Source organism: Triturus cristatus, chromosome 6 (assembly GCF_964204655.1).
Source record: "Triturus cristatus chromosome 6, aTriCri1.1, whole genome shotgun sequence".
Classification (NCBI taxonomy): Eukaryota; Metazoa; Chordata; class Amphibia; order Caudata; family Salamandridae; genus Triturus; species Triturus cristatus.
This window is the reverse complement of record NC_140589.1, coordinates 1,317,249,719-1,317,321,807: the sequence shown is the minus strand read 5'-3', so window position 1 is coordinate 1,317,321,807 and position 72,089 is coordinate 1,317,249,719.

Sequence of the window (72,089 nt, the reverse complement as noted above, 5' to 3'; positions counted from 1 at the left end):
TGTACAAGAGAGATTATTAGCCATGAAGAACTGCCTGCATGTTGCCGAACTACATATACACTCATATGCATAATCTTTGACAACTATGCCAGAGATGACGCATGCAAAGTGGCAAGAGACCTGCATTGACAGAAATGAGGCACTTTGGAGGGTGAGGAACACCTTTATTACTCCAGCTCACACTAAGGGAAATGCATCAATATGAACAGACTCACAGGTCATTTGACTGAACATGTGGGACCTACGCTGGACACCCCCTTCACAACACGGATGTTGTAAATCCAAATGAACTGGCATACAAGTTAAGGGGATGAGCCAAACACCTCCTGCTGCACACGGAGAGGCTGCAATTCCCCATTGAGCATGTTATGGGGACGTCCCACACTATGTCCACCCGTAGCATGTCATATGTTTCAGAGGGAAGTTTTACACACATTGATGCCTTCAACAGAATCCAAAATCCATTACAGATGACTGTCACGAAGGGTGACTACCAATTCATGGGAGTCATGCTACATGTTATGTGCCCCATGGTGGGTCGACATGTATGCATGGTAACACAGCATGCACAGAAGCAGTCCCCACACATTCCAAACACGTACCACCCCCAAAATGCCTTGTTGCAATCCTTACCCAAAATGACATTTCCCCATGTCCGTGCATGGAACGCTGATTCAGCAGACGTTGCAATACTCATGAGGAATAGCAGGATGACAACGATGACACGAGCAGACAACATGCGCAAGAACCTGGGAATGACAGACACAAAAGAAGTCAGCTAAAAGATTTTTCTCCGCATACATGGTCATATACTAAACATGAACTATGTTGTCCTCATGCTAATTTAAAAGAAAGTGCCTCTGCTAAAATGTGTGGAATGACATCATCACTCGAGTGACACATCAGAACACACATCTAAGTCACTTAGCATACAGTCAGGTGGACACACATATTGCAACACATGCCACCCAAGGCTACAAGCGTGCACACTCAGATCCAGTGACTCACCATTATGAGAAGAAGTTGCGTATGAGCTGACTCCGGATATCCTCCTCCTCCACCTCCTCCTCACTTGCCTCGTGACCAAGCCCTTCATCCTCCACGGGTGGATGTTCCTGCTCATCCTGCTCCAGGATGAGTGGCACTGCCTTCTCCACTGCCATGTTGTGCAGCATGCCGCACACGAGAAGGATTTTGCAGACCTTCGCGGGTGCACATGGGAGGGACCCGCCTGTCTTTTGAAGGCACCGGAATCGGCTCTTCAGGAGGCCAAACGTCCTCTCAATCACTCGCCTGGTCTGCCCGTGTGCATTGTTGTACCGGTGATCTGCAGCTGATCTTGGGTTGCGGAGAGGCGTCATCAGCCATGGCATGCTGGGATAGCCAGAGTCCCCTACATGGAAACATCATGTAAATAAGTGGGTCAGGACATGCCGTAGGAGCCAAAGATACCGCAACACACAGGACAAACAGAGTATACCCACCAACAAGACATGCTCGTTCGTTGTGCAGCCGCAGCATCATTTGTGGCACCCTGCTACGCCTCATGATGTAGGCATCGTGTGCTGACCCTGGAAAATGTGCACAGACATGGGGAATCAGCATGTTAGCAAGACACACCACAAGGGCATTTATAGAGTGGTAATGTTTACGGTTGCGATAGGCTACCTCCTGTGCCTGTGGTGGTACCAAAGCCACATGTGTCCCATCAATGGACCCAATGACATGGGGCATCCCTCTCAGGGCAAAGAAATCACCCTTGACACCTGTCAACTTTTCAGGAGTAGGAAAATGAATGAATTCATCAAGGTGCCCCAACATGGCTGCCAAAACATCACGCAGGACACGGCTGAACATTGTCTTTGACATGCCACCAGCATCAGCTATGGTGAATTGAAACGTTCCTGTGGCAAAAAAATGTAGGGCTGCCATCACCTTCATCTTGGGCGTCAGCGCAGTAGGATACCTGTGTCGCGGTTGGAGGTGTGGTGCCAGCTTGTCGGTAAAGTCCTCAATCAACTGTTGAGTGAATCTGTAACGTCGGATGCAGGCACGTTCCCTTATGGCACTCAAGTCTGGCATTGGTCGGGGGACAGGCGGTGCCCTGCAGAAAATTGTATTGAATAACGAACATTGAGAGCATAACAGCATCAAAGTCAATGAACAGAGCACATGCTAAACTGCTACTACACATCAGCTAAATACAGAGTGTGGTCTGTGCAATACATCCAGGACACGTATGCCAGCTTGGTGATACTCCTACGAAAAGCCAGATACACCCGTTGATTGGCAAGTCACCATGACATGCCCTGAAACGATCTGGGGGCCAGTCTGAGTGAACAGCCAGAGACATCACAGGAGTGACATACATCCACATAGCTGCATTTAAAGGATGTCATCTCATACAGACAGCTGATGGCAAGCTAGACGCACAGGTCACATGGAATGTCAAATGTACAGATCAAACACATTGCGATGAAGGGGTACACGTGAAAACAGAAAACACAGACATTGAGATGACGCAGATATGTCCTCATGTGAAAATATCATGTCCGATGCCTACAGACCCTGCTTATGTGGGAATCCACATGTGGTATGGTGTGTGTAGATGTGTGCCATGCCCATCTCCACACAGACACATGTTGGATGCAGCAACAGCAGATGTAGTTGACGGAATACTAACAGCAAGCTCATGGGAACACATGACACACACATGACATAATCACATCAAGGCACGTTGATCGTGAAATGTCCGTTGTTAGTGTCCCTGTCCCTAGCATCAGGGGACAGTTGCAGGTGGTGGTGACTGTGCCATACCAGTGATGCTGTGCTTGACACGTTTGTACTACAGGCACACATGTGCAAAGTGTGAAGGGAAAGTGTGCCACATAGTGCCCCATCACACATGACATGTGTACACAGGTCATCACACATCAATTGTGCAACTACATGAGGAGACATGTGCAATATCACAGCCTGACACACCTAGACCCTGCACATGAAAGTCTGCAATGACAATGACTTGATGTACAGCCTTGTGCGAGTCGGAGACCTCTATTCCTTTCGTGTATGCCTCCTATCACCAGTGTAAGCGTGTGAAACGTACCGTACACATGCTCTGAGAGCGTGTGTACGGCCCGTATCACTATAGTAGTGGTGCCATAGGAGTACGCGTGGTACGGTCCGTATCACTATAGTAGTAGTGCCGTAGGAGTACACGTGGTACGGACCGTACACACGTCGTGTGTACGGTCCGTATCACTATAGTAGTGGTGCCGTAGGAGTACGCGTGGTACGGACTGTACACACGTCATGTGTACGGTCCGTATCACTATAGTAGTGGTGCCGTAGGAGTACGCGTGGTACGGACCGTACACACGCTCTCAGAGCGTGTGTACGGTCCGTATCACTATAGTAGTGGTGCTGTAGGAGTACGCATGGTACGGACCATAACACACCCTCAGAGCGTGTGTACGGTCCGTATCACACTCTCAGAGTGTGTGTACGGTCCGTATCACTATAGTTGTGGTGCCATAGGAGTACGCGTGGTACAGACCGTACACACGCTCTCAGAGCGTGTTTACGGTCAGTATCACTATAGTAGTGGTGCCATAGGAGTACGCGTGGTACCGACCGTACACACGTCGTGTGAACGGTCCGTATCACTATAGTAGTGGTGCAGTAGGAGTACGCATGGTACGGGCCGTGCACATGCTCTTAGGGCGTGTGTACGGTCCGTATCACTATAGTAGTGGTGCAGTAGGAGTACGCGTGGTACGGACCGTACACACATCATGTGTACGGTCCGTATCACTATAGTAGTGGTGCCTAGGAGTCCACGTGTTGCGGACCGTACACACATGCGTACTCCTACGGCACCACTACTATAGTGATATGCACCGTACCCACGCTATGGATGTGTGAGTACGGTGCGTATCACTATTGTAGTGGTGCCGTACGTGTATGGGTACATGTGAAACACACCGTACATGTTTTTTAGATTAAAAAATTACATAGGATATAAGTATTAGGCCCAAAATGCATGCTGGTTGTCATGGATACAAAGATTTCAGTTGCAATGTGGCCATCATGTGGGCTTGAAAAGTCAGTTGGCCCAAAAATTACAATGTTGCAAAGTGGTGTTTGCCTTGCTATGATGCTCAAAATTTGAACCATGCAAATTCGTGTCATTGGTGTATGTTTAAAGTGATTGGAGGAAACGTAGGATGCAAATGAGTCTGACCAATCACTCTGTACTCCTGTAAATGAAAGCCCCCAGCAAGACAGATATAAGTCAGCCAGAACCCATGAGAGGGCACTTGCCTGCACTACTTTCCTGTCGACCACACTGCTGCTGTCTGTGCATCCTCTGGCACCATGTCGCGGACTGTGGAGAGGGCCCAGCCATTCACACTTAAGGAGAATGAGGCATTGCTGAATGTGCTCCTCCCACAGTACCCCAGCCTGTATGGGAGACCAGGGGTGCAGGTGAGTTCTGACTCCACTACCTTTGACTGTGCACCTTTTTTGTGACTGTCACTTCTGGCATTGTGTCCAGGTGTGACAGACATGCAATGTGGTTTAAAGTGGGTCCCAGGGGGGGTAAAGGCTTATGTCTCTCATGCAGAGCATGATGTAGGTCCTGTGTGCACTCCTCACTTGCATTGTGTTTTCTGTGACATTCACTGTATAGTGCATGACACATTCAGCCTGGCAAATCCTTGGTGGCATTTTCTGGCTATTGTCCTGAGGTGATTCAGTGTTCCCCCCGGTGTGACAGGTGACTGTACCCACAGATGTGTATGAGTTGAGTGGAGCTGTGGCGAGAGTGTCCAAGTGATGTGTACGCCCTCCTGGACATTGATGTGTGTGAAGGTTCCTTGTCATGTGGGTGAGTGTCTATGTGAAGTGTTGCACCACAGCTGCATGAAGGAGGCAACAGCTCTACCCATCTGATGTGACAAGTAAGCCGTGCTGTGTGTCTGACTTGCTGAGCTAGCCCAACACCTGTGACACCCCACAGGCAAGTGGCACATGTGCAGAGTGAGGTTTGTATCCGCTGTTGCCAATGGCAGGTGATTGATCTGTGCCTGTGTGTGTCTGTGTACTCTGCTGAGGTTGCGTCAGTGGCCTGGGGCATGTAACTGCTTTGAGGTGCTGTCCATCAGCCTAGTGTTGCATGTGATGCACAGTGTGTGCCATGATCAGGGAGTGTGTCGCACCCCTCCTGCCACCTGTGTATTTTTAATGCCATGTAGTGCATTGGGGCTTCCACGGAGGCCAATGTCTATATGAGAAAGATGCTATTCCTTGGCAGCATCCTATGCCCTGTTCAACATATCAAAGATGTTAAAATGTGTGTCTCTGTGACATGGAGCAGGTGTAGTGATGTTGTCTCACTTTGTCATCCTCACAGGTAACTGCCTACGAGAAGGGGGGGATCTGGAAGGAGATCGTCGGGGCCGTGAGAACAGCAGGGGGTCGCAGTCGGCGCCTAGCCCAAGTTCGAAAACGATGGCAGGACATCCGGTGCTGGATCCGACGGCTCGCCCGGGTCCAGCTGGGGCTCCCACCTCCACGCCCCCACGGCGGGCGCCGACGCCTGACCACCCACATGATGCGTGTCCTGGCGGTGGTCTTCCCTGACCTGGATCGGCAGTTACAGGAGAGACAGCAGCAAGGAGGGGGTAGGTACATGTCTGCTTGTTGTGTTGTGTGTCCCCAGGTTTTGGAAGTGCTCTGTAGCCTGGATACACTGCCAGGGTTTATATGTGCAGTGCATATTCTGTTCCCCAAAGTCAACCGGTGCTCTTATTCGTCCCTTCCCCTCCTTGACATGTGTCCCCTGGTCTGTGTGTAATCATAATTGCAAATGGTCATCAAGGCTTCCAGTTAATCTAAGTGCACATTGCTTTCTGCATCATGTGTGAGGGTGGTCTGTGACATGTGTTGGTACCTTGCTTGTGCCCTGTCCTGTTCACTCTGTTGGGGGTCCATATTTGTTGGCACTGATGATGAGTCTCAACATGGGAGTGTGAGGTTTCAAATGAACACACTTGCAGCATACATGTCAATGTTTTGGCCTCAGACATGATGTGCATGAGTGGGAGATATGCATAGTGCCAGGACGGTTGCTCATGTTACAGTCAGATCATTCCAGGATCAAGGAGCAGTGTACCCACTACAGTCCCCTGAGACACCCTTGCCTCATAATCATGTGTGTCATCCAACACTGTGTCCATTCTCAGTGTGTTCAGCATATGTTTGCCTCTGTGGCATTGTTCTTTGGCCTCATTTGTATTTATCCAAAGTGTGCTACATGTGTCCACTGGACAGGGAGACCCCATTTGGCTTGTGCATACTCACACTGGGCAGTGCCTGTATGTCTATTCACAACTATCTGTCGATGGTTGTTTGTCACAAATATGTGTTGGCAGCCTCACAAGGGGATGTGGAGTATATTAGAGAATTATTGCAGCACATTTTTGTAAACCATGATTAAGAGGTGTCACTTCTTGATCTGTCTCAATCACATTGTCTCAGGTATGGGGGATTTGTGCGGGCGAGGCCTACATGGCCAAACCTTATGTCTCCTTGCCAGGTCTGACCTGTGTGTGATAATTGGCTGGACAGAGACTCAACGTACAGTGACCCAGTGATGTTGTGCAGGGTTTAATGTTTGTGCTTTGCAGCATGTGTCAATTGTTTAAATACATGTTTCCTGCTCATACATTTTTTGCACCAGTGTGTGGTCCAGATGCTACGTAGTTTGGTGTTTGTGTGCTGACATCTGTGTGGACATTCTGGCTTTCCATGAGGGTGTCTTCTCAGTGCAGGTATGCCTTTTTACGACACAATTGCAGGCCCATTAGCTTATGCATTGTCCTGGGTTTGGACATGTGTGCCACTCCACATGACAGGCAGTGGGTCAGATGTGTTGCCAACTGTGTCATCAGGTAACGGATGGCCATGTGACAACTGACATAATTCAAGTTGTTAGTCAAAAGGTATTGTACCTTGGCACTCACAACACTTGTCAACAGGTCTTCATGTTTTAAATGCTTTAGTTTGATGTTTTGTTGTTAAGAACAATAATGTGCCTGCATGACAGATGTCTCCCAAGGAAGTGCACAACAAACCACCTTTACACTTTCAGGGAACACGCTGGCACATTTTAAAAGAAGGCACTGTTCTAATGAGACTGTTTTTCAGATTATACATATACATGTTACCCCAGTGTTGTGGAATTTGGGTAAGTCCTTGGTTGTTGGTGATACCAACTTACGAGTGTCAGGTCATCAAGACCTCCGTGGGCCCATGTATATGTACTTTCTGCAACACCATTTCTTTCTAACAGTGGCTTCTTAAAAGAAGGCTGCCAGCTTCTTCAATGACTGGGTAAATGTAGTTTTGTGTGCACCTCCTTGGGAGCCATCTTTTATGGAGGCACATGTGTGTTGTGTTCACAAAATGGCACATTTCCACATTCTGACCATTTCGATTGTGTAAAGTATTGTGATTCCCAAGGGACCAACATTTTTTCGTTTTGTGTTCCAAAGTACTTACAGGTCTCGGAGTGTGGGGACACCTTTGGTATTGAGGTGTGTTACTTTGCCTTGGGTGCACCACTACTGTTTCTTTCAGGGTAAACAAGAGGTGGCATGACTTCATTGTATTGCTGTGCTCACCTGTTCCCAGACACTAGCTCCTCAGTGTATTTCTCATTCAAGTTTTGGGCTGGTGTGTCCTATTTTCCTTGTGTCCAAGTGGCATGGTGGGTCTACCAACTGGGGAGTACAGGGCTTACATATGTGCGGAGTAATCTAGCTGTTACTCATGATGCATTGCCTGATATGCACTGTGACCTATTGGTTTTGTACTCATGTGTCAGATGTATACAGGTGACTGATGTTTTTCTGTATCTTCACCTTGCCCACAGCATCATTATTGGAAACCGAGGGAGACACCTGCATGGACCTGGATGAGGGACCCAGAACCAGTGCCACCAGTGCTGGCGAGTCTGCGGGAGCCAGTGGCACGGAGGGCGAGGGGAGTCAGTCGGAGGACCTGTCTGGTGGCGATTCCAACTACGACGCAGACGGGTCCGAGGCTGACCTCAACGAGGGGGCGGAGGCTGCTACAACACCTGGCAGCAGCCCAACATCTGTCCCCGCCTCCTCCATTCCCATCACCGCCCTCCCAGTTGCTCTGGTCCCTTCTGTCCGTGCAGAGCCCCACCATGTCTCCTTCGGGACAGGCACCGCACCCCCTACCCCTGTCACCCCTGCTTCCCTCAGTGCAGAGTCTGTGGACATACTGCGGCAGTTGCAGGTTGGGCAGGCAACGGTGCTGACTGTCCTCCATGGCCACACCACACTGCTGACACAGATGGTGTCGTTCATGGAGGGCATGTCAGCAACGATGTCTGAACAACGCAGGTTTCTGTGGTCCATGGACTCTTCCCTGACGGCAGCAGTGACTCTGCTGCAGCGCTTCGTCCCCCCCTACCCCAGCCCCATCCACACTTCCCTCTCCCATACCTGTCCCATGCACACCCAGACATTCCCAAGCACGCACCCCACCAGACACAGGCAGCACACCACCAAGTAAGGGCAAGCGCACACCTCCTGGCACGCACACTCAGGGGGATGTAGGCACACACACTGGGTCTGGGGCAATAAGACATTCACGCAGCCACAGTCTGAGTCCGCATGCCTCACAACCCAGTCCCTCCAAAAGCACTCCACTTGTCTCCCCTGCCAAACTGACACCCAAAGAGGTCGACATGGGTGAGCTGCCCATCACCCCCACTGTGACACCACCCGCAAGCGGGCGAGGAAGTCCCCGGGCAGGGTAGTCGAGTCCCCCCCCTGTACACCCCCTCCCCCAAGAGCGCTGCACCCCATCCCTCGGCCACCCCACCCTCCGTTGGCCCTGGGGTTTCTTCCGGTGCAGGGCTTACCCTGGACGCCCTGGCAGCAGTGTGCAGTGCCGAGCTCACCTCCACCTTTAGCGCTGCCCCACCCCCTGTGGTGGAGACATCCACCCCTGCACCCACCACACCTACCCTTCCCCCTCCTGTCCCTGCTGTGCCTGGTCCTTCCCCACATTATGCCCCCCCCCCGGTCGACGAACCTGAGGGTTCCACTGTGCAGGCAAGCTAGGGGAGACACGTGCCCATGTGTCCCCCCAAGGACTTCTATTATGGACTGGCCATTGGCCTTTGTATATAGTGTGATTTAATATTTTCTTTTTTATGCTGAATAAAGCATTTTATTTTTCTTTGAACACTATTGCAATTCAGGTATTGATGTTGGTGCTGAGGCTCCAGGAGTTGGTGTTGTGGTAATGTGTTGTGGTTCTGAGAAATGTTCTAGTCTGATGGTCATGTGGTGGACCATGGTATCTGCGTGCCATCCCAAGGTCTCTGCAAATAATAATTGGTAGTGTGTGTTATTTTGGTTGGGAGACATTGTCCCAAGGAGTGTTCCTTCCTCTGTGGCACCTGACATCTTCCCTGCAAAGAGTTGCACAATTGTTGTGCTGACCTGTGTCTACATTTCCTTTGTTGGTGACGGATCCCTTCAACTATGGCCATGCCTGCTCAGCAATGTCTCCGGCTGCATCGTCTGTGCCATCCTTGCTAGTCACTGTACTTGTGTATTGAGTATGTTGAAATGCCTTCATGGAGAAATTCTCCCTTTTCAGCACTATGCATGTGTGTACTCCCGGCCTAGCACACATATGGTACTTGTAAGGCAGGGTATTTGGGCACCTGACTCAAATTGTGGGCATTGTATCTGTGGGAACTCCACCCTATTTCTTCCATGAGAGACAACGTCTTGGTGGCTGGCCCAGTACCTGTACATTCCTATCAGTCCTGGGATGTGCGTGATAGTGTGTGTTCCCTTTGGCTCTCTTAGTTTAGTAGGCAGTGACATGACTATACAGTCTTGTGGCATGATCTCAGTGTGTGTATTGTGCTGCATCCGCCAGGGGTGGGTATGCATGTGTTATTTGTCCTCACACCCACATGTGGTGTGTCATGCAGTGGGGGAAAGACATCCATCCTCCCTGGAGTGGGACACTGCTGTCAGTGATGTGTTGTTATGGCACTATCATCATTGTCCAAAGTTAGGGATGCGTACCTACACCCATGGAGTTGTAGTCATCTGATAATGATGTAAACCCCCCCCATGTCTCTGTCCACTGATGGGAGTCCTCTGCACCCACCCCTCAAATTGAAGGCCACTGCTGGTAGTCATTTACACCCACCCCTCACATGTCTGTCCACTGCTGGTAGTGATATGCACCCACCCCTCATATTGCAGGCCACTGCTGGTGGTCATATACATCCACCCCTCACATGTCTATTCACTGCTGGGAGTGATATGCACCCACCCCCATGTTTCTGTCCACTGCTGGGAGTCCTCTACACCCACCCCCATGTCTCTGTCCACTGCTGGGAGTGATATTCACCCACCCCTCACATGTCTGTCCACTGCTGGGAGTGATATGCACCCACCCCCATGTCTCTGTCCACTGCTGGGAGTCCTCTGCACCCACCCCTATGTCTCTGTCCACTGCTGGGAGTCCTCTGCACCCCCCCCTCACATGTCTGTCCACCGCTGGGAGTGATATTCACCCACCCCTCATATTGCAGGCCACTGCTGGTGGTCATATACACCCACCCCTCACAAGTCTGTCCACTGCTGGGAGTGATATGCACCCACCCCCATGTCTCTGTCCACTGCTGGGAGTCCTGTGCACCCACCCACATGTCTCTGTCCACTGTTGGGAGTCCTCTGCACCCACCCCCATGTCTCTGTCCACTGCTGGGAGTGATATGCACCCACCCCTCACATGTCTGTCCACTGCTGGGAGTGATATGCACCCACCCCTCATATTGCAGGCCACTGCTGGTGGTCATATACACCCACCCCTCACACGTCTCTCCACTGCTGGGAGTGATATGCACCCACCCCCATGTCTCTGTCCACTGCTGGGAGTCCTCTGCACCCACCCATATATGTCTGTCCACTGCTGGGAGTCCTCTGCATCCACCCCTCACATGTCTGTCCACTGCTGGGAGTGATATGCACCCACCCCTATGTCTCTGTCCACTGCTGGGAGTCCTCTGCACCCACCCCCATGTCTCTGTCCACCGCTGGGAGTGATATGCATCCACCCCTCATATTGCAGGCCACTGCTGGTGGTCATATACACCCACCTCTCACATGTCTGTCCACTGCTGGGAGTGATATGCACCCACCCCCATGTCTCTGTCCACTGCTGGGAGTCCTCTGCACCCACCCCCATGTCTCTCTCCACTGCTGGAAGTCCTCTGCACCCACCCCATGTCTCTGTCCACTGCTGGGAGTGATATGCACCCACCCCTCACATGTCTGTCCACTGCTGGGAGTGATATGCACCCACCCCTCATATTGCAGGCCACTGCTGGTGGTCATATACACCCACCCCTCACACGTCTCTCCACTGCTGGGAGTGATATGCACCCACCCCCATGTCTCTGTCCACTGCTGGGAGTCCTCTGCACCCACCCATATATGTCTGTCCACTGCTGGGAGTCCTCTGCATCCACCCCTCACATGTCTGTCCACTGCTGGGAGTGATATGCACCCACCCCCATGTCTCTGTCCACTGCTGGGAGTCCTCTGCACCCACCCCCATGTCTCTGTCCACTGCTGGGAGTGATATGCACCCACCCCTCGCATGTCTGTCCACTGCTGGGAGTGATATGCACCCACCCCTCATATTGCAGGCCACTGCTGGTGGTCATATACACCCACCCCTCACATGTCTGTCCACTGCTGGGAGTGATATGCACCCACCCCCATGTCTCTGTCCACTGCTGGGAGTCCTCTGCACCCACCCATATATGTCTGTCCACTGCTGGGAGTCCTCTGCAGCCACCCCTCACATGTCTGTCCACTGCTGGGAGTGATATGCACCCACACCCATGTCTCTGTCCACTGCTGGGAGTCCTCTGCACCCACCCCCATGTCTCTGGCCACTGCTGGGAGTCCTCTGCACCCACCCCTCACATGTCTGTCCACTGCTGGGAGTGATATGCACCCACCCCTCATATTGCAGGCCACTGCTGGTGGTCATATACACCCACCCCTCACATGTCTGTCTACTGCTGGGAGTGATATGCACCCACCCCCATGTCTCTGTCCACTGCTGGGAGTCCTCTGCACCCACACACATATGTCTGTCCACTGCTGGGAGTCCTCTGCACCCACCCCTCACATGTCTGTCCACTGCTGGGAATCCTATGCAGCCACCCACCTACTTGGTGCAGTACACTGCTGTCCTGGGCCTACAAACACACCAATATGAAGGTAATATGCTGCACCAGGCCGTAGGCCAACATTCGTGGCGTGTGTACGCCTTGTATCCCAAATGTACAGGTGCCGTAGGGGTACGTGTGATACGGACCGTACCCCCGCATTCATAGGGTGTGTACTGTCCGTACCACGCGTACCCCTTTTCCCCCCAATCCAATAGTGATATGGCCCGTACCCACGCTATGTCTGTGTGGGTGTGGTCCATATCACTATAGTAGATGTGCCGTAGGAGTACGTGTGGTACGGCCCGTACACATGCTCTGACAGCGTGGGTACGGTCCGTACCATGCGTACCCCTACGGCACCACTACAATAGTGATACGGCCCGTACACACGCTCTGAGAGTGTGTGTACGGTCCGTACCACGCGTACCCCTACGGCACAACTACAATAGTGATACGGGCCGTACACACGCTCTGAGGGCGTGTGTACGGTCCGCACCACGCGTACCCCTACGGCACCACTGCAATAGGGATATGGACCGTACACACGCTCTGAGGGCGTGTGTATGGTCATTACCACGCGTACCCCTACGGCACCACTACAATAGGGATACGGACCGTACACACGCTCTGAGAGCGTGTGCACGGTCCGTACCACGCGTACCCCCACGGCACCACTGATATAGTGCTACGGACCGTACCCACGCTATGGATGTGTGAGTACGGTGCGTATCACTATTGTAGTGTTGCCATAGGGGTACGCGTACACATCCACTTCCATTGTTGCGGGACGCAGGGATTGGTGGACACGCCCACGGAGTGAGCAGACCCTGGAGGTAATGTATGTCCTCAATATTGTAGGTTTTAATTTGGGTAGGGGGTATGTTTCCTGCCCCTCACCCCCCTTGGCCCCTGGGTGTTGTTCTCACCTTCTGCAGCGTGTGCGTTGGGTTCGGTGCACCAGGTCGTAGGCTAAGAGGGCCGGGATGACATGTAGAATGGGGTCCATGGCTGTCCGTCGCGTACCGGGGCTCCGTTTTCACGTCGGACTCAGTTTTCCGGCATTTTTTGGCTGCCGTAAAAAAATAGCTATGCGGAGTGACGTAGGGACGAATCGTACTTGCTGGTCCGTAAAACGCTGCCTGACTCCGTACGGACATCGCGTACGCGCTGTGCAGGATCAGACTCGTAGGTATTTTTTAGCCGTACGGTGTTTTGTACGAATCGTACGGAAATGCTATTTCTGTACGAATCGTTCTTGCTGGATTGTACGGTGGATTTCCTGGGTACGAGTCGTACGGAGAATAGGCTCCGTACGACGAATCGTACCCGGGTTTTACAGGATTGGAATCGGCACCTAAATGTATTAAAATTAAATTACTTCCCACCCTACTCCCCTATCAACCCACAACCCGCTCCTAAAAAAATAACACCATTAACATAATTATAAATCAATTATTAATAATCAACAACAAATTAATAAATAATTAATAATAAATACATTTCTACGATTAACTATATAAAATATAAAATAAATACATATTCATTATTAAAAAAAGATTAATAAATTAATTATAATTAAATGACATCCCACCCTGTTTCTCTATAAACCGACAACTTGCTCTTAACAAAATGACACAATTAACATATTTACCAATTAATTAATCAATAAAAATTTAACAGCCAATCATTAATTAATTAATTATAAATTAATTCCCACAATTAACACTATGGTGCCGATTCCGATCCGGGTCAGAAAGCACTCTGACCGAGTCGGATCCGGAGTGTTTTCCGACTGAGTCCTGCAGTCTGACCGAGCGAGTACGATGCGGCCGCATGCTGCCAGACTCAGTTCGGTCGGATTGCCATAGAAGTCAATGGGAGCCGGTCGTACGATGCGTACATGGGCTCCCATTGACTGAATGGGTACGTCTCGCGCAAGGGCACCCCCTACAGTGGGTACGCGTCGGTGCCATCCGCACCGTACATGCCTTTTTTGGGGGGACCCTTGGGTCTCCCCATGTGTCCGAGTCGTAGGGCTGTGGGTGACAGGGGGTCCGACGCGAACCCGGAAAAGCAACCACCCGGACACTCTGGCTCGCACAGGCTGTCTGACGCGTGCATCTTACTGGCTCGGTCATACATCGCATCCATTGCACGCCACGGTTAGCTTCCGACCGAGACGTAAGGAGCGGTTCGGACCTGGAAACGACTTGGTCGGTGAATTTCACGTAGCTCGCATCATACTTGCTCGCTCGTACAGCTGTACGAGTCGGGTGGAAAACACGCGTACGGCTCGTAGTTTTTGCGGCCGGATCGCGTTCGGTACCCTTCCGAATATAATCAAAAAATAAATAAATACTAATAAATAAAAACTAATATTCAATTCAATATAATTAAATTACTTCCCACCGTATTCCCCTATAAACCTGCAAACCACTACAGAACTAAAAGGCAAAATATACTTAAAACAAAATTAATAACTTCGAAAAATGTAACACATATACTAAAAAACAAATGCAATACAAAGAAATAGAGCACACACATTTAAAATACATGCTAAAATACATAACACTAACTAAAAAAACAATATTTTTTACAACTATATTCTTGCAAACAATATTAATGACTTTGATATGTTAGAAAACAATATTTCTTACCTTAAACTCGATATTCTTGACCACGAAATTCTTGCAGTTGATATTTATGTATCTCGATATTTTGCACTTGATATTAGTGCAAGTCGACATTTCCAACTCAATATTCTGACTCTTTACCGCTCCATAGCACTGTTGCTGCATGTGGGTCGATGGCTGTGAAGAACCAAGGGTACACTCTTGTGAAGGTAAGAGGGATGGTTTATTGACAACATGGGGCCTATTAGGATGGCGGGTGGACTTACGTCTGCCGGCCACCCTTGCGGTGCTGGGACCGGCTGCCAGTGGTGCGGTGGTCCCGCACCGGCAATTAGGATGCCACCGCCACGGTGGCATCCCCCATCCACATCATTGTGTTGGGCGGTGCACAAAGCATCGCCTGCCACAATGCTGTGGCTGCACACATTGTGCATGCAAATGCGTACCCCCCATGTGCCCCCCCACATCCCGGGGGCCGCAACGGGCCCCCAACTGCAAGATCTGCATGTTGCTGCCACGGAAAGGCTGATCCCATCATGCATAGTAATATGGATGGCGGTGTCTAACAGACACCGCCACTATATTCAAAACTTTTCCACCCGGTCGACTCATCGACCGGGCAAAAAAGCGGCGGACGGTCTTCCCGTCCACCACTGTACCCCCCGCCAACATAATCAGGCGGGGGGTAAATTGCATGCGGGCAGTGGATAATGGCGGGCAGATCGCCACTGCCATACAGTCGGTGGTGATCAGCCCGCCATTATGATAGACCCCTATGAATCATAGTGGTAGCTGCTTCTTGAGAGAGTTTGATCAACTGTCACCTACAGATCTCTTAGTCACCGATGTTCCAGAATCTTTACACAGCTTGCTGCAGAGCTAGGTACTAAACCAGCTTTATTTTTTAACATTCATCCTATAAAGGGGTCGATTTCGATCCTGTGTTTTTTTTTCCATACGACTCGTATCCGTAATTTTTCTCGTACGAATCGTACAAGTCCCGTCCCACCCGTGAAGTACGATTCGTACGGGAAAAATACATACGGATCGAGAAAAGTTGTACGAGACGGACCCGGACACTTTTCCGTACGAATCCTAAAAATACAGTCCGACCGTACAAGTACGATTCGGACCGTATTTCCGATTTAGGATTTGTACGGAAAACGTCCCGTACACGGGGAATGACTTTACCCGCTACGAAGCAAACTTTGTACGACTCGTATCCCGGGAAAAGTTGTTCCTGGGGTGCGAGTCGTACAGGGGTACGAGTCGTACAGGCCTCCCCCATGCATATGTACGCACCTTACAACAACATTGTGTTTGTACGGTGCGTACCCCAACATCGCGTATGTACGCACCTTACAACATCGCGTATGTAATGCCAACATCGCGTATGTACGCACCTTACAACAACATCGCGTATGTACGCACCTTACAACAACATCACGCATGTACGGTGCTACGCCAACATCGCGTATGTACGCACCTTACAACATCGTGTATGTACGGTGCGTACCCCAACATCGCATATGTACGCACCTCACAACAACATCGGGTATGTACGCACCTTACAACAACATCGCGTATGTACCGTGCGTACCCCAACATCGCGTATGTTTGCACCTCACAACAACATCGTGTATGTACGCACCGTACATAGGCAATGTAAAACAGCACAAGGAGGGTCTATTCGACTCGCACAACACCACAAAACACGTCTACAGTGCACAAAACATGGAAATGACTGACCTGGCCACATCCAAACAGGCAAACAGCGGGCCAAACTCACAACCACCCCTTATAACACACCCACCAAAAATTCAAACTGAAGCCCACCCACAAATGGACCAATAAAAAGGGCCCACACACACAATCCATGAGCCTTTGCAACAGACTCACTGCAGCTAGAGAGCACACACCAACAACTGCACCCATCCACCTTAACATATACACCTTCACACAACCTCCTACACACATACCCCCTCTTCACATTCAGACCCACAACTTCACATTCATACCCACACACCCACAACCATACACACCCTCACCCCACACCATGCCCACAGACAAGAATCCAAAGTTCACAAGGGAGGAGCTGGAGATCCTTGTCAATGAAGTCATCAGAGTCGAGCCACAGCTGTTTGGAACATTGGTCAGACAGACCAGCATAGCCGAAAATTCACGCCTGTGGCAGAGGATCGTCGATAGGGTGAATGCTGTTGCACCCATCAGAAGTACCAGGACTGAATGCCAAGCCAGGTGGTACGATCTGCAGAGGTCAGTCAAGCGAAAAATGAATGACGACTACGCCCAGAGCAACATCACTGGAGGTGTTGGGCCCCGCAGACCAGTACATTTCCATCCCAGGGAGGAGAAGGTGCTGGCCCTGCTTCCGCCGGTGGGAGTACATGGACTTCAAGGAGTTCCAGAGCCTGGTGAGTACACAAACAACTTATGTAACATGGGGGTAATGGCATCCACACCCCAACTACACAAAATGCACGCAACTACCTCCAAACACTCACTGGCCAGAACCATAGTCAAAAACAACGCTAATGCCACTAACATGTGTGTGCCCCATTGAGAAAGCAAGGCTATGCCATGTCCTTTGCTACACGAAGCACTAACTCAAGAATGGATGTCCGGTATGCTGGGAGGGTGGGTGTCACAAAACGCATTGTTGAACTTCAAATCAGACACAATTGCCCTCATCCCACATGGCCCAGGTACATACCCATGCACCATGCTCAATGCACAGGGACTGTGAAAGTACTGACAAGATAGCTGACACTGGGCCCTGGTGTAGGCAGCACAAGGCCCTCCTGTGACCAGTGAAAACACAAACACCAAGATAGCAAGGTCAGATATCTAGGACAGGAACTCACACTCACTGTCATGGCAACATGCTCCATTGGGGGACAGCTACATCACCTGGGAGCCCCAGTGCCAAATCACACTACACCCACCAGCAGGCCCTGTCACACACACCCCTTACACAAGCAGACACCCCCAGGACAGGCAATGGATTTACCCACTGTCACAATGGACATGTAACACAACAAGACCAATACATAGCCGAAGAAGCATCCAAGCCAAAACTCAACAAGTCAAAGACTCAGGAACACATATCAATCTGTCCCCCGCAACATACCCATCCACAAGTGAACATTGAGGAGAATGCTAGGCACATACAACTACCTGGAGGAACAGTGCCAACTAGAATGTGTATGAAACATGGATGTTGCATGAAACAGCATTAACATTGTCTGTCTCTCACACACAGGGCAACGTGATGAATCTCCCCCCAACAATGGGGGTGAAGAATCACAGTCCCAGGCTCGGGAGGAACCTGATCCCACCGGCAGCGACGCCTCTCAACACTCCGTGGATGACCCCGACCGACCTGGACCCTCTGCTGTCCAAGCCCCTGCAGCACCTGGTTCAGGAACATCTGTGCCAACCACCACCCCCATTCCTGCCACATCCCAGGAGACACCAAGGAGCCCTGCCCGCAGTGAACAACTGAGCCAGTCTGACCAGGAGGGACAAGTTTCGCCAGGCAACCACGAGGAGGCAACCAACACCACCACTGCCATCCCTCAGGGGTCCCGTAGACCCGATGTGCCCACAACGGCAGCCCAGGCTCGTGTGGGCAGGGGTGGTGGGAGTGGAGGCAGGCGGAGGCGAGAACCTGACCAGCCAGCTGAAGAGACCGGTATGTCACACATACACAACATCTTGGAGGCATACCGGCGTGACACCAGGGAGATCAGCCAGGTAGTTGGGACACTCACAGAGATAAAGGGGACCATCACAGAGATGAAGAACCAGCAGGCCGAGCAACACGCCAGTCAACAAGAACACCAAGGACGGATGGAGGCAAGACTGGCTGAGGTCCTGGTGGTGCAAAGGGACATAAGCCATTCACTCTGTCGGATCGCAGACAACATGGGCAACCCTCCCTGTGCCACCGGGTGAAGACCACCACCAGCCACAGGGAGGGAGGAGGAGGAGGATTTGTCCGACGGAGCGTCCCAAGCATCATCAAGGCCTGCATCTGAGGGTCCCCTGAGGAAGGTGGGTCGTCCACGGAAAAGACCGTGAGAGGCAGCGGCCCATCCACATCTCCTAGGTCACCTGGCCTGGCACCTGGCCTTCATGTGCAACAGCATCACCTCATTGACTGACATTCTCTGCCACATGGACTTGCTGGTGACAATCTGACCAATGATGCCAAACACTGTGGTCTGGACTCTGCTGCTTTCAAATGCCAAGGATCCCATCTCCCCCTGGGAACTTTGGATTCTATGGTCCCTGTATTGCACCTTTTTCTTGGACAAATCACGCCCCAGACCTATAATAAAAAAAAAAATAATAATTTGATGTTGCAGTCATTTTGCATGAGTCCACAACATACATGTGGGGATATGTCAAAGTATGCCTGAGTGTGGAACTAACTCTAGCCATTCATACACTGGGATCTGAGTCCGGTCGAGGACACACATGGGTCACAATGTATCATCAAATACAGACATGGAGCCCAATACTCACCTGTGATGCCCTCAAGCTGCTGAGGGGGGGCTGGCAATACTGCTCAGACAGACCAATTTGGAAGAGTATCATGAAGGCGTAGAGGTCATGGGTCATATGGAGGTGCCCGGGGAGGGAGTCCCAGGTCTGTTTGGCGAGGTGGGAGAACTATCTCCTGCATGCAGTTGTTCTGTGGATGTGATGAATGGTGGCCAGGGCAAGGTTGTCTGCACGGAGTTGGGCCATCGGGGTGTTGGATGACAGACGTCCAAGGTCGGTTTTGGGTCTGGGGTTGTGGACTGCCTCCTGAGTGTGGATGAGGAGTCTGAAGGTGACCCTGCAGCAGACAGTGAGCCATTGTAGCTATCTCAGGTGGACGGTGATGTGGCTGGGGAGGGGGATGTTGAAGATGAGGTGTGCGGATGCACCCTGGATGTGGACAACTTCTCCTGCAGTTTTGCTGTTGTTCCTCCGTAGAGGGCGTTGCTGTAGTTGACCCGGCTGGTGTCGTGGACCTGGGGGACGGTCTGTCTTGCCTTGGAGTGAATCTATCTGTGGATCATTTGCAGCATGCAGAGGGTGTTGCAGCATGAGGTACAGATGGTGTTGAGTTGCACGGTAATTGTGAGCGATGAGTCCATGATGAAAACCAGCTTGCGTGCGTGGCCACTGGGTGCTGGTGCGGTGCCCAGGCCGGTGGGACACAAGGAGTTGACCCAGCCGTGAGGGGACAATCCTCAGATGATGACCTCAGTCCTGTCCAAGTCCAGCCTCAGGTGGCTGATGTTCAGCCATTCGTCAACGGATGTCATGCCTTCTTGAAGGTTGGATCTGGCAATGGCTGGGTCATTGGTGAGGGTGAGGAGCAGCTGGGTGTCAATGGCATACAAGATGATGATGAGGACGTGTGCGCATGTGACCGTGGAGAGGGGGGTCATGGAGACATTAAAGATCGTCACGCTGAGAGATGAGCCCTGGGGCATGGGCCAGATGACCCCAGTGTACCACATGCTGAAGGGTGGAGGCCAACTCCCTGGGCCTTGCTGGTGAGCTACTTGATGATTTAATCCTGGGCCCTCCTCTGGACACCAGTGTTGGAGATGTGTGAGCTGACAGTGTGGTAGCACATGGTGTAGAATGCCGGTGAGAGGTCAAGGGGGTGGTCTCACCATTGTTGAGCAGGGCAAAGTTGTCGTTGGTGGTGGCAATTATGACGGTTGCAGTGGTGTGATTACTGTTGAAGATGGTCTGGTGCCGGTTGCCTTGAGCTGTTTGCGTGGAGGAAGTTTGGCAGTTGCTCATTGAGTGTCTTCCTGATGACATTTGCTGGGTAGGGAAGCAGGGTGATGTTCCAGGAGATCCTGCGGTACTGCCGTCCGTTGTTTAAGAAGGGCCTGGGTCTCTGCATGCCTCCAGCTCCCATGGAATGTGGCAAACTCAAAGGAGACATTCATGACGTGCTGGACTTGGGCTTCAAGGATGGGGAATGATGTGGTTGAGATGTTGTGTGGGAAGGGGCCTGATGGAGAGCCAGAGTGGATGGTGCACATGAGCCAGGTGGTGTATTTGCTGCTGATGGGAGTCCAGAACCTGAGGGGGGTGTGTCCCGCGGATAATAGTGCTGTCTGCCTCTGTGTGCCAAGGCTATTGTGTATGTCCACGAGCTTGCAGTGGTAGAAAGTTGCAAGGGATTTGATCTGTCTTGCAAGGGTGGGGTGTCTTTTGGATGGAGATCTGCTGTCAGTTCACTTACAATGCTGGTGAGCTCCTTTATGTCGTGTGTTTTGGTGCCTCTGCCCTATCTGAAGGATCTCCACTTGTCCTTGCTGATAATATGGTGATGGCTGTGTGTGGCGTTTTCCAGGGCTGTAAGGTAACTGATGGTTCTTTGTGTTGCAAGGTTTGCACAAGAGTCCGGCTAGATCTGTATGAGTCCAGTAGGTCTGCCTTGTCCCAGGTGGCTTAACTGTTGTTGTGCTTCACAGGAAAGTCCGTCAATGTGGCAAGATTGTTGGATCAGTTGCTGATCCAGTGTGTGAGGTTGCAGGGTGTGGTGGGGGTGTTGGTTCGAGTGTCCCACACAGCTTGTCTGTGGTGACTTACATCAAGCATCTTTGGGGGATCGGTAGCGGGGTGAGGGGCAGTGTGTTGCTTGTCGGAGACGTGGATGCAAATGTTGATGGACCAATGATGGATGGTGGTGTGGTTCTCCTCCAGCAAGAAGTTACTGACCCCCAGCCACATGTAGCCTGTGGAGGTGAGGGCGTGCGTGCAGATGTACATGTTGATGGCTTTGCGGAATTGTGGATGTAGGCCTGGAGATCTGTAGATGAGTGTTACTCTGAGGGTTGCCAGGGGGTTGGTGCAAAACCGGATTTGTGACTCTGAGGGTGTACTTGTGAATAATGTGCAATTCATCCTCCGGGATTGTTGGTGCCGTCCCTGCGGGTGATCTTGTATCCGTCAGAGATGGCAATGAAGAAGTTTTGTGCTGAGGATTCTTTTATCCAGGTTACTGTCATGAAGGTGATGTGTGGGGCTGTTGTGTTGAGGAGGTAACAGAGTCCAATGGCGTGCTGGTGGACGGAGCGGGTGTGGAGTACGAGGCACATGACCTGGTTGTTCTGACAGGGTCTGGTAGGTGGGGCAGCGCTGTGTAGGCAGTTGGAGTTGCACACTCAGCATGCGAAGGTGTTGTGTGTGCGCTTAGGGGTTGCCTGATAGCATGCGGTTGCTTGTCTGGTGGACATTGCTTGGAGGGTGGCTGCAGCATGAGCCTGTTGTGTGACGTGGGTCATGCAAGGACCAGAGGGTCGTGCACTGTGCACGTTGCAGGCGCAGATGGTCCTGCCTTTGGCACGGCGTTGGCGCAACAGTGGCACAGACAAGCTGCTGGATGCATTAAGAATGGGTGGAGGGGGAAAGGAGAAGCATTTTGGAGGCGTGTGGGTTGCAGAATCAGGGCACTCGGTGGGGTGGTACCGCAGGTGAGGCTGCAGCAGGTGGAAGGGGTGAGAGACTAGGCCAAAAGTAGCACACAAAGACAAGGAGGTCAAAGGCACAGTGCAACAGGTGTATGTAAAGGAAGGAGTGTCAGGTTACTCATGGGTCACTCCGAGAAATATGTATGAAGAATCACCAAAAATGACGGCCACAGGATCAGGCAACAAAATGCGGAGCTGCGCACAGGAAACACACCGTTAGCAGGCGTTGACGTCCCGTTGTGGGGAGCAACCTGCACAAATACATACACAACCAGGTACTTCATGCATAATAGAGATTATTAGCCATGAAGAACTGCATGCATGTTGCCGAAGTACACATACACTCATATGCTCAGTCTTTGACAATTATGCCATAGATGACGCATGCAAACTATCAAGAGATCTGCAGTGACAGAGATGAGGCACTTTGGATTGTGCTGAACACCTTTATTGCACAAACTCACACAAAGGGAAATGCATCCATACGAACAGACTCAGAGGTCAGTTGACAGAACATGTGGGGCATACGCTGGACCCCCCCTTCACAACACGGATGTTGTAAATCTCAATGAACTGGCACACAAGTTAAGGGGATGAGCAAAACACATCCTGCTGCACACGGAGAGGCTGCAATTCTCCATAGAGCCTGTTGTTGTGATGTCCCACACTATGTTCACCCGTAGCATCCGCAATGTTTCAGAGGCAAGGTTTACGCACATTGATGCCTTCATCAGACTCCACACTCCACTACAGATGACTGTCAAGAAGGGTGACTATCATGTCATGGGAGTGATGCTACATGTCATATGCTCCATGGTGAGAAGACATGTATGCATGGTACCACAACATGCACAGAAGCAGTCCCCACACATTCCCAGCCCGTACCACCACCAAAAAGCTTTGCTGCAATCCTTACCCAAACCGACATTTCCACATGTCCGTGCATGGAACGCTGATTCAGCACACGTTGCAATCCTCATGAGGAATAGCAGGAGGACAAAGATGACACAAGCAGAAAACAGGCGCAAAAACCTGGGAATGACAGACACACAAGAAGTCACCTAAAACAAATCTCGCCGCACACATGGTCAGTTACGAAACATGAACAATGTTGGACACATGCAAATTTCAAAGAAAGTCTCTCCGCAAAACTGTGTGGCATGACATCATCAGTCGAGTGACACATCAGTGCACACATCAAAGTCACTTTGCATTCAGTCAGCTGGACACACACATTGCAACACATGCCACTCAATGCTACAAGCTTGCACACTCATACCCAGTGACTCACCATTATGAGAAGAAGTTGCGTCTGAGCTGACTCCGGATATCATCCTCCTCCTCCTCATCACTTGCCTCGTGACCAAGCCCTGGATCCTCCACGGGGGGATGTTGCTGCTCATCAGGATCAAGGATGAGTGGCACTGGCTTCTCAACGGCCATGTTGTGCAGCATGCAGCACACAATGAAGATTTTGCACACCTTCTCCGGTGCATATGGGAGGGACCCGCCTGTCTTGTCGAGGCACCAGAATCGGCTCTTCAGGAGGCCAAACGTCCTCTCAATCACTCGCCTGGTCTGCCCGTGTGCATTGTTGTACCGGTGATCTGCAGCTGTTTTTGGGTTGTGGAGAGGTGTCATTAGCCATGGCATGTTGGGATATCCAGAGTCCCCTACATGGAAACATCATGTAAATACGTGGGTCAGGAGATGTCGTAAGAGCCAAAGATACCGCAACACACAGGACAAACAGAGTATACCCACCAAAAAGACATGCTCGTTCGTTATGCAACCGCAGCATCATTTGTGGCACCCTGCTACGCCTCATGATGTAGGCATCATGTGCTGATCCTGGAAAACGTGCACAGACATGGGAAATCAGCATGTTAGCAAGACACACCACAAGGGCATTTATTGAGTGGTAATGTTTACGGTTGCAATAGGCTTGCTCCTGTGCCTGTGGTGGTACCAAAGCCACATGTGTCCCATCAATGGACCCAATGACATGGGGCATCCCTCCCTCCCAGGGCATAGAAATCACCCTTAACATCTGTCAACTCCTCAGGAGTAGGAAATTTGATGAATTCATCAAGGTGCTCCAACATGGCTGCCAAAACATCACGCAGGACACGGCTGAACATTGTCTGTGACATCCCACCAACATCTGCTATGGTCAATTGAAACATACCTGTGGCAAACAAATGTAGGGCTGCCATCACTTCATCTTGGGGGTCAGCGCAGTAGGATACCTGTGTCGCGGTTGGAGGTGTGGTGCCAGCTTGTCGGTCAAGTCCTCAATCAGCTGTCGAGTGAATCTGTAACGTCGGATGCAGGCACGTTCCCTCATGGCAGCCAAGTCTCTCATTGGTCTTGGGACAGGCGGTGCCCTGCAGGACATTGATAGGAATAATGAAGATTGAGAGTCTGCCAACATCAATGTCAATGAACATAGCACATGCTAAACTGCTACTAAACATCAGGTAACTATGGAGTCTGGTGTGTGCAATACATCCAGGACACATATGCCAGCTTGCTGGCACTCCTACGAAAAGCCAGATACACCTGTTGATTGTCAAGTCTACATGACATGCCCTGAAATGAGCTGGGAGCAAGTCTGAGTGAACAGCCAGAGATATCACCGGAGTGACACACATCCACATAGCTGCATTGGAAGGATGTAATCTCATCCAGACAGTTGACTGCAAGGCACATGCACAGGTCACATGGAATGTCAAATGTACATATGAAACACATTGCGATGAAGGAGTACACGTGACAACAAAAAAACACAGCCATTGAGACGACGCAGACATGTGTGCCTGGGAAAATATGATGTCCGATGCACACAGACCCTACAGCCGTGGGAATCCACATGTGGCATGGTGTGCGTAGATGTGTGCCATGCCCATCTCCACACAGACCCATGTTGGATGCACCAACAGCACATGCAGTTGACGGAACACTAACAGCAAGCTCATGGGAAGACATGACACACACCTGATGTAGTCACATAGGGGCACGCTGATCGTGACATGTCAGTTGATAGAGTGTCCCTGTCCCTGGCATCAGGAGACTGGTGCAGGTGGTGATGACTGTGCCATCCCACTGCTGCTGTGCATGACACAGTTGGACTACAGACACACATGTGACAAGTGTCAAGGTGATGTGTGCCACATAGTGCCCCATCACACATGACATGTGTACACAGGTCATCACACATCAATTGTGCAACTAGATGAGATGACCTGTGCAATATCACTGGCTGACACACCTAGGGCCTGCACATGAAAGTATGCAATGACAAGTACTTGATGGACATCCTTGTGCGACTTGTAGCCCTCCATTCCTGGCGTGTGTATGCCTCGTATCACCATTGTAAGCGTGTGAAACGCACCGTACCCACCCATTCATTGCGTGTGTACGGTCCGTATCACTATTCTACTGGTGCCGTACGGGTATGTGTGAAACGCACCGTACCCCCACATTCATCGCGTGTGTACGGTCCGTATCACTATTCTACTGGTGCCGTAGGGGTACGTGTGAAACGCACCGTACCCACGCATTCATTGCGTGTGTACGGTCCGTATCACTATTCTACTGGTGCCGTACGGGTACGTGTGAAACGCACCGTACCCCTGCATTCATCGCGTGTGTACGGTCTGTATCACTATAATACTGGTGCCATACGGGTACGTGTGAAACGCACCGTACCCCCGCATTCATCGCGTGTGTACGGTCCGTATCACTATTCTACTGGTGCCGTAGGGGTACGTGTGAAACGCACCGTACCCACGCATTCATCGCGTGTGTACGATCCGTATCACTGTTGTACTGTTGCCGTAGGGGTATGTGTGAAACGCACCGTACCCACACATTCATCGCGTGTGTACGGTCCGTATCACTGTTCTACTGGTGCCGTACAGGTACGTGTGAAACACACCGCACCCACGCATTCATTGCGTGTGTACGGTCCGTATCACTGTTCTACTGGTGCCGTAGGGGTACGTGTGAAACGCACCGTACCCACGCATTCATTGCGTGTGTACAGTCCGTATCACTGTTCTACTGGTGCCGTAGGGGTACGTGTGAAACGCACCGTACCTACGCATTCATTGTGTGTGTACGGTCCTTATCAGTATTGTACGGTCCATATCACTATTGTACTGGTGCCGTAGGGGTACGTGTGAAATGCACCGTATCCCCGCATTCATTGCGTGTGTACGGTCCGTATCACTGTTCTACTGGTGCCGTACGGGTACGTGTGAAACACACCGTACCCTTGCATTCATTGCGTGTGTACGGTCTGTATCACTATTCTACTGGTGCCGTAGGGGTACGTGTGCAACGCACCGTACACGTCCACTTCTGTTGTTGCGGTACGCAGGGGTTGCTGGACACGCCCCCCCAGACCCTGGTGGTAATGTATGGGCTCCATATTATAGGTTTGGATTTGGGTATGGGGTATGTTTCCTGCCCCTCACCCCCACCCTGGCCCCTGGGTGTTGTTCTCACCTTCTGCGGCGTGTGCGTCGGGTCCGGTGCACCAGGTCGTAGGCTAGGAGGACCGGGATGACACGTACGATGGGGTTCATGGCGTGTACATCGTGTACCGGGGCTCCGTTGCGTAGCTGTTCGCGTAGGACTCTGCTTTTCCGGCTGTGTTTGGCTCCCGTAAAAAAAGAGCCGTACGGAGTGACGTAGGGACGAATCGTACTTGCTGGGCCGGAAACCGCTGCTTGAATACGTCCGAACGTCGCGTACAAGCTGTTCCGGATCTGAATCGTTGTTTTTTTGTATCCGTACGGTCTTTTGTATGAAACGTACGAAAATAGGCTTTCTGTACGAATCGTACTTCCTAGGTTGTACGGAAAGTTTACTGGGTACGAGTCGTACGGAGAAAACGCTCCGTACAAAGATTCGTACAGCCTTTTTCCAGGATTGCAATCGGCCCCAAAATGTCAATACAGTTAGTGAACAGCAATTACAAATAGTCCAAAAAAGAGTTGCCACACCAAAAACTAAAGGAGGAAGGACAATAAACAAGACCATCACTCTGCTGCAATGTCACAATAATATATCAATTCTGACCCCTAGACAAAACGGATTGAGGGGCCGATTCCGATCCGGGTCGGAAAGCACTCCGAGCGAGTCAGATCCAGAGTGTTTTCTGACCGAACCGGACCCCTACAGTCCGACCGAGCGAGTAGGATGTGCACGAATGCTGTCGGACTCGGTTTGGTCGGGCTCCCATTGAAGTCAACGGGAGCCAGTTGCTCCCATTGACTGAATGGGTACATCTCGAACAAGTGCGCCCCCTACAGTGGGTACACGTTGGTGCCATCGCGCCGTACATGCCTGTATGGGGAAGACCCATGGGTCTCCCCCTGTGTGCGAGTCGCACGGGTCCGGGTGTCGGGGGGTCCGACGCGGAACCCCGAAGTCTGACTCCGGGAGCTTTTGCGAGCTGGACACTCCGGCTCACACAGGCTGTCTGACGAGTGCATCGCATCCATTGCATGCCACGGTTAGCTTACGACCGAGACGTATGGAGCGGTCTGGACCCGGAAACGACTTGGTCAGTGATTTTCATGTAGCTCGCATCGTACAGCTGTACGAGTCGGGTGGAAAACACGCGTACGGCTCAAACTTTTTCCGGCCGGATCGCGTTGGGTGCCCTTCCGACCCGGATCGGAATCGGAGCCAGAATGTTTAATTATGACCCAAACCTAGTACAACTACAATAAAAACACATTAACAAATGACAGCAGACAAACAAGTAATATCGGTCATGCAACCAGCATATTCCTGAATCTCACTGGCACTCTTCTTTTTATCTCAATCCTCTTTAAAAGATGATTTTTCTGTTCCTGTTTAACCTCCCACAAAACCACCAAATTCAACTGTGCAATTATAATCTTACAACTTGCACGCTTACCTGGACAATCTAGGAATTAATCTATTCATTATTTTCCAACCGAAGTGATCAACAAGTGGTTTAGGTTTCAGAGTTTAAATCAAATGATTGTCCCCATATAATTAAATGGGATCTCGTGACCCCAACCCTGTCCCTACACACAGACAAATGCCAACATCTCTTTTTCTAAAAGTGTAACTCCTCTTTCTTAGGCCTATCCAATGACTAATTCAGTACCCTTTTCCCTGTGTGTTAGGATAGCCCCAAAACCATGTGCACTAGCGTCAACTGTTACTATTGCATTCTTAATGGACAAATTAGTTTGCAGATGAGGTGCCTTTCCCAAATGTTTCTTTATGAGGCCAAATTACATTCAGCATCTGCTTATGTACTATAGATGTGTTCTGATTGGTTAATCCCAAACCACCACAATCAACACTTTTGGTAGAATATTGGTCTATGTGTATGGCACTCTCCATTTGTGTTATTCTATGGATTAAATAGCTTTGATATAATTCAACAACATCTTCTCCACTGCAAACCTTGTATTGATACTCAGAAATTTTCATCACATATACAGTACAGCTGTCCTGCTGAGTAGTGCTAGTGCTGTCAAACATTGTATTGCAGCCCTTCAGCTGAATGCTTGTACCGTACCAATAAAATGGCAGCTGTCCCGAGAAGTCCTGCTACGGTTCTTCCAAAGATTAAAAAGATGACAAAATGTATTTGTATTTGTACTCCCCAATAAAAGTAAGTCCACCCTGCTGAGCAATGATGTGATTGTTTATCAAACGTATATCAGAGCTGATGAAAAGTGTGGGATCTAACACTTTGAATATTTCCAGCACTGTTGAAAAATGTTCAGACTAATTTAGGATATTCAAAGAAGTTGTAACTAAGGATTTAGATAAAATCCTTAGATATTTGCCTAAGCACGATGTAATACATCTTATGAAGAAGTCACAGATTTAGAATTTTTTATAAAAGATGATTAGGTCACTATCAAGCCAAAACGACAAGGGGGGGTATTGTTATTTCGGAACCTGCCCATTACAATAAAAAGATTGAAGAAATGTTAGGAATATCACATTATTAACTTGTGGTTCTTTCTAACAAGCCTACAGAATTAGCAGTATTAACTGGCAGGATAACAGCTATAGCAGAAGAGAGTGGTGATCTACGCTAACAAGAATGTGATTGCCTCAACAACCAGTACCCTAAAGCAATAGTACAAAATGGTTTGCCTAATAACTATTAAAATTCTTAGGACCCCCCCCATTCAGACCTATTGTTTCTAACATTTGCTCCCTTACAGATCCCCTTTCGCAATATGCAGATATCTTTTTGAAACAGATTGTTTCTTATCTGAAGTCATATGTTCATGATACCACCGACATGATTTGGAAAGTTGAAAATCCTTCTATTGACACAGTGAGGCATATTTTGGTGACTTTTGACGTGGAGTAATGTTATACGAATATCCCATGGAACAAGGCTAACAAAATAGCTCACCAACTTTATCTAACACGGAAAATTCTCTTTCTCTTCGGTTCATCACACTTTGGGGCCGATTCCGATGTCGGACGGACTCAGGTCCATTCGACATTGGTCAGGAGCCGTAACTGACCGACCTGCTGTCGTCGGTTACGGCCCTGCTAGTACGATGCGACCAAACAGGGTTTGGTCGCACTCCTATACAAGACAATGCAGGCATGCATTCCTATCGGAATGCATGCCTGCATCCTTGAAAGCAGGGGTGCAGTTCATTCCTGCACCCTGTGGGCGGCACCCCAGGGTGCCTGCCACCGGGTGCAGGGATCCACAGAGGGGCACCATAGGTGCCCCCAGGCTGCCATTTGGCAGCCTTGCACCCATGGGGGCCCTACTGGGGGCCCCCAAAGACAGTTTCTGACTGTCTTTTCGTGCCGGAAAAACTGGCACGAAAAGGCAGTGAAAAGCTGCCATCGTAGTCCCTCGGTCGCAAAGAGGCGGCCGGGGGAGTACTGGGAGATTTCCAGAGGGCGGACGGGCTCTCCGAGCCTGTCGTCCGCAATCCGGAAATCCGTGTCGGATTCCTTTCCGACCAAGCCCATCGGAATGGCTCGGTCGGAAAGGAATCCGGATGACATGATCCAAATCGGTAGGAAGGGCTCCGACCGTCGGTCAGAGCCCTTGCGGCCGGAATCGGAATCGGACCCCATGTATTGAGATTGTACTTGAGAACAACAACCAGATCAGGACTAGCTTGGAGGCCACATGTGCTCCCAGCACAGCAAATCTTTATGTGGTTACATTTGAAGAGAAGCACATATATAATTATAAAGGTCCCTTAAATGAAAACATCCATCATTGGTCACACTATATTGATTACGTTTTTTTAAAATTCAGAGTGGAGAAGAGGAGATGCTGCACACATTCTTACAATAGTTACATTTGGGCAATGCAAATGTAACATTTACAGCCAGTATGAGCATATCAAGAATGTAGGGGCATATTTACAAGGGCTTTATCTCTGCTTTTTTGGCTTTTAAAGCCAAAAAAGCGGAGATAAAACTATTGCCCTATTAACAAGAGGGGGCTAACATGCATTAGCGCGTGTTAGCACCCTTTTACCCAATGCCTCCCTTTGCATCTCTAATGAGATGCAAAGTGGGCGTCACTGGGCAGGACAACCTTGTAAATATCGCTGATGTTCACATCGCAATATTTACAAGGCTGCTCCAGCATTTTAGCACACGTTTGTTTTTGGAGAAAACCCCTGTTTTCTTTAAAAACTAACGTCTGCTAAAATGCAGACTTACCTATCCCTAACATTGGAGTGGATTATGCTGATACGAACCTGTGGGTCGTATCAGCAAGGTTATCGCCGCTTTGCAGGGAACATAGCTGTAAAACCAGCGATGTTCCCTGCAAAACAGCGATATCCTCGCTATCTCTGGAATTTTTATCGCCCTGGAGAAACGCGTTGTTAATAACGCGCTACCAGGGCGATAAATTCCAGAGATAGCACGGCCAGCGAAAATTATCACTGGCCGTTGATAATATGCCCCGTAATTTTTAGACATTTGGATTCTAAGTGCTAGCAAGATTCCCTGTCTTTTAGGCAGTTCATTGGTATTCATAGAAATTGTTTTACTATCATTGACTTTACTGAACATTCTACCTCTTTGAAAAGCAAACTGAACAATAGAGGATATCTGAAATGGTTAATAAGCCATTCATACAAAAGAGAGCGGATTTACAACCAGGAAAGTATGTTTGAATCCAATGCCAAGAGGAAAGAAACAAAGAACATTATCTGTTTTACTAAATGTAGCTATGTTTCTGATCAGAATAAAAATGTGACATTGGGGGTCTTGAATTTATGAGGAACTCACTGCTGGGAGTCCTACCTGCTGCCCTGCTGTACCGCGCTGCTGTGTTGTGTGTCGCCGCCGCTCCTGGGCCTCCCACGCTGCGTGTCTCCCCCGCCGCTGCCACTACGACTCGCGGCTGAAGCGGGGGGAGACTACAGCTCCCAGGATTCCTGCGGCCTGGCGTAACTCACGCGCCCGGAGGCGCATAAAGGAACACGCCACCCCCCGCGGGCGGCGCCGTGTTAAGCCCGGGCAAAGGGCGGGCTGTTGTGTGGCCGTTAGGCGGCCGGAGGAGGTCGGGTCGGGCCTACCCCCTTGATTGTTGAGGAGCACGCTACATCTGCAAGTTCATTCCTATTTTAAAAGGATTCTGTCAGTCATGACTAATTGTTGATTTTATCGTGAGACTGTTAAGTAATAGGTCATATTGTGCAGCGTTGTTATAGTTATTGTTACCCATGCTATAAGAAACAGTTGTGAGTTGGTCATTACTGACACACTTGTGGCAGCTATTGCCTCTGTGTTGGTTCCTTAAATTTGCCACTCTCCTGGTTCTCCCGTTTTATTATCTAGAGTCGTAATTGTTTATTAATGTGGTTGTTGCACTTTCATGGCTAAAACTAAACTCACAATGGATAATTTTTTGGTCAAAAGGGTTAGCAAGATTAACAGCGAAAGAAGGAAGTCGTTGGGAAAGGAGTCTTTCACAGACAACATGGAGTTACCTTTAGACGCTAGTACTAATACTCCTACCACAGTGGACCCTCTAACTTAAGCTCTCTTATTGGGAAATTTGACTTATTCTCCCTTGGATGATGATGACGCTTTAAGTCAAGATGTATTGGTGTCCCCAAAAGAGCCTGTACCACCCCCTTCCCCCCTGAAAAGAGCTGTTAGAAAATGCAGGAAGCCCCAAACTAAGAGGGGAAGTGTCCACCACAAGTCATTGTCAGACCATCCCCAGAGGAGCAGCGTGGTCCATATTGAAACCCCGACCATTAATGAAGTCCAGAATTCTGCTCTCTCGGGGCTCATTGCCAAGATATTTGAGGAAAAACTAGCACTCATGATTAAGCCTCTTGTAGAGAAAATTGAATCATTGTCAACTGAGGTATTGAGATTGGGAGGTCTTTTAGACAAAATGAAACAGCCCACAAATTTGCCCAAGGCACCAATACATCGTGCTAATTCTGCCAACTCCGCTCTGCTGCCTATACCTGAGGTTGGGAACCCCATCAGCTCTACGAGATTTCCGCGACCAGTTGGCAGTAGTATCTGAACTAACATAGCTCAATCCAATAGTGTGGGGTCTAGGGCTTTTGTACAAAATTTACACTGTGTTAATCTTCCACCAGCCTGTGAACCTTACGTTATTGTTCTTTCTAACGTTCCTCCCCTTGACCCAGCAACATCCAATTCCCGAGAGGAAACTCACAACTCACTTAAACGGAAAACAGTTGCTTGGTTAAACAAAAACTGTGGCTTTCCTACAAACTTCTCTGATCAAATATTTTCCACTAGACGAGTCTGCTGGGTAGGCAATACAAGGAAAACATGTCAGGGGGATTGTGTCATTATAAATTTTAGATACCCACAACATGCTGCAACAGTCCTATTAAGAGCAGCGTCTCTTGTATCAGGGGAGAATATTGTGGGTGTACACTCCTTGGGCTATTTCTATAGACATCTAGACAGACCAGTACATATTATGAATAGGGAAAGATTTTTGTGTACTAATAGCCCGTCAATTTTTGAAATTCCTACGGAGAATAGATATACAGTACTGAGTACACTTGATGTAAATGATTGACTCCCAGAGGATGATAAAAACATAATCCCAGTAACAGTATTAGCTAACCAGTTGAGGGGGACCCCTTTAAGAAGTGAAGCTTTTGGCCTTAAATCCATAGCATCGCCGAGGTTTTTAGTCGTGTCAACAGATGATCAGTCATATACTGCTGAGATTTTCCAAGACCAGCTGGGTGAGCAAGTCGAAGCTGGAGTAGATATGATTCTGAAGCCCCATGCAGTACAGCCAGAGGCATTAGGTAATAATATAGATGATTATAGAGTAGAAGCAGTAAATCCTCTAGTCACACTTATGAATGATACTGACAGCGATGACAATATATTAAGAAAACTTCCTTTATGTGTAAATGTTAAATCTAATTTTAGGTTGTTATCTTGGAATATTGCAGGCCTTTCCAGGAACTTAAAGGATGTAGTATGGTGTTCATATATTGAAAACTATGACATTATCCTTTTGCAAGAAACCTGGATGGTAGAAACCCCCCACAGATTAGGTTACAAAACCTTTAGCTCTAAAGAAATACCATCAAACAGAGGGAGGGCATCTGGGGGGTTGGTCATCTGGGTCAAAGTTAACTTGGAAATAGAGGTCAGTCAGTTACCCATCCCCTGTCCTGATCTGTTAGTTCTTAAAATTGTGACTAGTGGGAAAGAAGTTATCTACTTAATAAACATTTACAATAGACAATATCCATCTAACAAGGAATCAAATGATGATAGAAATTCTGGACTCCACTTTAGCAGATTTAGGACACAATGCTCAGCTTTTAGTTTGTGGAGATTTCAGTTGCAAATATTAACCTATTCAGGGCTTAGAAAGTTTATTCGATGAACAAGACCCTGCCAATGATATTATGCCCCTGGAGTCTTGTTAAAAGCTCAATAGCTGCCACACAGATTTTACAGATGACTGTGTCACATGACTTAAAAGCATGTAATGGTCGCTTTCTTTCAGATAGACCACCAGTTCCCACTTATTTTAAAGGAAACCTTAGGTCACACATAGATTTTGTAATGGCCTCTTGGAATATATGGGGATTAATAATTGATTTTAAGGTAGATTCCAGAACGGAGAGTGATCACTTTCCTCTCCAATTATGGCTAGACACTGCACCATTTCTCTCTAGACCATATGTTGAAGGCCCATTAAACTCTCCTGTTGGGGAGTTACAGATATCCAATAATAGGCGTGCTATAAAATGGTCATACATTTTGGGTAAAAAAGAAGCATTGACCAACATTTATAATAAATTCAATGAAATCATTGGAACACCCCAGTTGCCCTTATTAGGCACACAGGGTGTTCTTGAATTACATTATAAGTTGGTCGATGCTTTAACCCCCCTCTTGAGCAAAGTCTATAAAAAAGAAGGGAACAGTAAAAAGAATCATTTAGAACTATAAAACCAATGGTATAATCAAGACTGTAGAAAAGCAAAATCAAGGCTGATTCTGGCAGTAAAATGTGGGAGTCAAATCGATATAAAAGATGCAAGATTCGCCTATAAAAACATTATGAACCAAGCCAAAAAACATGGGATGCTGATCTATGGGAGGATTTACTGAGTGCAGCTAAGTTACATGATCAAACCATGTTCTGGAATCTAATTGCCAAAGGAAATAAGAAGGGTAGATCACCCAAGGATATTTTTTTGGATGAAATTACTTGGTGTGACCACTTTTCTAAACTCTGCTCTAATAGTAAGGATGATATGTCCCCTGACAATGTAGAAATAAATCCAGACAATAGTATTGTACCATTACATTTTAGCCTAGAAGAAACCAACCAGGCACTATTAGCTGTTAAAATGGGCAAAGCCCCAGGTCCTGATAAAATCCCTGGTGACCTATTGAAACATGATGTGGAAGTGTGGGGACCCAAACATAAACTTTTTAAGTAACTCAATTGTGGCTGGCTTACCGATACCTGAATCGTGGAAAGGGGCAGAAATTATAACAATCTTCAAAAAAGGTGATCGCCATGATCCTTGCAATTACCGTCCTATTAGTTTAATAGATATTTTACAAAAAAATTTCGCCAGACATATTTTAAATAGGATTTTAGACTGGATTGAGGAGACAAAGATATTAAGCAAATACCAAGCAGGTTTTAGATCCAAAATCAGCACAGTTGATCAGGTGTTTAGATTTATGTGCATATGCTGGAAATATATAAATATCAGGAAGGGTAGTCTCTACGTAGCGTTTATGGATTTAAGGGCCGCCTTCGACCTTGTTCCTCGTAAGTTGTTGTGGTCTACACTAAAGAAGATGAGTGTCCCAGGTGAACTACTTAATAAACTTATTAGATTACACACAGGGAACTATGCTAAAATCAGATGGGGGAAGGCTGGTGAATTATCAAAAGCCATTCCTGTAGACCGAGGCGTCCGCCAAGGTTGGGTTTTAGCCCCTACATTGTTCTCACTGTATGTTAATGATATTCCAATCTACCTGAGGAATTGTGTCCATGACTCTCCGAAACTAGATGGTGAAATAATCACGTCTCTATTCTTTGCTGATGATACTATTCTTATCTCCCAGACCCCGAGAGGTTTGCAAAATTTGGTTAATTCATTCCAAAATTATTGTGTGGAGAAGGGGTTAGAAATAAATCCATCTAAAACAAAATATATGGCTATAAACTCTAAAAAAACCCTTAGAAAAAACTTGTTCCTAGAGAATCGTATATTGGAACAGGTAGGAAGCTTTAATTATCTGGGTTTGATGTTGGATAATAATTTGACTTGGAAAGGCCAGTTGGATAAAAGTATATTATCCCTCAAACAAAATTCACTTCCCATCTTAAAAGTGCATGGTGCAAGTTATTCTAAAGCCATTTCTCCAGCACTGGAGGTATTTAAAGCAAAGGCCCAATCAGCAGCTCTTTACGGCGCCGAGGTATGGGGATATTGTAACACCAAAAAATTCGGGAAAATAGAAAACAATTTTGTGCGTGGTCTACTTAAAATACCAATTAGAACCCCCGTTGTTCCCGTATTTTTGGATATTAACCTTAAAAGAACAGAGTACCTAGCATCATTGAGACCACTGCTGTATTGGGTTAGGGTATGGTCAACCCCAGAGCTGAGGGATTACAAGTCTGGTTTGACGGAACTAATTAAGATAGATGAGTATCAGAAAACCCCATGGCTGAAGTATATATCCATGTGGTTCAAGAGACTAGGGCTCTCACATTTCTGGGAGGAGCCCCAGAACATGACTCAGTCTTCCAAAAAAATTCTTAAGGATACTTTCTGGTCTTATGTTAATGGTGAGCTAATCCTTGGATCTATGACTGGCACATTGACCCAGAATTTCCTAAACATAAAAGACACACCTAATTTTGAAGAATTTATGGATGAAATTGCTCCCCCATTAGCAAAATCATTATATTTACAATTTAGATATGGGGTTTTATTGACTAGCACTTATACATGTAGGTGGGTCGAGGAAAATGGTTCGGAGCTGTGCACCATGTGTTCTCTAGGGGCAAGGGAAGACGTTGCCCATACACTCTTCTTCTGCCCGGCTTATATGAAACCGAGGCTCTGCTGGATTAAACCCCTTTGCAAAAACATGGGGACTGGGTCATATAAAGCAGCTGAGCGCATACTAAAATCTAACACCTCCCAACTGGTGGTGTTTGGTATAAGCAGATTCCTATTTAATGTGTACATTATTAGGAAACGGTCTGGTTATAAACTGTAAATAGCAGATTGGGGAATTTATGGTTCACCCTTGCTGTATTGTATTACATTACCTAGTCTACCTCAGTTTTATAGTATTATTCATGTTAAATCTGGTATTTTAATTAAATTAATATTCTTATTTATATCTTAATTGGTATTGCTTAATCATGGAGATAAAATCACCTTCTGTCTATTGTATGTAATTGTATATCATGACTTTGTATGTAAATGTTTTATTATTGTTACACTTGGCTTTTATGGCTATTTAGCCGAAATAAAGTATTGACTGACTGACTGACTGACTGAATTGGCATATTTTAAATGTTCATTCAGAAACTGTACTTGAGAAATCTATTTTTGCATTTCAGAGAAACACAAATTTAAGAGACATGCTTAAGCGGACTCTTCCACCCGACAGAGCAGGTGAGGATAGCCTTAAAGGCAATCACAGATGAGGCAATGTTCATGGCAGCGGTAGAAACCAGTTGTTTGGCAATTAAAAATTAAAATTCAATTTGAATACTTTGACAAATGGCATTATCATCTACTTGATTATTTCCCTTGTGGATAAGGTTACGTAAATGAAACCAGGAGGGAAATATGTGTAAGCTTTACTGAACACATGTGAATGATTATAAACAGAAAGGAGACAGCTTTGATGGTCAGTCATTGCCTGGCTATGGAACATAATTAGATGGATTTTAAATGGATTTTAATTGACAAAATTAGTGGTGTTTTGAGATGTAGCAATATGCTTACAAAGACATTGACAAGAGAGACGTTTTGAGTTTTTAATTTGAGAAGTCATATTTCTGGTTTGAATGAAAAAATACAATGGGATAATGTCACCTTTGTTCTCCAGTAAGCTTTATTCTCATTTGGTCACTTAGGGGCCTATTAGGATATCCTAGCGGTGCTGGGACCATCCGCCATTCGTGCGGCTGTTCCACTCCGCTAATTAGGATGCGACTGCCACCCTGGCGGTCGCATTCCTCATTTCTAACATTGCGGCAGGTGCTGCTGTAAGCAGCACCCGCCGCAATGGTGAAATGGCATGTTGCACATTCCCATGCACAACGTGGCAGGCACTGCGCGGTGCCTGCCACCTTGTGCATGTGAATGCAGGGTTGTACCATGGGTATCCTCCAAGTGTGTGTGTTGCCCATTGGATTGGCTGACACAGGGGAAGTATACCTTTATTTATTTTTTACATCAGGCTGTTTAGGAAGAGCTACCCAACCAGCCTGATTGTTTTTGTTCTCTAATGATGATCAGCGCACAGGGTGCATCGATGTCATTACAGCAAAATGAAAGTAAAACAAGCCAATGAGGCCATTTTACTTTCACTGAATCAGTGCTAAGGGGCATATCTCAGCCCCCTGAACATTGATTCTTTGAGAGAGGTATTGTGGGAAAGGGGAGAATCTCCCCTTCCAAATGCTACCTCCGTCCAGTAGATCACTGCTTGAGGATCACCACAGGAGAGCAATTCCCAAGCATGGATCTACCCACTAGACACCAGGGATGAGGAGAGCAGTCCTTTTAACAGGGGCTTGTGCTCTCCCCAGCACATTTAAATATTTCAGTCTTTCTGCCACCCACTGGGGCAGCTTGGGGTAATTACCCCTGATCTGCTCCTCGGGGGGCACAGGGCCCACTAGACACCAGAAAAAGCTGGAAAGCTATGTTATATTATATATATATATTATTTCGATCAAATATATGATCATTTGCAATTAAGATTACAGTACAATACATCATTAAATAGAATTGGTTTAAAACATCCCATAACATAGATAGCAGCATTATAGTTTTTTTTTTAAACAGTGAATATTTTGCCATATTAAAAACAATTCATAGGGCAGTTCAATAAAAGTCGTTTGTTAAGGTTGTAAGTTGATCACGGATGCATTTTTAATTGGTTTGTATCTTTTCCACCAAGCAAACAATAAGTATCTTGAAATTGCAAAGACTAACCAACTAGTGGAGTCAGACACAAAAAGTCTTAGTGCATCATTTGGGCGTGTGAAGCTTAAGGAGCGACATACAGGCAAAATCAATTTTTTCCGATGATCAACATAGGACGGGCAAAAGAATAAAAAATGTATAAGGGTCTCTGGGGATTCTTAACAGGTGGGACATACTGGCAATATGGATGCGCTTTCCCAGATACTTCTTCTTGAACTTAGAGGCAGTGAACCATACCTAAATTGGATATATAAGGCTCTTTCCTGGGGTGGTTCAATGTCATCCATAAACGGCTCAACACCAACACATCCTTTAAAATCAAGAAAACTAGAAGTTAAAATGCCATGCATGTGAGGAACCATTGATTTTAGAATGGACCCCGGGTCCTCCCATAGGGGCCCTAATCCTAGCCTTAGAAACCAGTCCTTAATCAGCCATTTAATGCGACCTGTTAGTCTTTGCAGAGTAATTAATTCTGCCAGGGCCTTCCTGAGTGGGACCTGAGTGTCACTAGTCCAAACCCTAACCCAGAACAGGAGTGCCCTAAGAATAGCAAAATGACTGTTAGGTCTGAGGCCAAGATCGAGTCTAAGTGGCAGGAGGGGAGTGTTTACAGGCAGGTTCAATGTTGCCCTAATGAATTTATTTTTGGCAAGGACCATATCTTTCAAATTTTCCAACCCCATAACTCCGCCCCATAAAGGGCTGCATCTAAACCTTTTGCCCTATGAAGTTCTAGAATGGGGGAGAGTGTCCTTCGCACTATAGTACAATCGGCATGTTGGAGGGCCAAGGTGCTTTTTACAATTTGTGGTGCCCAAGCCAGCTTATCACTGATACGTGCACCTGGGTAGTCGAATGCCCTAACCTGCTCCAGGGCCTGACTTTGTAGCATTATTTTACCTTTGTGTGAATTGTATGGATTAAATGTCATATATTTGGTCTTTGAGCAATTTATGACTAACCCCCTGTCTTTGCAGGCTTTGTCAAATTTGTTCAGGAGGTTCTGCATCCCAATAGGTGTCCTGGCAATGAATAGGGTATCATCCGGGAAAAGCAGACAGGGCAATACACTGCCTGATATTTTCGGAGGATCACCACCACAATTAAACAAATCCCCTATCAACCCATTAATAAAAAGAGTGAACAATGTTGGGGCCAGAACACAGCCTTGTCGAACACCTTTATTTATTCTTATATACTTGGAGAGACTTCCATCCAGATTCCACCTAACCTTTGCAAAGGTATTGTGATGCAGTTGGATCAGAATGTTAAGTAGGTACGGTGGGAGGCCAATATCTTTCAGAGTGGACCACAGTTGGGTGCGATTGATCGAATCGAAAGCTGATTTTAAATCCACGAACACAACGTACAGATGACCTCTGCCCACAGTCACTTCCTTCTATATGAGCATAAGAAATCTGAAGACTTGATCAATTGTGCTGGTGGATGCCCTAACGCCTGCCTGTAGATCTGACAGGTGATTGTTGTCCTCAATCCAATTTTGGATCCTATTCAGGATGATTTTACAGAAAAGCTTTTGGGTAACATCAATAAGGCTGATTGGCCTGTAGTTTTCAGGAGAACATTTGTCCCCTTTTTTGTTAATGGGGATGATTTTGGCACCTCGCCACGACGCCAGTATCTCTCCTCCACTCAAAATGGTATTAAAAACCACTTGTAGTAGGGGTCCCCATATTTCCGGCTCAGCCCTATACAGGTCTCCCGGAAGCTTGTCCAGTCCCAGGGCTTTCCCTTGCTGTAGTGACTTTATTGCTCTTATCGTTTCCTCTAGAGTAATGGCAGTCTCCTCCATTTATGACGGGTTTACCAATCTATGTTGTAGACCTAGATCAGAGGCCTCACCCTGTCCTGCATATAAGTGTTCGAAGTACTCTTCTCACACATGGGCCTGTATGTGGAAATCGTTTGCTGCTTCTCATCTAGGTGACCCCTTTGACAGAAGATGCCAGAACAGTTGGCCACTCTTTTGTATTGATGCCTAAACAAGCATTCTCCAATTTTCAGATTCCCATTCTCTTTTGGCCTTGTTTTGGGCAAATTTATAGAGCTTCCTACAATCACTAATGTCTGAATGAAGTCTTAACTTCACTGCTGTGAAAAGATCATCCCTTGCTGATTTACAAGCCTCGTTGAACCATGGTCCGGTTCTAAGAGCTGGTTGGGCTTTACTACACTGTCTATAAAAGAAGGGTCTAAGTGTGGCATTGAGTTGTAAGAATATCGCCAGAATGTCATCTTTACTATTATCACTGTTGCTCACGCTAGGGAAAACCTGCTCTACTTCTAAGTATATTTTTGGCAGAGCGGTTTGATCGGCGAGTATCACTGGCCATTTGACCCTTTTGTCATAATTACTGGTAATAACTGGAGTGCTCTTGTACTGTGACTGGCCTTGGAGTAGTGATAAGCCAGACAGTGTAAGGGCCAAAGCGTTATGGTCACTTCCCTGTTTAAAATGACCATGTCATTGACGTTTGCCCATAATTGGAGATCAACAAGGATATAATCGATTCTACTTTTTCTGTCACCCCTCTTAAAGGTGTGACATGCTTCTTTATCAGAGTGTGTCCTGCCATTGCATGCACGTACCCCATAGCAAATAGTAAATGAAGGAATCTATTCTCCAACCCTAGTACGCTTCTTGACTGGCGATATCTGGAGCTTAGCAATCTCTCTAGCTTCATCTCCTTCTGCTAGTAAGTCCTGTATATAGTTAACAGGTTCGTATGTTGTATTAAAATCACCTGTCACTATCAGTCGATGGTTCCCCTTGGGGGTGTCAAAGCAATTAGTGAGTGTGGTTATAGTCCCAGAAAGCTTATGTGCACTACTAAAGCGTTTATAAATATTAAATAACCTGATTTGAGTGTTCCCTTTCAACGAGCACAGTTCAAGCCCAAGTATTTCGTCTGAACAGATGTTTAAGATCCTAATTTTACACGCCAGTGTGTTTTTTACCCATATCAGAAGGCCGCCAGCAGGGTGACCAACTGTTGGTTGCTTAGCTTGGATACTATGGGCCTCATGTAGGTAGCTAAATACCGGTCGGTAACGGCCGAAATTCGGTAAATATCCCGTTACCGACCGGTATTTAGCTATTTGAGATGTAGGAGGCATAATTTCAGGATTCGTTAAATTACCGAATCGGTAAAATACCGATTCGGTAAATACCGAATCCTGAATGTAGGGAGCACTCTAAAGAGTGAAAATTAGTATTAAGAATTCGTTATTTACCACCAAATACAGGTTGGTGATAAATAACGAATACCTTGCAAAAAGCAATATTTTGCAGATTTAAGAGTGCCATGTGGCAGACATACATGCCCTTAGGGCATGTATGTGCGCCACATGTGCACACATGGTAGAATCAGGGGTGCAACAGGGTGTCAATGTGACACCCTGCCACCCTTGAATATGCTCCCCCCATTACCGAATCGGTATTTACCAAATCGGTAATGGTGAATGGCTTCCCATTGATTCCTATGGGCCTCCAGGCCCATAGGAATGAATGGGAAGGGATGCATTATTACCGATTCGGTAAATACCGATTGTTAAATACCGATATTTACCGAATCGGTAATAATTACCGATTGGTTACCTACATTACATTTACCGATTCATAAATACCGAATCGGTAAAATTCGGTATTTATGAATCGGTAAATGTGATGCTACCTACATATGGCCCTATATGTGGTAAACCCCACCCTGTGCACTTGCACTACAGCCCAAGTCTCCTGCAGTAGGCATATGTGGAAATCATCCACTAGATTGCACCAGTCAGGATCAATTAACTTAGTTTTTATACCTGCCACAGTCCATGATAGGATTTTCATATCTTGGGGATTAAAAGAGAGTGCCTGTACGTGAACCCTATTAATTTGTTCCATGGAATCATTTTGTTGCTGGTGAGGTCGATTCTTTCTGTTTAGGTCCCTTGGTGAAACAGCATTATTACAAAACTGGACTGGGGTTGCCTCTAACTGTGCGGCATGTGGCTCCTCAGGGGTTATTGGAGATGTAAACAATGCTACTAATGGTCAATCTTGGGAATCTAGATCAGACAATGCTTGATGTCTATTGCTAAGTTCCAAAAAGGGGGCCTCCCTATGTGTGGCAGTCATCTGTGTGGTGGGCCTGCTAACTGGAATACCCACTCCTCTATAATCAAGATGTCTGTAAAAGAACCCAAGAGGTAGAACTTTAATTCCCAGGCTCAGCTTCTGTCTTGCTGATTGTGTCCCCCTACCAACCAGATGTACTGCAATAGATAGGGATCTGCAGTTTATAACAATACAGTCTCCATCAAGAGACTTTGCCAATGGACCAACCCAGCCTACCTGCCTTAAGAACAGAATATCCCGATAATGGGTGTTAGAAAAAATTGTATTGTATTGTTAGCCAGTAGCAAACTTTGTTTTTCAGCTCAGTGTGTGATTCCTTTTGACCATCTTGCAGTGGGGAAACATTGGTGAGGATTGCCACATAAGGGCAACACTCCGGAGGAAGGTGCAATGTCATCCTATCATGTTGGCTAGGTAAATTATTTTTAGGCCGCAAGTTTGATTGTGTTATAGCTGGTATTATAGTGTTGCAATCTACCAACCCCCCCACAGAGGTTACATGTGATTTTCTTGGCCTTGTAGATCCGGAAGGCAGATTTAGGTTCCCTGCGTAATTTGTGTGATTTATATGCGTAGGCCCTGCTTGTTTCTGGTGCTCTGCTTTAGTGGCACCAGTAGCACTACTTCTTTGTGCTATGCCTACTACACGAGTAGATTGGACAGCACCCAATGTCGGGGACCCCATATTCAGGCCTCCCTGGGGGACCCTACCTTCAACTACCCCCTCACGTGTCACCACCCCTCGCCCCTGTCCCTGGGGGATTGTCCGAGACTAGGTTGCAAAGTAATGTCACTGTTGACTCTAATTTCTCAAGTCTGGTGAGTATAGGAAGAAGGTTTTTAACTATAATTTCTTCTAAATAGGCTGTCAATGCCACCCCAAACTCAGTGGGAAATACAACACTATCTTGATTTACAGTTAAGTTTGGGCCAGTTGTGCCTGTAGTGGGGAGTTGACTTCCTGATACAGCAGTGGTAACTTCTGTGGTTACATCCTGGGCCTTTTTATTAGATCTAGTCAGTGCACAGCGGATAGGGATTGGCTGTTTAACCTTCTTTTTCCTTTAAGCAGCTACTTCACACACTGAGGGAACTGGTGATATTAGACAGGGGTTGTGGGTGATATGTACAATGTCTGGGGTTCTTAACACAGGGGAATTGTTGCATTCAATGTCACTCACTCGAGTTCCAACCACAGTCAATGGGTCAGAAGTGATACTAGCCAGCACACCTCCCACCGACAGGCGACGCTCCGTGACCTGTATCTCTTTGTCTATGGCTTTGGCAGCTCGAAGAAGAAAGCAGTCAAGTGTCGAGTTTGCAAGGATTTTTGGAGTAGCCATCTTCCCATCCCCTGATTTCAAACTAGCCACCATCCCGAAAAGTTTACTTAGGACCTGATGAAAGCTTACTCGAGCGCTGCAAGTTTGCAGATGAAGAACTTGATGTCCCGTTGTATTCCAGAGGGCGAGACAGTATAGGCACCCAAAGAACCAGGACCGAAGAGACCAGACCAAGCCCTGTCCTGCCGTTGCCGGCTGCTGACGGGCGCAGCCGGGCCCGCCCTTGGCCCGGGCTTCACCCGGGTGCAGCCCAGGCACGCCCGCACGCGTCCCGCGCTGCGTGGTTTGGGCCCTGTTTTAAAGCGCCTCCAGGCGCTACGGCGTGACGCTGTGTGTTGCGCCAGCAAAAGGGGCAGGCTGGTTGATGTGGTCCTTCCTGGACCCTGGAGTGCTGCAGTGGCTGTTACCCCTGTTATATATATAGTGGTGGGAAAACCCACCATGGACATCTCCTGCTCCAAATAAATGTGGCATCAGTCTTTCTGCTTCCCCATGTGGGTCATATGGGGGTAATCACCACTGATCTGCCCACAAGGGCCAGAAGAACACTAGAAGCCAGGGAAAGCTTTTTGTAAAAGAAACAAAAAAGAAATATAGGTTTGGGGCTGCCCACCATGGACATGGCCCCACCCCAACTAAATGGGGTATCTGTTTTTCTGCCTGTGGGAGGCATTAGGATGAATTTACCCCAATCTGCCCTCCCCGGGAGGGGCAGGTGGCCCACTAGACACCAGGGAAAGATTTTTTTTAAACATAAAGGGGTGGGGGATGTCCACCATGGGCATGGCCATGCCCGCATTCCTAACTAAATGGGGCATCAGTCGTTCTGCCCCCTTAGCGGGCAGCTGGGGGTAAATATTCTTATTTCCCTCTGGTCAGGCAGAAAGCTCACTAGATGCCAGAGAAAGATTTTTTTAAACAAAATGAGAGTGGGGCCACCCACCATGGGCATGGCCATGCCCCCACCACCAAAGCAGAGCAAACAATATTTCTACCCCCCTGAGGAGCAGATGGGTCAATTACTCTGATCTGCCCACCTGGGGGTAGAAAGCCCACTAGACACCAGGGAAAGCATTTATTAAAAAAGGATAAGGGTGAGGACTGCCACAATGGGCATTTCCATGCCCCAATCCCAACTAAATGGGGCATCAGTCTTTCTGTCCCCTCCGAGGCATGGATGGGGTAGTTGGCCTTGATTTGCCTCCGCATTTAAAAAAGAAATATAGGAGTGCGGGTTGCTCACCATGGGCATGGCCAGGCCCCCACCCTAAAGCAGAGCAGACAGTCTTTCTGCCCCCCTGGGGGGGCATACTGGTACAATTACCCCTATCCACCCCAGCATGGTCCAGAAAGTCCATTAGACACCAGTTAAAGCTTTTTTAAAAAAAAATAATATAGCGGTGGGGGCTGCCCAGAATGGGCATGGCCATGCCCCCACCCTATCTAAATGGGGTATCAGTCTCTCTGACCCCCAAGGAGAGTATGGGGTAATTACCCTGAACTGCACCCTCTGGGGTGAAAAGCCCACTAGAAACCAGGGAAAGCTTTTTTTTTAAAAGAATATAGTGGTGGGTGCTGCCCACCGTGGGCATGGGAATGTCTCCACCTCAACTATATGTGTCATCAGTCCAAGGGCAGATGGGTACACCTGATCAGCCCCCCACCCCCCGGACAGAAAGCTCACTAGATGCAAAGGAAAGCTTTTTCTAAATACATATAGTGGTGGGGGCTGGCCAACATCTGCATGGCCATGCCCTCACCACGAAAGAGAGCAGACAGTCTTTGTGCCCGCCCTGTGGGTGTGGATGGGGGATTACTCACAATCTGTCCCCTAGGGGGGCAGAAAGCCTACTAAACATCGGGGATAAAAATAAAATACAGGGTAAGAGCTGTACAACATAGGCATGGCACCAAAACAAACAAAAGAATGGGGTAGCCTACCCTGGCATCAAACCACACCCCTGACCGAATGGGGTCAACAGTGTCAACCTGCCCCATTGGATGGGGATAGGAGGCTTGTTCCAATTGGGGAGGTTGCTCCAAACCTGCCCCCTAGGTGTAGAATATTCACCTGACACCAGGGAATTTGCCTTTGGAGGCAAAAGAAGGTGCTGAGGGTGATGTAATCTGGCATTGGCCACACCCCAAATTCAAAACAGACAAACCAGTCTCCCCACCACCCAAGATCAGACAGGTGTACCCCCAATTTGCCCTTGGTTGGCGGAACGCCCACTGTATGGCAGGATATATATTTTTATAAAAACAATTGGGTGGTGCTGGCCCATCCTTGCATCTGGCCTCACCCTCACCCTTAAAGCCTCAACAGTCTTTCTGGTCCCATTTGATTCTTTTGGTTGCTGTTTTTACATATGGGCCAGCAGAGTTTTGTTAGCTCCTATTATTGTCCCACTTGCAATTGTGAATGTGCTTTCTTATTAAAAGTTTGAGGTTTGCAATTGATTATAGGTAAAAACACCTGGTGATAGTCACAGCAAGTCACCCCTCCCTGGATTACCCCCGGTGTCTAGTGTTTAAAAATGCACAAGTTCGCTAGGTTTACCTAGGTGCTGGCTGAGCTAGGGCCCGAAATCCACAGCTACCCACTATGCAAAAAAGGGTTATTTTTGAGGGGAAAAATGTGATGCGTGCGTATTGTGTTTTGGCCCATTTGTGGGCACTAGGCCTACCCACACAAGAGAAGTACCATTTTTATCGGGAGACTTAGGGGAATGTGGCCCCCCACAGGTTCCAGAACTTTCTGTCTCAGAAATTTGAGGAAGATGTGTTTTTAGTCAAGGTTTGAGGTTTGCAAGGGATTCTGGGTAAAAAAAAACAGGATCGAGCCACGCAAGTCACCCCACCCTAGATTACCCCAAATGTATAGTTTTCAAAAATGTTCAAAGAGTGTAAGATTGGATAGTGACCACAACCCACTCTGTCTCGTCTTGTTGTCACCTTGGGGTGCTATGCGTAGTTCGCCCTGAGATCGACAGATAACCCGGGATATGATGCCATCTAACGAAAAGCGGCACCTCAATGTTGTGGCTTTTTTTAGGCACTTTATTTTGCTGTTCTGCATAGCAAAATAAAGTATAAATAATAGGGCCTGCTGCCACATGGGCAGCAGGCCCTAGATTGAATTGTGCCTGCCACAAGTCCCATAATCGGCAGGCCCAGTCCCAAAACTTGATAAAAATGAATGCCCCCCTAGGCCCGCCGCCCAGGAGGCATTTATTTTTATCAAGTTTCGGGCCCACTGCTCAAGGGGCACATTGCAGGCCTAGGGGGCAATATTTGTTACTTAAATCTAGGGCCTGTCAAGGTGAGGCGCAACAAGTATTTCTCCTTGTTTGTTCCATCTTTCTATGTGTGCTGCATACATAAAAAGAGGAAAACACCTCTCAGGACTGTTTTTATGCACAAAAACAATCCTGCCGACAACACAGGCACTCTTGCACCACAGTGCCATTTAGATAAATTTCTGCAACCGTTTGTACAAGCAGGATCTTCGTATGTGCAAGACACAACGCATTTCCGTACAATACTGAACAATCTACAATTGCCCGTTGATGAGGAAATCTGGCTACTGACAGTAGATGTAGTAGCCTTATATACCTCGATTCCCCATGTTGAAGGCATCGATGCCATCGAATGGGCTTTGCTTCAAATGGGACAAATACCAGCCAATAAAGTTTACACATTCATTAGATAGGCACTCTATCTCGTACTTGGATGTACACATCGAATTAAAATCTAACAAGATTACCACTAAATTATACAGAAAAACAACAGATCGCAACAACACGCTACTTTTCAGTAGCTTCCACCCTGAACCTTTGAAGAGACATTTGCCATACTCACAATTCTCCAGAATCAAGCGCATCACTTCAGACACTTCTCAACTACACAAGACTTTTCAAGAAGTAAAACAACAGTTTCTGGAACGTGGGTATCCAAGTGCAATAGTTGAAGCATCAATGACACGAGTAGAGCAGGTTTCTAGATCCTCTTTACTAGATAAACGACAGAAGACAGCACAAACCAGGGAGGTTTTTGTGTCTAAATTTTCAACCCACTCACCTGCTATTAAAAAAATCATCTTGAACAGATGGGATCTGTTACAAACAGAACCAGACTTTGGGAACCTTTTCAAAGATCCTCCGATCTTTGCATACAAACGTTCCAATAACCTCAAGGAACTCTTGAAGAAGCGTGAATCTCAAGAAGTTCAGATACCAAAGGGCATGCTAAAATGCTACAACTGTTCCCACTGCAACAATGTCATCATCGGTACATCCATGTCACACCCCTGGTCGGGTAAACCAATCAAGTTTCACTTCACCGCGAATTGCAACACACAAAATGTGATATATGTAATACGATGCCCCTGTGGCTTGTATTATGTAGGAAAGACCGAAAGGTCTCTACGGACTCGAATCACAGAGCATAAGAGCATAATTCGAACCAGGTCATTGAGTTCACCATTAGCAAGTCACTGGTGCGACACACATCATACTATAGCTCAATTGAGGTTCAATGTGCTAGAAGTAGTACAAACACACAACGACCGTGACATGACAAAGTTTATTACCCAGAGGGAATCTTTTTGGATCCGTTACTTGAATACTTTGAGCCCTAAAGGTTTGAACGACAAGATTGAATTTGCATGTTTCTTATAGAATTTCAGTAACTATGGGAGTCAGAGCCGACAGAAATCGCAGGTTTAGTCTCACCACTTTATTTAGGACTTTGTGATTATTATTTCCTCACCTGCACCCTTATTTACACATTTATTGGGTTCTGGTTGTCCAGGATGCACGCAAAATTGTATGCATTATATCTCTTTGTTTCACTGTGTGTTTCAATGATTATGGTTTCAATTGATATTGTTATATTATTCATAGTTTGTGGACACAGTGTAGGCATATCTATGTTACTTCAGTGTCATGCGTATAGTTGAGAACCTCATGCTGAACATTGATTACACCTAGCAATGTACGTGCATATTGAACCAGCATTAACACTGTAAGTGGATATGTTGTTGTATTATTTCTATCCACAGTATTTGTCTGTACAAGCATTGTTATTAACACATATCTTCTGCAGTGCATCTATGAAGTAGAAGTTAAGTTCACCATTTCAGTATGCATTTGGTTATCTGAGCAGGGAATAATAGGTGTAACAATGTTTGACTGTTGAGCATTTTGAACAGATATTGCAATTTCATTGAATCTCATAATACTGAGGTTATCATGTTTACATTTATATACACCAATGTTGTATCGCTTGCAATATCTTTTTCTTGATTTATTTTTATTTTCATCTTAATTTTTCTTCCTCAATATTCTTCATTATTTTTCTTCCTCGATATTCTTCTTTATTTTCTTTTCTCTTTATTCAAAAAGCTCGTGGGATGTAGTTATTTGCCTGTTGCCAATGTCACCAGTATTCTGGAATCAGTTCTTAATTATATTGCTGCTGTTTTTCTTTTCCTTTTTTCAAGTCTTAAGCTTTATTAACACCCTCTGATACTGTTTGGTTGCTATCTTCATATTTACTAACGCACTTTACCACTGGCCGATCCCCTCTTTTTAGCCTCCACAGTGGTCCTTCATTTTTGTTCATGACACTGGTCTGGGTTAGCCTGTTCCGGTAACCAAACCATTTAAGTAGCGGTACGTTTCCAGTGCCCTCATGAGCACTTGGAAATATCGGGTCCAGTAGACTGCAGCGAACTAAGGTAAATAATTTCATTTAGAACATGTGACAGCTAAGATTTACTTTTTTTCGTAACGCTTGTAGACCTATTCCAGAGTCTCTTTTTCGTTCACTTGCGGTTTAGGAAACGACATTGTTTACAGTCAACGCGCTATTTTTGCCGCTTACCACGGCATTTAAGGTTCAGAGCCTCGGTCTTCTTATACACAACGGCAATCTCGTTTTGAGTCTCCAAGTGTGTCTTCAAAATTAATTGATCAGCACAGCGACATACGACGATAGGTGAGTTAGTTCAGCGCAAGCAGGCTGACAGTCTTTCTGGTACAGCTTTGTTAAAACACTGGAAATTCATTTAGTTACTTACTATTCTTGTTTATTTCATATGCAGTTTTGGATATCCTAAACCGTCTGGCTTTTCAGATTTACATCCCACTGTTCATTTTCAGGTAGAACAGGTTCTGCCACACAGTTTTCACGGTGTTGGGATAACTGCACACTAGGGTGACTACTTGGTGTTTAGCTTCCTGCGCATTTGCTTGTGTGGCTCCCCTCCCTTTTTTTGCTCTTATAATCACTGGTTACTGGCCTGTATTTCTCACTATTGCATCTCATATCGCAGAATCTCTAATTCCCCTTGTGGCACTATGCTTCTCCCCTCCTTATATCGTTGTTATGTTTGTTTACGCTTACATTAGAATGTCATGTATAATGAACGCATTTATGTAATTTTTGATCGCAGATAACCCCTGAAGAAGGGTGATAATTTCACCCGAAATGCATTGGGAACGCATCTCAAGTTCAAGCTTCAACGCTCTTTTCAACTTATGATTTGGATTGTTGTACACTGATTTGAAATCGTTGAGCTTTTGGAAGTTTTGGGATTAAAACATCACTTCAGCACGAAAGAAGTTGCTTCTACCTTGGTTGATTTTGTTCACGCTAAGTGTAATTGAACAAACATTGTCTTCAATTGTGTATAAATGTCTTAAACCTTTCACCAACGAGATCTATTATGTTTTATACTCATTTTTGAGTATTAATGGTAGTGCTAGTCCTATCTGGGTCATTTTTGCTCCAGTCTTCTTTTCAGGGTGCCTGTGTTGGCACTAGGCTGCAGAAACAGGGCCTCTGCAGGGGGAAAGGACAGGAATGCACTGAATTGGATAGATGTGGTGCATTCCTGCCCTTTTACTTCAACATAGGGCAGCACAGCAAGGTGACTTACTGCACTGCCATGCACCAAATCCCCATAAATGAGGCCCTTAATCCTCCTGTGCCTAAAAACAATTTTTTTTTTAAGTGAACTTGCCCTTGTGCAATGTAACTGATGCTCATGTGCAGCACTCCAATACCTTCAAGTCGAGTTTGTAAAACTGCAACAAAAAGAAGTGAGACGGGGTAAAGCTGTCATCAAGATGCATATTCTCCTACTTATACAGAGAAAATGTATATTAAGTGAGGAGTTATATAGAACATAGGAGATTACTTTTCATTTTGTGGGGCAGATGCTGAGCTAGCACAGTAGTCATTGTGACTTTACTGAACTGTGTGTTTCAAAAACAGAAAAAAGTGTTATGTTCGCTAGCCTGAGATTTCTAAAAAACCTAGAGGGTCATTAGGATGGCGGGCGGACTTTGTCCGCCCGCTATCCTGTCGTGGAAAGGGACCGCCCGCCATTGGTGCGGGGGTCCCGTTGGTGAAATTAGGATGCGCCCGCCACACTGGCGGGCGCATCCTGCATTCCTGACATTCTCAGCACCACCCGCCGCAATGCCAAGAAGGCATGTCGTGCACTTCCATGCACAACGTGGCAGGCACCACGCGGTGCCTGCCATGTTGTGCATGGAACCATGTGCACCCCCCAGAATCCCTGGGGGCCCGCTACGGGCCCCCAATGTTGAAAACCGCCTGTCTTTCCGTGGTGGGAAAGGCAACACCCCACCTGCATACTAATATGGATGGCAGTGTCTAGCAGACTCCGCCACCATATTAACTGCTTTTCCGCTCGGTAGGCAATCGGGCGGATTGTCTACCCGTGGAAAACCGGCGGACGGTCTTCCCGTCCACCGGGGTCCCCCCTGCCATGGTAATGTGGCGGGGGGAAATCACATGCGGGCGGTGGTTTTCTGCGGGCGGATGGCGGTGGCGATTCACCCGATATCTTAATGAGCCCCCTAGAATCGAAATGGCATGGCAGCCATATATATATTATATTCTTCCTATAACAATAGGCACTTTAACCCGAAAAACTGAGCATGCCTTGGAGTTCTGGTGGTGAAGTAACAGAAATATAACACCACACAATGGAACTTTTATTGGATAGTAAATAACAGAGTATGCCACTTTTCTAGAGTGTGTGCCCATGCTCTAGATTGTAATTTCATTGTATGTTAAGAGTTTGAAATCTGGAGTTGGTAATGGAATAGGTAAGTGACAAAGCATTGATTGTACTAGCAAAGTTATGTGGCGGTAATTTATTTTGTCGTCTCCCCAGAACACTGTACTTTACAGGGGAAAAGCATTGTTTCTCACTTGGTATTTTCTTTTTTTGAAAAAGGACCCACTGTATGAAAATATGGCTCGTAGTTGACTTATTTGCTTGGTTATTTAGCATTTTATTCCGATGACGCAGTAATGGAAGTCTTCCCCTCATCCCCTCAATGTGTTTAAAGACCGGTCATATGTGGCATGCAGGCTGTAGTGCTTCGACCCACTGGAAAAGTGATGTCAGCGCCATGGCTTTACATTCCTCTGAATCAGCCATGCATGGCTCTTCACAGTGAGTGGGAGCAGGGGCAGGCCAAGTCACGGGAGTCATGCAATGCCTCGACACCTTCAGATACTTAAATCTGGGGCGGAGGGCGCACCACCCAAGGGGCATGTGGCAGGCCCAGGTGGACATTTTATGTATGCAGTTTTGGGCTGTCAGACCCTCCTTCTATTGGCCTAGTGGCAAGAAGGTAACTGTACCAATAAAAGGAGAGTAGCATTCTCCAACTTTTGCTGGCACTTTTGTAAAAAGTGTGGTCTTTTTGCAAAACTGCAGATTTCGGGATTATTTTGCAAATTGCCAAATCCCAAAATCCTGGAGGGTCTGTCTATTAAGCAGGAACTGTTAGCTTGTATATCAGAGATCGCTGCTCTGATCACAGTGCCAGGGGGACTAGTTGCAGTTTTAGCTGTCCATTTTCGTTTTTTTGAGCAATTGGTGTTCCATTTCACAGTGCCTGTGCACAAGTCCAACTCTAGAACTAATAAAAGGGAACCCAACTCTTGGTTCAACCAAGAGTGTGGACAGTTAAGAATTCAACTTTCTCTGGACAATAAATCTAAGGACATAGCTCTCATAAGATCTCGAAGAAGGTCCTACAAGGATGCTCAGACAAAGGCAAAATGGGAATGGGATGAGACTAGGTGGCGGTTTACCAAGGAAACATGCAATTGTAAAGATTCCGAAAGGTTTTAGTCACTGGTTGAGTGGGGTGGAGGCCTGGGGCGACCTCTCCTGAAATTCAAATTTCTGTCCCTGCTTGGTACCATAATTTCAACTTCCTTTATTCTGCCAACAGTACAACTCCCTCCCTATCAGCCCCAATTGCATTAACCCAGGTTGTTAAAAAGGACTTATTTACCTTGGAAAACATCCAAGCTTCCATTGAGTCAAATATCTGAGCTAGAGCCCCGGGCCCTGATGGCATCCCCAGCAACCTCTGTCTACTTGAGAGGACCAACTGGTTGCTCTACATCCTGTCTCTTTCACATGCCCTAGCAGAAGGCACTCCAATTCCTGAGTCTTGGGCGGGTGTAGAGGTGATTCCCCTATTTAAGAAGGGAGATAGGAACCAACCTTGCAACTATAGACCTATTAGCCTTATTGATTCAATCCAGAAAGTGTTTTGTCGAGCCCTTTTTCCAAGATACAGAAGTGGATAAGCGATAATGACAGTCTAACACCCTAGCAAGCTGGCTTTAGATAGAAGACCGGAACAAACAACCAGGTATTTCATGTTCTCCTTTTGTTCTGGAAAATGGTTGCCATTGGCAAAGGAAGTTTGTATGTTGCCTTACTCTACTAAATGTCATCTTTTGATCTGGTCCCCAGATGCAAGTTGTGGCATGTATTGCAAGAAATGGGGATGCCCAAGGAGATTCTATCTTTATTCCTTCGCCTCCATGAGCTAAACTATGCTAGAGTGCGTTGGGGAGATCAAGGCGAGCTTACTGACCCAATTAATGTCAAACCGGAGTATGTAAAGGGTGTGTGTTGGTACCAACTCTCTTTTCCCTTTATTTGAATAATGTAGTCCAATTTTTTTCTCTCCATCCTGCAGGTGCCCCCTGCTGGGGGAGGGGATTGGGACCCTTTTATTTGCAGACAACACCTTGTTAGCATTTAAAACCTCAGGGGAGCTTTAATTGTTGGTAAACCAGCTCAAGGATTACTGCAACTTGTGGGGCCTTGAGATCAATACAACAAAGGCAATATATATGATAATAAATCCCCAAAAACCCTATAGGGGGAGACCTACCCTTGGCACGGTCTTGCTTGAGAGGTTAAACACGTTTGACTGTTTGAGCATAAAATTATCCGATAGTATGTCTTGGAAATCTCACGTGACCAAGAGGTCCTTAAAACATAGGCAATTTGTTGGTGCATTACTGAAGAAACATCGCACATCGACCAGCAAACCAGTTGCAGCTGCCCTACAGATCTATTTTTCCAAAGCTGTAAGCTCTGCGCTTAATGAGGTGGAATTGTGGGAGTTTGCAAAAATAGATGACCTGTCTAGAACTGAACATATGTATTTGAGGAGCTTGGTGCTCTTACCTCCGAGTACTCAACTCCATCCCCTGAAGTTGGATATGGGCAGGATATCTATAGCTGATAAGACAAAGTTACACCCCCTGTTATTATTGGAGGAGAATCATGTCTACACCAGAATTGCTTCCGTATGCTAATGCATTAAGGGAAATTAGCACTTTGGGCAAGCCCAACAAGATAGCGTAGATAAGTAATGTGATGAAACTGCTGTCCTACATTGGGCTGCGAGATACATGTGACAATTCTGGTTCCAACTCGTTTCCCTCCAATGATCTTGTGAAAAAAGGTTATTTGAAAGGGTAGCACAAATTGAGATTTGCAATTCATCTTGTGGGCAACTTACAGGAGAGTTTTTGCATTTTAAATCAATACATACACTGGAACATTATTTAGACATTATCCAGGTACCAATCAATAGAACGCTATACATCCAATTAAGAATTGGTCTACTCCTGCTGAACATTTTTACCAGTATTTGGCTCGCTAACTCGTTGCCAACTCGGTTATGTTCTGGTTGTAATGCTGCAAACGAATCTGTCGCCCACGTAGTCCTTGCCTGTCCGGTTTACGCGCTTCCATGAGCTAAGTGGATCAAACCAATCTGCAGTCAGCTGGGAACACGCAACCAGAAGTCTGGTCTGCGCATACTAAGATTGGACGACAGACCCTTTTTTTACCTGCACTAAGGGCATATGTGGGGCATCAGGAGGAAAAAACTCAAAAGTTTTAATGTATTATTTGTGTTATTATGTTTTTATTGTTGACATTTGAACATACATAGATTTTATCTCCCAATAGTCAATTGCTTAATGTTTTTTTCTATAATAGATGGAATTTTAGAATTAACTTATAGACTTTCATTGCAGACTCCAATCAATTGGGACAAGAGAGTGATACGACAATGTATTTTTGAGTACTGTATATGTTTTATCTATTTATTTTTTATTGTACATTACTGTATGGCCAGCGCTGATATGAAAACCTTTATGGCATGGATGCCGAAATAAAGTTATCAAATGGAATGGAAAATTTTTAAAGTTTGCTAGGTTTCCCTAGGTGCCAGCCGAGCTAGGACCCAACATCCACAGGTACCCACTTTGCAAGAAAAGGGTACATTTTGAGTGGAAAAATGTGATACATTTATGTTGTGTTTTAGACAGTTTCCTGTCCTGGGCACTAGGCCTAACAACACAAGTAAGGTACCATTTTGATTGTGAGACTTGGGGGAATGCTGGGTGGAAAGAAATGTGTGGCTCCCCACAGATTCCAGAAATTTACACCACAGAAATTTGAAGAGAATGTGTTTTTTAGTCAAAGTTTGTGGTTTACAAGGGAATCTGGGTGGAAACAAACCTGGTGAGAGCCATGCGAGTCACCACACCATGGATTCCCCCAGTTGTTATCTAGTTTTAAAAAATGTGCAAGTTTGCCAGGTTTCCCTATGTGCCTGCTGAGTTATTGCCCAAAATCCACGGTTACCCACTTTGCAAAAAAGGTCAAGTTCAAGAGGAAAAATATGATGTAACTATGTCTTTTTGGGCCATTTCCTGTCAAGGGCACTAGGTCTGCCTACACAACTGAAATATCGTTTTTATCAGTAGACTTGGGGGAATGCTGGGTGGAAGTACGTTTGTGGCTCCCCGCAGGCTCCAGAACTTTCCATTACAGAAATATAAGAAAAATTTGTTTTTTAGTCAAAGTTTGAGGACTGCAATAGATTATGGGTTTAAAAAACCTGGTGAAAGCCTCGCAAGTCACCCCACCTAGGATATCCTCAGGAATATAGTTTTAAAAAATGTGCAGGTTTGCTAGGTTTCCATAGGGGCCGGCTGCGCTGTGGCCCAAAATCCACAGCTACCCACAATTGAAAAAAATGATCAGTTTTCAGTGGAAAAAGGAGATGCATCCATGTTGGACTTTGTCCCGTTTCCTGTTTTGGGCACTAGGCATACCCACACAAGTAAGGTACCATTTTATCAGGAGACATTTGGGAGCATAGAATAGTAGAACATTTGTTATTAACAACTGGATTGATTTCTCTGCACCGGTGCCTGCTAAATCTAAGCCAGTTTGTAAGAAAGGACTCACTTTGAAAAATATCCTCTAAATATCCTGTGCTAGTACGTGTACCCACAAATTCAGAGACAAACTGGAAGTAGGGTGAAAGCACAAAAATAGGAAAAATGTCCTTCTCTTTGGAAATGCCAAAAGCTTGATAAACTTTTTTTTTATTCAGCTTTGCATGTTTCTGAAAGCTGTGAAGATGATGATTTTAGCAGGACAAACCATTACTTGATGTCATATGTAGAGAAGAGGTGGAACATTTGAGTAATTGCACCATAGAAGTTCAGTAAATTGGTGTGCAGCTTACCACCTATATATTTTCACATGTGTAGGACACATACAGACACTTTTATCCGGCAACCTTTTTTCCTACTTTTCCCCGAAACTCACAATTTAGCTATATTTTGCCTATTGTCTCGGTCCCCTTCAGGGCAATCCACAAACCCTACGTACCTTTAGAATCCCCGGGATACTAGAAAAGAAGGACGCAAATTTGGTGTGGAAGCCATATAGAGTACAAAAATTATGGAGTCCTAAGAGCCAACTACCCTTAATAGCCAAAAAAGAGCTCAGCACTGTGTACGTCCCAGCAGTTAAGGGGTTAAGCTTGTGTTGGTAAGCCTATGTTCTGCATGAATTCATACATCAATCGACCATTGCTTGGTAGTAGGTCTTATGTTTATTTAGCTATTCATGTCTGTTGTTTTTTTATAGAATGAGACCCCAAGTGTTCATCCACAATGGACTTGAACATTCTTTTCTCCCAGTCTATGGTGCTTTGTGCCGACTGTGTTCTGACTGAGATAGGCTGTTTCACACTATAAATTAGATAATGATGGCTGTTTCTCTTTATTTGGGTCTTAGATAAAGCTTATGTATCATGCTTATGGTCCATAGATGTTTATGAAAGATGGATGGAGAAGAAGGAAAATGAATTGGAGTTAGAGGGGATTATGATAGATCTATGTCACAATTGGTAAATGCCAACAGAATGGTAATGTTCAGCAGAAAATTATGAATAATATTTATCCCATAATGCATTAACAATTGAAGAATATTGTTGAGGTTATATGATGCATGATTGATGTATGCTATTCGATAGGCATGACAGCTCAGTTGGGCAGAATTGGTCAGACATGTTTTTGACATTTAAGGTAATTGGAATAACAACCTGCCCCATGTATAGATTTATTAATTTACTATGGAAGAATACCAGCATCTAAAATTAATTCTGTTATAATATTGTAATGTGATATAAATGATTTATTTTCTTAATGAACTGTGGTGAACATTATGAGAAGTATGGTAGAACCTGCTAGGAGAGCTTCAGGCTTGGCCGTACTGTTTAGTCACAACTAGGACAACACATTCCTCAGAGACTTCAAACTATTTGGTGACTCCAGCACAATTACAATGAAAGAATTCCTACACACACCCCTCACAATTGAACAGCATGTCACCAACACACTCCAAAGGTAGTATGCCCAAGCAAACTCACCCTGTTGGCATCACCCACAATCTACAGCAAGATTCCGATACCAATCTCCATCCAAAAAGCACACCTTTTCATCAAGGTCAATGAAAGAAGAGAAATACGGACTGCCTGCTCCTTCAAAGACCTTCCCATAGACATCCTTCAAGAAGCACTAATCAACCTTCCCAATATTCTTCAGCCTAATCCTGCCAAATGTCCTTCAGCCTGTATCAGATATCAGCATCTTCCTCACTGTCTACAACACAAAGCAGAAAAATTATGTAGAACTCATAAGTCCATCAAAGACACAATCCTTAAACTCTAAACACTCCATACCCTATACCCACAAACTCTCACAGACAAAACAAACCAAAAGTCAGGAATAGAAATGGAGACAGATAAATACCCCCCAGGACCTGAGGGACTTCAAAGCATTTAACTCTGCATGCAGATCCATCATCGCCACAACTAAACCCATCTTCTACAAGACCACCATCAACTAAACAACTTATACAAGCAAAGTGCTCAATAATGGCATTAAGCACTGTGAAAAGAGACATCTAGATCTTCTCATCCTACAATCAGTTAATAAATGCAACAACACAAATCAGTCCTTCAAGGAGAGAGGATCATCACCAACATAAAAAAGGCATCTACATCTCCTCCTCTCTCCCATTTCTCTATCCCCAAGGGGACGGTACACTTACTGAATGTAGGATTACCCTGAACTCTCTCAAGTGCACCCCCTAGGAAGAAATAGTCTTCCATCATTTAACATCAAATTTCTTGAAGAGGATACTCTCATCCACCTCCCCAATAATGGCAATTCCTCCTGCAGTTAAGGAACCTTCACTTGATGCCATTAGGACAGGGCAGATTGTCTACCTGATATAGAGACGAACTTTGGACCCATATGATCTCACAAAATTACATCCATTCACCTATCTACCCTTCATAGGAAAAATATGCAAAAAGTTGTCTCTTTCTAGTGACAGTCAATCATCCTCCTGAAGAAAGTGAACCTTTCCTTCCATAAGCTGATTCAAAACAAAAGTGCAAGCCTTGGTTATCTCTTACCTGAATGGAAGCAACAGTCTTTTTAACAACCTTCCAGTGATCGATTTGGCACCCCTGAAAGGAAACAAATGCTCTTCAGCACATGTAATCAGGGGCTTGAATAAGCTCCCCCACATCACTTCAACACTGAAAGAAGTGAACTGGTCCCCTCTTAGGTCAGTATCATGCCAATGACTAGCTAAATCACCTACAAGGGCATTGGCAACAACATCTTACGTTCCTGCTAACAAAAACAACTACCTCAGGGAGCTAGACCCACACCAGGAGCTATGGGATCTCCCATCTGAAGAACGATAAGTTTAAGAAAGGAAAAAGAGAAGGGAGCCCCTCTCCATCAATGCATCTCAATTTTTAAATGGCATCCCCATCAACATCAGAACTGTTTCAATCCTCCTGAAATTCTGAAAGAAACTAAAAACACATATCTTTAAGGAACATTGGAGGTGATTACGGTCCGTCCGCCATCGTTTCAGTGAATGGGACCGCCCGACATGCTGCGGGCAGTCCCATAGTAGGGATTAAGATGCGACAGCCACCGTGGCGATCACAATACCTTTATTTTACAGTGCGGCAGGTGCTGCTGGCTGCAGCATCCCTGGCAAAGTAAAAACGGCACATGTAACATTTCCCTGCACTACATAGCAGGCACCATGCCGTGCATGACACATGGTGTTGGGAAATGTAGGGGGGCACCATGGGTTCCCCCCAGTGCCCCAAATGGAGGGTGCAGGGGTGAAGGTGGGCCGCCGCCTTTCCATGGCAGATAAACCGCCTTGGAACGGGTGGCGGGGAGGCACATCCTAATACCTACAGGGGTGCCTGGTAGGCACAGCCACCATTTTGGGGATGGGAAGGCTCAAGGGCTAGTCAATCAATGCATAATGGGCGGAGGTGGTTGAGCCTTTATCTATTTGTGGGTCAAAAGTCCCTGGCGCAGTGTCCATATGACATCCAACTCTTCATTTTACCATACTGGCAGACATAGTGTGTTTTCTGGTACTGAAGGCATGCATCACAAACCTCTTGATCAGTGTTCTACATGACTGTCACGTGTTGCTCAATAACAAAGTGCTGGACTGTAGGTGTACCTGAGAGACAATACCCTCAGTTTGAGTTATCATAAGCTGCAAAAAAATATGTTGTGTCCTGTTATACTCTCTTTACTGTATTACTTTAGCGTTACAGTATCTTACTGTTCCATGTTATTCTATTCTCCTTATAGAATGTTGATGAGTTGCCTAGTTGCCTTCTTGTTGAGTTCTGACATTCAAATGATAATGAGAGCCGTTGGGGCTGGATGTGTCTATGCCTAGCTCTCCTGTCTGCTGTGTAGCTTTTCCACAATAAATTCCAACTGAACTCATCGCTGACTACGAGTATTTCACTACAATTTATGGCGACGAGGATGGGATTGATACTGTTGACAGTTTGGTTAAAGCCCTTGCTGATGATGAGATCTTACAACGAGTCTGTGGGTTTGTTAGATCAGGTTGGCCCAGAGAATGTGCTCTTCCTCAATGTATACAGCCTTTTTGGAAGGTGGAATCAGAAATTTCTTTGGAAGATGGTGTGTTATTACGAGGTGACAAGCTTATTGCCCCTCAGAGTCTTAGGAAAAACATTGTTATCAAAGCCCACGAGGGTCATTTGAGATCCACGCTCACCAAGCGACGTGTCCGTGAGTCCTTTTGGTGGCCCGCGATGGACAGTGATATCAATGATTTGGTTGATTCGTGTTGCATCTGTAAATCTGCTGAAAAAGGTTTAAAAGTTTCCACTCCACCTCTTTTGCCCATTGAGTGTCCATCTGGACCATGGTCCAAAGTAGGTTTTGACGTTATGGGACCTTTGGAAATTTTACCTGGAGGGTGTCGTTTTTTCTTAGTGTTAATTGTTTATGCTTCAAAATGGCCCGAAATGAAGCTTATTAAGGAAGCCTCTACCAATAAAATCATTTTATTTCTTAAACATGTATTCTTGAGGGAGGGGTTTCCTGAAACCATGGTGACTGATAATGTTCTCAATTCACGAGTGCTGAATTTGAATTTTTCTTAAAATCATGCAACATTCAATACGTTAAAAGTTGACTTTATCATCCTCAGTCCAATGGACGTGTAGAACGTATGAACAGGGTTGTGGGGGACTGTATTAAGTGGGCCAGGTCTTGTAACTGTGATATTATTAATTCACTTAACAGTATGCTGTGGTTCTACAGGACCACTCCCCACTCCACAACCAAAGTCTCTCCCTTTGACTTATTAAGGGGAAGAAAGCCCAACACTAGCTTTAAGCCTGCATGGATGAACAAGTGGATCAAGGCAGTTCCTGATATTGACAGGCTTATGCTTTTGATTAGAGAAAATGTTTCTAACTCCCAGTCCAAACAGAAGTCCTGGTTTGACAAAAAGAAAGGTGTCAAGACTGTACCTGTAGTTGTTGGATATCTTGTTCGCATAAAGTCCCCTTTGCATGTAAAGAAAGGTGAGAGCAAGTTTGGTTCTCCCATTTCTGTCACCAGGTTGGGTAGGAACTCTGTGCAAGTTGAAGGGGGAAAGTGGTGGAATGTTGGTAAAATTGTAAAAGTTAAGAATGTTCCTTCAATTTCTTCTCCTTTGCCTCTTAGTCCTGAGAATTTTGTACCCTCGGTTATGTCTCTTAGAAGGAGTTCAAGACCTAAAATTATTGCTAAGAGATACAGCATTTGAAATGTTTTTTCCTTTCTTATGCTATACTGCATTTGATATGTTTTAAGGTTTCTGTTTTATGCTTCCTTATGATACATTTATCTCCTGTGTTTCTCTTCTTATTTTTATGTTTTGTTGTGTATTTTCCCTTATTATCCTTTCCTTTGTATATTGAGAAAGAGGATATGCTATACTCTCTTTATTGTATTACTTTAGTGTTACAGCATTTTACTGTTCCATGTTATTATATTCTCCTTATAGAATGTTGATGGGTTGCCTAGTTGCCTTATTGTTGAGTTCTGACATTCAAATGGTAATGAGAGTTGTTGGGGCTGAATGTGTCTTCGCCTAGCTCTCCTGTCTGCTGTGTAGCTTTTCCACAATAACTTCCAGCTGAAGTCACCGCTGTCTACAAGTATTTCACATGTCCACTTCACAGTTGCGACTTTCATCGAGGCCAGTGATCTCTCTCCTTAGCTACACTCAACAACTGCATTGTGGCAGCACCACAGGCCTGCCCACAATTATCACCTGTGCACTTGCATTGCAAAGGTCACACCAACAACTGGCCTGCACTTACCTCTGTGGTTCCCATGCCTCCACACAATTCCAACAGGCTCCACAGCCTATGATGCAAAGTGAGATAATTATCAAATTCTTAAGGTTACTAAGTATTTTTGTTTAATTTAAATACAACTCTTGCTTTTTATTCCAGAAATAACGCTGCTTGGGCAAGCTATTAATTGTGAGTGATACCTCTGCTGCTTGAAGTGGTAGTTCTACCCCCACGCGAACATTAAAGAGTAAACCTTGACTGTTCTGCACTCTGAAGTCAAAGCCTAAAATTAAGGCTTTTGCAGGGCAAGACTGGGAACCAAAGGCAGCCCTGGCAAATGTTGTCAGACCAGCCCCAATATGTCCTGCAGCTAGCAAGAGCAGCATGCAAGCCTGACTATAGCAAGAGGGGTTTGGTTTGGGGTCAGTAGAATTCTCTCATAAGACATTTTGAAAAAATCATGCAATTATGGTATATTTTACAACACAGTTTTCATTATCAAACCTTGTCCAATCATTAAATGAGATTGAAGACATGGCTCAATGGCTCCATGAATGACTAAGTTAGATGGTTATGAGTCGGTGGATGAAATAATTCAAGAATAGATTACAATAAATGAAAACGTTCAGCAACATGGAACAAATGGTCTCAATGCAGTGACCAAGGGTTGGTGCTCCAGTTTTCATTTTAGCTTCTGAGTTAAAACATAACCATCCTAAAATTCTACTATTACCAGTCCTAATGAAACATGCACAGCCTAAATGTATTTAAGACCATGCACTGATTAGGGGACTCACAAATTTAAAAGAAAGCATTAAGCCTTGATCTGAAACAAGAGGGAGTATAAGATAACTTTATAGTAGCTTGCACATGACCACATTGTATGATCCTAGGCAATTAATTTTTTTACAGTGCCTTCTTTCCCCTCATCACACCTTGAAATACATCAGTTTGGTGTGTGCATTGCACAAAAGCAAAAGATTGTAATACTTCTCCATCTACAGTAATACCCAAGACTATGTAAAGGGAACAGAAGACAGGTTTCCTTGTAATTCACTAACATAATCACTGGCAGGGTGATGGTGTGGGCATGCATGAATGATGAAAATATTGAATCTAAAATAGCCACTTCAATAATATTGTGAAACAAAATATAGAAGCTAAGAATATTGTTTTTTAGGCGTATAATATTATTTGTAAATATATTGTATATGATATTATTTACATTAATATAGTTCTAATACATTTTGTTTGTTCATTATTTAAATCTATATTAATAATGATATTAATTGTACGTGTTTGAATTATTAACATAACTGTTTTACATTGTTTTACTGGGAGTTTATAGTTTTGAATATGCTAATAAAATCTGTCTAAATTTAATTAGTAACTTATCAAGCAATCAATCATTGTACTTGTAGAGTGCACAGCTACCAATTGGCGTATTGTGCTAGAACACAAGAATGAACCACAGGACACAAGGATTTATCTTGGTCAAAAAGTCAATTCTTGAATTGAGTTCTAAACAGGCTTTGCTTCTCAATCATCCTTCACTTATAATTGGTAATGTATAGTTAAGTATTGGTTGCTGGGTTTATAGATTAATAGGATGGGGAGCTATTTAAAGTAAAATATTGAATATTTGTTAATACATTCTTTATGTTAATTAAATATTTAATTGGAAAATAATGTGTAATTTGTTTAATTAGTTAATTGTTATTCTAAACGTTTAGGTGTATTTTCTTATTTTTAATGCATATTTGATTTGTGTGTAGTTATTTGACTACTTTATATTCTAGTAGCAGGTTGTTGGGTTTGTAGGGGGAAAAGGGTGATAGGTTATTATTTTTCTTAACAAATTAAAATATTTATGTTAGATAATATTTTAAATAATTGTTTACTTATCCATAAATGTATTTAATATTAAACATTTTCAAATATAGTTCATATGTATTATTTGTTTTGATTTTATTTGTTTTAGTTAATTAGTATTTTAATAGTATTGTTTTATTTATAATGTATTTAATTTTCTTGCGGTTTTGTCTTGGGCAGTAGGGAGGGAAGTGTATTCACTTAATATGTATTCATTTTGTTTGTTAAATTATCTTTGCATTATTTTTGTACATGTAATTTGATTTATTCATGTAGTATATATGTTATTGTAATATGTGTTAATAATTTTATGTTGTTAGGTATTCAAATGTTGTAAGTTTATTTTCAAAAATAGAGTTGGTATGCTATAAAAGCAGCCCTTTCCATTTGTTTGTTTCGGTTGGAGTAGGAATAGGAAAAGTAACCCCTCCAAAGCCTAACACATTCCCTACTGCTGCTTAATTTGAAGTTGGAATAGTACATCTAACCCATTCAAAGTCTGACATTTTCCCTACTGTTGTTTTCATTGGATTGGGAATAGTAAATATAACCCCTCCAATGCCCAACACTTTCTTTACCATGGCTTAGATTGGGGTTGCAGTAGTAAATTTAGACCATCCAAAGTACGACACTTCCCTTTGGTGCCCTTTATTTGAAAGGGAATGGTAAATCTAGCCCTTTCACAGTCCAACACTGTGCCAACTGTCACTTGGATTGGAGTGGAAATAGTAAATTTAGTGCTTCCAAATTCCAACACTTTCTTTGATTTTGCTTACGTTGGAGTGGGAGTGGTAAATTGAACTCCTCCAAAGTGCAAAACTGTCCATACGGTTGTTTAGATTAGTGTGAGGATAGTAACTCTGAACCCTCCAAAGTGGAATACCTTCTCTCCTGCTGCTTACATTGTAGTGGGAATGGTAAATGTACCACTCTAAAGTCCAACAACAGCCCACTGTTACTTACATTGGAGTGGTAATAGTAAACGTATCCCCTCCAAAGTGTAACATTTCCCTGATTTTGCTTATGTTGGAGAAGGAATAATAAATCTAACCCCTCCAAACTCCTATATTTCCCCTGCTTTCATTTACGTTGGAGTGGGAATACTTATTCTAGACCCTTCAGAGTTCAACACTTTTCCTACTGTTCCTCAAACTGGAGCGGGGAAACTAAATCTAACCCTATCAAACTGCAAAATATTTTCAACTGTTGCTTGGATTGGATTGGGAATGGAAAATCTAATTCATCCAAAGTCCAGCACTTTCCTTAACTCATGTCAGATTGGAGTGAAAATAGTAAATCAAACCCCTCCAAAGTCCGATACTTTTGCTACTGTTGTTGACATTGGAGTGGAAATAGTAAATCTAAGCCCTTCTTCTAAGTCCAGCACTGCCCTGCTTTTGCTCACATTTTGCCTAATCTTTAATTAGATTAGTTAATGGGACTCCTTTGAAGTGCAACACTTTTGCAAGTGTTGTTCAGTTTTTAATATTGCTATTTTTTTTAATACTTTGTATTTTTTCTTTAATGTTGATATTATTCCTTACAAAATTTGGTATTTTATAACCATTGTAATGTTTTGTATATTAGTTGTATTTTTATTCTTTAAGTGTTATATATGTTTTTCATTTTGTTTTTCATTTTGTTTTAAAACATATTTTATTGAGATTTTGTTCATATCCACTATAAGATAAAGGTAAATTGTACATCATCATTACTGTTATGTTACTTTACATCTTAGCATGTGTGTTGAATATATAACATTGAATAAAGTATGTAACCCATTATTGTAACAGCTCACATGTGATTCTTTTTATTTCGCATTTGAAAAAAAAACTTTAAAAAAACCTTCTTTGCATAAGTTGTCATTATATACATTTTGGTGTAATGTACAATCTTTGTATCACAACTCACATACTATTCTCTATTGTATCCTATCAAAACTGAAATAATATGATATAAAATTCTTCCCCATCCCACCCATTTCAGCCACATTGATAATCCAGTATTAGCAGTGAGCACCATTATCTTTTCAGTTCTCTGCGATTTCTTAATATATATATGTTTTCATAATATGTTTGTTAATTTAAATGTTTAAGTAATTTATATATATCATTATTGCTGTTGTACATTCTTTTAATATGGTCATATTTTTAAAACTATATACATATACACACACATATACATAAACACACACACACACACATATATATATATATATATATATATATATATATATATATATATATATATATAATTTATATAGTTAGTATATTTAGGGGCCCATTACGATGGCGGGTGGACGGGATCGACCGCCAGAGGTGCGGCGGTCCCGCTGTGCCCATTAGGATGTGGCTGCCACCCTGGCAGTCGCATCCCGCACATTTAACATTGTGGCGGGCGGTGCTGTAAACAGCACCCACCACAATGTTAAATGTGCATGTTAAATGGCATGCACAACGTGACAGGCACCGCACGGTGCCTGCCACCTTGTGCATGCCAATTTAGTGGGGTACCATAGGTACCCCACAAGTGCTGCCTCCCACCCCCCAGGGGCCTGCAACGGACCCCAAAGCAATTCCCTCATGCCTTTCCATGGCGGCATCACTACGAGAATGTGTGTGTGAAGATATAATCCAAACGAGACCCACTACCGTGCGCCGCGGAAATGTGAGTATATTGTCTGACAACAGGATTATGTAGTCTCTTTGGTCACGACAGTACCCCAGTCGCTTGGTTCGACAAGCATGGAAGAGAGCGTCGAACAACAATCGAGATGCTTTGCTGGACAACAGCACCCCCAGGACCCCCAATGACAGGCTCACTTTTGTAACCACTTTCTGTACCCCGTCCAACCGACTACAGAAAACGGTACGGAAACATTGGCATATACTAAATGTGGCATCTGAAAACATCCCACCACCTTTGTTTGCGTTTAAGAAGGGTCCAAGTTTACGAGACAGTTTGGTCCATACACGACCACTGTCACAGCCTACATGTGGTACTAATACCCTGTGGTCACTACCTCCGGTACGAGGCCATTTTCCATGCGGCTCGTGCAGTGTCTGCCCCCAGACCATTAAATCTACATCAGTGGACATAGGGACGAGCCGCCCTTGGATACTACACAATCACACAAATTGTAACTCGGAACGTGTGATCTATAGGATCACATGCCCTTGTTCTTTGCATTACATTAGGTACACCACACGTAAAGTTAAGCACCGGATAAGCGAGCACAGGAGCACCATTCGGTGCATGAAGCAGTCCACTTGTTTGACGGATCATTTTCTGGCCAAAAAACATAAGGCCGATGACTTGAGATGGCTGGTGCTGGAACGCCCTTTCATACCCCAGCACATCACAGATATTTCAAAGTTTTTATTTTCCAGAGAACAGAGGTGGATTTTCAAATTGAGGACGGATACACATGGTCTCAATGACAGTATACCATGGACCTCTATTTAAAATCTGGTTTGCTAATCATTAGTGTGAAAATTTCCTGAATTGTAGATACCCTCCAGAGATCTTATACATATTGATATCCCTAACTGTAGTTAAAATATCTGACCCTATCGGATATCCACCTACTATGTTCCAGGGAATTCTCAATCCATCTCATAGAGAGATTTATACACCGAGGCGTCTTGAACCCTCTGACGCACTGCTGGTGTTCATTATCATTATGTGTTCTGATACTTCCTAGCAATGTCTGCCAATACAGTTCTTACAATGAGTGTGGCTTGTGTTGTAGATTACATGACAACAATCCATTTATTAGACAAAACGCTACTCCCTGGCGGTGTAGTCCGCGGCCAGACAGGCCTCTTGGAACTACCCCTCCTGTTCATAGACTTTGTTAGATATATAACCTAGAAAGGTAGCTGTACATCTAAATCAATGTAGATAATGATTAATGTTTAAGATTTACCGACATAATAACAAATCCTGTGGGTTGTAAAAATCAATTAACCACTATATGAGCCGTGTGGTACTGTTGGTGTTGAGGGTCTTTTTTGACTAGTGCTGACTCTGTTTTGGCCATTACCAGTCAGCCTCATATAGCTCCTCAGGGTCCTTTCACCGAGTACGAATTGAAATGAACTAGTGTCTTTGATACTAGTTTTCCATTGTGCATTAATATACATGCACAGTAATGAGTATTTAAGTTGTCTTGCCAGCCTCTGGTCTTCCAACATGACTCTTGGTCTATTGTTATGGATACCCCAGTGCCATTTCATATACTTGCCGATATACATATATTGTAACCACTGGCTTGCGCTCTGTGCTTTGTATAACTAATCTCCGACGCGCATGCGCTTTTGCCATTGCGGTTGGGATAATCACAGCTTGTGGCTATGTTATATCTATGTAGATAGCAACCAATCTGTCTCGCCTAACTCTGGTTTACAAACACGCCCCTTGGTTTACTATTAGGGATACACCAGCGGTATTTCTCGCCGTTATGCACACATTATAACTAGCGGCTCGCGCTGTGTGCCTTGTACAATTAATCCTCGACACGCATGCGCTCTTGCAATTACGGTCGGAAGAATCACAGCACTCGAGTTAGTTACATTGATGTAGGGAAATATCCTTGCAAAACTCTTCCCGACGATGAACTTCTGAAACATGAGTTGTTGAACGTATGAATTTAAAGGAATGGAAGGAAATAGATAAAGCTATTTTTTTGTGTTTGTTTTTAAAAATATATCCTTTGCAAACTTTTGAAGAGTCTTCTCATCAGATATCACAAATAAACACAATTCTTGCCAGCATGACGTCAACATCCTCTATGGTCACAGAAGAAGCATCATTGCCATTACGGTCGGAAGAATCACAGCACTCGAGTTAGTTACATTGATGTAGTGTAGCTCACTGATACGCATGCGCGAGGCAGTGACACCGGCCTTATTCATTCGCATCGGCCTGTGCAACGCGCATGCTTCGAAACAAGTGTCCCGGGTTGGCGCACGCTCTGTGTTTTTGGTGACGGTATGGATACTCTGCACGCCCCTGCACCTGATTCTAATTGAATCGTTTAATGTAATCCAGGCGGGTATATAAGGACCCTTTCCCTTCCTGCCGCCACCTCCCAGACAGCTCGAAGGGATATATACTGAACATATGTTAAGGGTGTAACCCTCTCATGTCCCCGACAATGCCACATATTGCCCCGTATGATCACTCCCTGTGCGAGTTACCTCAGGTGGCATCGCGTTCTTGAGCAGTATCGCTGTCCCTCTGGAACCAGTTGTAAACCCTGCATGGGTCACAAGCATATACCCAAATCGATTGAGCGATAGATCAATATTTCCCTCCAGGTGCGTCTCCTGCAGGATCATTGTATCTGGAGTGTGTCTACAGAGATATTGTAACACCATGGTCCGTTTAATTTTGTCTCCCAGACCATTCACATTCCACGACAGCACCTTTAGTTTTTTAATGTGTTGCGAAGCCATCTAGGAGGAACATGTGTCAAAAATCCACCCACCCTTACCCCCCTTCACCCCGCCGCCCCCACCCACTATATATCGATACAGTACCTACTGTCCTGAGACCCAGGTCACCTCGAATGTGTGATATTCTGAAGCAAACAAAACACAACTATATAAAGGAAAACCCATGAACTACAACCCCCCTCCCTGCTACCCTGCTGCGTAGGCCTAAAACTATCCACATACCCAACTAGCAGAGCGCCTGTCACCCAATAAAAACTCAAAAATTGAAGGGGCTGCTGAGGGTCACCACCCTATGTCCCCGAAAGGCCCCAACCCAGCCCAAGTCCGATAAAGTTCAGTTGAAGTGCAACACCAAAGGCTGCGGAGCCACCCCACATAAGGATTGCAAGTACCCACGCACTGGACATGCCCATATATATTACGTGATTCAGCTGCAAGTTACACAAACCAAGAGTCCATGTCACTGAGGTTATTTTCCAAGAGTCTCTGAGACCACTGGGCTCAATGATCGCGACTGCCGAGATCATTTCTCTCGCTTGTCTAACCCCCTCAGGTCCACTTGAAGAGCCAGACAAACAATCACGAGTGTCTCTCCAGCCGTCCTCTCTGCGCTGGTTGTTCCTCTGCAGTCGCCCCTCATCCAGCCAGTCTTGCACTTCCGATGGGGCTGTGAAGAACCAGGATCTACCATTGTTGATAAATTTAAGTTTCGCCGGGAAAAACATCATGTACTTTATGCCCCTTTCCCTTAGGGCGCGCTTCACTCCATCAAAGGTGCGGCGCTCTTGCTGTACCCTCTAAATAAAGTCCAGGAAAAATTTAACGGTCGTGTTTTCATAAGGGAGATCACCGTGGAGCCGAGCAGCATGCAGAATAGCGTCCCGGTCCCTATAGTTCAGAATCCTTGCAATGATTGTTCTTGGGGGCGCCCCCGGCTTCGGCGGAGGGACCAGAGCTCTGTGGGCCCTCTCCACTGTGGACAATCGTTTGAGTTTGAGATGATTCACTATTAGGTCCTCCAGGAAAAGGTCCATACTAGGGCCCGCCACCCCCTCTGGGACCCCTACCACCCATATGTTATTCTGATGGGCTCTTCCTTCCTGGTCCTCCAGCTTCAGGGCCACCTGTTTGTGTTGGTGAACTAGTTGCTGGACCTGCTCCTCCAGGTTGCGTGTCATAGATTGCAGTTCCGTTATGTTTGTCTCTGCCATTGTAACCCTCTCCGAGGTCTTGTTCATATCAGCACGTATTAAGTTAATTTCAATGGGGACGTTATCAATCTTTGTTTCTAGCGTCTTTACAAGAACATGAATTGCCACCATTATTGAGCTTGAAGATGGTTTGGGTGCTTCCTCCCGATCACCAGTGGCTCCCTCAGCCCAGGACGACTGTTTCTGAACCGCATACTTGTCCAATTTGTTGGACTTCACCTGCGGGGCTCTTTTAGGCTTTATTTCGCAATAGAATCGGTGAAGGGTGGACACCGAGTGCACACCAGAGAGTCTCTGCAGCTCCAATTGGGCCAGTCGCTAAACCGTGTCGTCGGCGGTAGACACCCACTGAGGAGGGGTCATCAGCGCAGCCACAAGCACTCTCCCAAGGCACCATGCACACACTTGCTGTCCACACGAGTAGTGATATGTGCACAAGCCCGGCACCGGAGAATGC